General features: G+C 38.0%; 1 protein-coding gene and 1 long non-coding RNA gene across 4 annotated transcripts in view; both read right to left on the reverse strand.

Annotated features, from left to right (window-relative positions):
* The window catches only part of LOC107764580 (putative L-gulonolactone oxidase 6), a 6783-nt gene extending 293 nt beyond the window's left edge, over positions 1-6490 (reverse strand). Inside the window, exons 1-5 of the mRNA XM_016583175.2 lie at positions 6083-6490; positions 5645-5977; positions 3808-4063; positions 2920-3021; positions 1-521 (exon numbers count right to left, since the gene is read on the reverse strand). The exon at positions 1-521 is cut by the window's left edge and continues 293 nt beyond it. Coding sequence (XP_016438661.1) covers positions 1-521; positions 2920-3021; positions 3808-4063; positions 5645-5977; positions 6083-6442 — 1572 coding nt within the window. The 5' untranslated portion in view covers positions 6443-6490. The remainder of the gene's footprint in view (positions 522-2919; positions 3022-3807; positions 4064-5644; positions 5978-6082) is intronic.
* Positions 6491-16176: 9686 nt separating this feature from the next.
* Positions 16177-40051, reverse strand: LOC107759391 (uncharacterized). Of its 3 annotated transcripts, none has more exons than XR_012707785.1 (3): positions 39357-39957; positions 37738-39150; positions 16177-16585 (listed from the first exon to the last, which is right to left on the reverse strand). It is a non-coding gene; the product is annotated as an uncharacterized LOC107759391 (long non-coding RNA). The 3 variants fall into 3 exon arrangements; XR_001642186.2 differs by lacking the exon at positions 16177-16585 and having other exon boundaries at positions 36930-38290; positions 39087-39150; positions 39357-39587; XR_001642185.2 differs by lacking the exon at positions 16177-16585 and having other exon boundaries at positions 36930-39150; positions 39357-40051.
* Positions 40052-72089: the final 32038 nt, after the last annotated feature.

A 72089-nucleotide genomic window follows, 5' to 3' on the forward strand; every position in this document is an offset into this window, starting at 1 on the left:
CCCTAAAGGATCATAATTTTCTTTCACCTTTAAAAACTTATCGGCATCCTTATACTTTTTAATCACATCAATGAAAGCCACATTACGATTCTTCCCCCAGTGAGGCTCTCCTCCATATTTGAACATTGCCATTTGCTCTATTTCTTCAAGAATATCTTCATATAACCTAGGAGTCAATGGATTTTTGCTTCTATAATATGTAATATCAAAATCCACTGCATCTTCTTGATGTCCCAAGTAAGCATTTGAAACCGTGACATACCTCATTAGGATTCCACTATATAGGTCTAAACCACATAATGCCTTGGGCTGTAAAACCACAAGTTTTTGCACATCTTGTATAAAGTTTTTTACTTTGGACAAGCCAATACTGAATGTTGTTTGGTGAAAAAATAGACCCTTTATTCTCGGATCCCAAGGGCATACTAAATCGTCAAGAATTCCATCATTGATTAGGCAACTGCCAGATGCTTGTAGACGATTTTGTGGTCCGATCAAAGGATAGCCCGTGAAAAAAATACCTGGTAAATGTGAGTATATATAAGAATAACATTAGTTTTCAATCTAAAAATTTTCTTCACAAGCTAGACAATAAGTAAGTGGTCAGGTACATTTGGTACGACAAAAATTATTTCAAAAAAATATTTTTCATGAGAAAGTCACTTTTTATGTTTGGTTGACAGAATATGTGTTCAACTAATTTTTTTTATATCAAATGGTGAAAAGTGACTTCTCAATTATGATCGGGACGTCAATTTCCTTACAGCTATATATTACTTGCTTCAACTAGCACTTAAGACATTGTTATTAATATCTAGCATAGTTAAGAAAAGAAAACTCACTCCTATATATATATATATATATATATATATATATATATTTTCTAGGCAATCAGTGACGGACCCATAATTTTATATAAGCAGATTCAGTTAGAGTTCGTTGCATCCGATAATAGAAGCACTACCAGACTTAACAAATATAGTTCACCGTTTGCTCTTTGTATTGCATCATAACAAAACTTCCAAAAAAATGTTTTGCTCGCTGCTCCTTTTTTTCTTATTTGAGGTCTCCTTTTAAAACATATGAAGATAAATTTTAACAACTTTTTATCTACTTTCTTAGATTTAATAATTTATTAAATTTAATAAATTTTTAATAATTTTAATTAACAAACATCAATTTAAAATACCAAAAATACTAAATTCTATTATTTTTCTAATTTTACAAATACAAAATTATTTATTTTTACGAGCTAATTATTGCCGACAATAACAATTAGAAGAGAACTATAAATTAAACCGGATTAATAACTTCTTTAATATAAGAATTTTGGAAATATGAAAATATGCTAAATTTAAACAAATAAATAAAAAATTTAGTGATTTGTAAACCACGAGAAGATTTCAAATAAATAAGTGTGAATTTGAGATAGAAGAATACTATAATAGAAAGAAAAAAAATTATAACATTTATTTAAATATATATATATATATATATATATATATATATATATATATATATATATATATATATATATATATATATATATATATAAATGGTATAATTATAAAATAGTATAATTTTTTTACAAAGCGGGTTCACCTGAACCCGCTTGAACCAATGTGGGTCCGCCCTTATCGGCAACCAAACATCAAAAAATATTTTCTATAAAAATGATTCTTATGGAAAATGACTTTCATCATATCAAACACACTTTCAGTCTTCCTCCACGATACAATATTTTCGATTTGAAGTTAAATTGAAAGAGAGTAATAATCTGTAAATCGGCAACTGTTTGGGTTTCTATGTGCAAAGATTTTTTTTTTTTTGGAACCTGAGAAAAACCCGTAGTCGCTACAGTCTCTACCCTTCGGGTGAGTATTTTGTGCGCACTGAATAAATTCCCCACTGTGTAATAGCCTGCAAACCACACAGGAAACGTAAACCGCACTAGGGAAGCCCATGCGACAGGCTCAGACCAAGAGGGCATTGAGGGAGGATCGAACCCTCGTCGTCCGTGCGGATAACTCCCTCCAAACCCACTGTGCCGTCCCTTCGGGACATGTGTGCAAAGATGTTAAAACATAAAATCTGCAAACTTATTTTCTATTGGGGACATTTTGCTGTCGGATTAGCTGTACCAAGTACCAACAGGTGGATGCAGAGACTAGCTGTAATATTCCTTTTTAGTTTTGCAAATAAGAGAAGGATCCCAAGATTGTTCTTTATGAATAGAGTCCTTTTACTGATATATAATTTTCTTATGCGACAGCTATAACAAATTATAAGTCACTATTATACATGTTTTTCCCTTATATATAGTTTGTAGTAAATCTGAAAGTCTGGCTTTACTGTAGATTATATTATTGCTTTTGGTTTTATTTGGCCGATTGAAAATGCTGTGGGAAAATACAGCAACTCTTTATCCTGAAATTTAACACATTATAATCTCTCAACAATAATTCTCTTAATCACGTAAAATATATGCTTAACCAAGCTGAAATAGTTCGGCTATGTGAAGAGGAGGAGCACATATGCCCCAGTGAAAAGGTGAGAGGCTGAGAAAGAACTGTGGAGAGGTGATTAGACGTGGAGAGGTGATTACTTAGACGGGACATTACACATCTTCTCTTTACTGTTTTTGCTGGCTATACTTTTTTTTTCTTTTCTTCAGTATTTTCATCACATATTTTTTTACTTTTGTATTTTTCAAACCCGATTAAAATATTCTTTTCTAAGCCAAGAGTTTATTGGAAATTAAACAGCGTCTCTACCTTACATAAGGTAAGAATAAAGTCTGCGTATTGCTCTTTCCAGACCCCACGTATGAAATCACGCTAGGTATTTTCTTAGTGTTGTTGTTAAGTACAATATATGCAAATGTTCTGAACATTCTAATGGAGATTTAGAGATACTCACCATCGTTTGTGTACCCATACTTTGCTGTGTCCAATAACGACTTGGTGAGTTTTCCACTTATGCATTTTCCATCAGAATCACGTAGAGCTTCTTGAGTCTCCTCTATTTAAAAGATTTAAGAGGATAAATGTTAAAACAACATAACGAAAAAACATATATATAAATATTTATTAATATTAATCTCCCTTGTACATTATTTTTCATTAATTAGAATGTGTGATTTTAGTAAGAGGCGGAGCCCGTAGGTTAGCTAGTAACTATAGTTTAAACTCTTTACTCCCTCCTTTTATCTTTACTTGTCCACTACATGCGCGAAGCTATACAGTATGATAAGGGTAGTCAATTGACCACCCTTCGTCGGAAAATTACACTGCATATATATGTAAATTATTAGGTTTTAGAGATATATAACGTATATTTAACACCTTTTTGTCAAGATTTTTTTTACTTCTTTCAAGTTTGAACACCCTAGAAAAAATCCTGACTTCGCCACAAGTCCACTATATACTAATAAAAGATATCCGCTTTTATTTGTCCAGTTTGAAATTTCAAAAGATCATTTATTATTATTTATCTATTTTACCCTTATCATTTTCCATCATTTTGGATTTATAATTGTCAGAGTTAGTTTTTCAATAGTTATAATAATTAGGGGTGACACAGTAAATTTATCATTTTGTTAATTGATTTTTAAGGCATGTGCTTAGTCAAACATGGACAAAAAAAAAATAAACGGAGAACTATACTAATTCATAGAACAGTTATTAACACATGATGTCACTATCCAGAAATTTAGAATCCATAAAAACCAAATCTTGGCTCCGTCTATATCCCTAATAACATAAATAAGAAGAATTCCAATAATATTGTGAAGTTTAAACCAATTACCTGAGGTTCTCATAGATGAAAGAATAAGTGGAGAAGTGGGTCGAAATCCAAGATAGTCATTGAGAGCATTGCCAGAGGTGTTTAAGGGAACTCGATTATCAATCCTGTAAAGCACTTTTTTTTGGCTTGGGAACCAAGAGAAATCTGCAAATTCATTTTTTCTTCCAAAGGTGATGACTTCATCTCCCAAATTTGAATCATTCTTTTCTACAAATGTGATATTACGTTTGAACATTGGTTGTAACTTGAAAGTAACCTACATATATAAAACAGAAGCTTGTTTAGTAACGTATGCAGGATTTTTAGTAAGCGGTACTATAAATATTTTGAAAAAAAAAATAAATGAATAAATCACTATAGTAACAAACGGTATCATTTTGTTATATTTATACCTAATATTTTTATTTTGTATATATATATAATAAAATTTTTGACAAAGCAGTAGTATGATGTCCGCTTGCCATAAGGTGTATCTGCACCTGAGCTTGTTAACGTCAAAAAAAGGTAGAAGGGTCCATAGTTCCCTCATACTCCTTTCTGTTTTTGGATTTGAAAAATTAACTCATATTTTTATATTTTACCCCGTATATCTTATTTTTAATACAAATAACCAAACGGCTGATAAAAATAATCTTTGTATCACAATCCCTATATTAATAATTCATATGCTAATAATCTTTGTATTACAATCTCTACCTAACTTGTTTCTAAACGAAACGACCCCTAACAAATCTATTAGTTGGTGTGCAATGAGTTGTTAAGGTTTGCACGTCCATTATATTTAATGTTATAAATAGTGGTCAACTGATTGTAAATTTCCAACTAATTATTGAAGCTAACATATGAATTAAATTATTTCAATATTTTAATATTAAAATTTAGATATTTAAAATAAAAACTATAAAAAAAGTATTATAATTTACAATTGCTTTATTAGTGTGGTGAAAAAAATACATATTAAGATGAAGTACTCAAAATTTACATAATTTAACTCTCCAAAAACAAAAATTAATATTATAACTAAATGAGAACGGTGGGAGTAACAAAACTAATTTTCTAAAACCGTGTGAAGAAGGGTGCAGACATGTAATATAATATATGTTCAAAAACCGTGTTAAGAAAGGTGGAGACATATATTATAGATATATAATATGTACATACATCAACATGAAGGGATGTAAGTACCAAAGTCAATAAGAAAGGATATTAAAGTTCTTAGTAAATGTTATACTTATCCTTAATTATGTAACAACAAAGAGAGGAAATTAAGCTACTCTTCATGTCATTTGATACTGCATGGGGTTTTATATAGGTAATATTATACTTCAAGGGGGTAACAACAACATCGTATTAAACTTGTAACATGGATAATTTAGGGTTTTCAAGTATTAACTCTTAACTAAAACATTTTAAGGAACAAGACAACAAGTTAAAATTCACTAGTTAGTAACAAAAGTTCGATGAGAAGTCGTAAATTTTGAGAACAATTCAACCTATCCCTTTTTCACGTATGCTCTATCACAAATGATACAGAAATGAACTCAAATTAGTTCCACTTCCTAGCGACAAATATAAATTAAAGGGAGTTTTGGCGTAACTGGTAAAGTTGTTGTCATGCGATCAGGAGGTTACAGGTTCGGCTATGGAAACAACCTCTTGCAAAATGCAGGTTAAGACTACAATAGATTCTTGTGGTCCGGCCTTTCTCCGAACCCCGCGCATAGCAGAAGCGGCAACTATATTTTACTATGAGATTTTACGTGACTCCTGATAATTTCAGAACATGTTGCATATTACAGATAATTAAGAAGGAAAGTAAGGTGATTTATATATATACCTGTGAGATGACACCAAGAACTCCAAGTGACAATTTAGCTGCATAGAACTCAGGATTAGCAGTATCAAGGGTCCGAACTTTCGCATAGCCTTCTTCTTCTGTAGCTGGTGTGACGATCCGAACCTCAACTACATAGTTATTCACTGCACTTCCCAGACCCCAAAGAGAGCTGCCATGTGCACCAGTACCTAGCAGACCACCAACACTCATTCCCCACCAATAAGGCGAATGAGGCAGCGCCATGTCAACTTGCGCTGCCTCATCGATCAAATCCCTTAGTATTAGTCCACTATCCACCCTCATCTTCATGTTTTGTCGATCCATCATTTGTACCTGTTGAGACATAATATAATTAAAATAATTTAAAAGATGTAATTTCTATTAGTTTAAACTTTTACATGTGATGATCACACAATAGAGTACGACAGTATATAGTACCTTATTAAGGAGTTTTGTACTGATAATGAGACCATCATCATCACCCGGACAAACCAACTTAGGAATACTCTGAGAGTAGCGAGTCGCTACTCTCATTTTCCTTTTCTCCTTAGTTGCTTTTCCTACTGCAGAAATGAGTTCTTCTTCTGTGGTAGGATAAGCGACTTCAGCTGCACGGCAAATGCTCCGATCCGGAAATGAGCCATAGATATTTGTGATGGTGCAGTTGGAATTTTTGGTTATACACTTGATAGGATCTTGAGGAAGGGAACCTTCAACTAAAAAAATCATGATCAAGAAAATGCAGTATGATGTCAAAATTTGGCGTATAACGCCGTTTTGAAAGCGTATGTTTTTCATGATTAATTGGTAATTTTCGTTCTTGTTCCTTTTTTTCTAAGGGAGCCAATTCCAATATATAGACAACTAGACAAGTAGTACTATTAAAGAGGATAATAGACTGGGTTTCATATATTTGACCAGTGGATGCATGTTGTGGTGGATATGTGTCACATGGGTTTCTTAAAATATATGAATGTTGACTTTCAATGATAAAGGACAGAAAATTATTTCAGGGATTGTTATTAAAGTTCATATAAATATTATCCCATGTGTTCATAGTTTGTATAAATATTATTCCATTTGTTCATTTTCTGTAGGATGAGGTTGGACTATTAGACAGTTTAATTCGCAAGAAACAAAGCTTTTTGCCTGTACCAAATTAAAATATACCCACTTGAGATTCTAAATATACCATGATATTTTTGTACTATAAAACTACCTTGTGGGTAGTTTCATGTGTGGTACCTAAATTAATACTATGTTGAACAACAGGGGCGGCCTAAGAGTAAGGCAAGATGATCATATATATATAATAAAAATAAAACAAATACATGATTTGAATCAAAGTTACTAGATTCAACCGAACCCGTAACAGGCATTGTGGCTCCGCCTCTGAGGGTAAGGCAAATGATGCCATTCCCTTAGGTCCCCAAAATATTAAGGACCACAATTTTAAGTATTATGTGTCACGTATATTTTATATAATTGTTATTAATAAAATATTTTAGAAGTTGTAATTAAAGTTATACAGTTGGGTGATAAATAACGATAATTTTTTTCTCATTTAATTAAATGATGAACGCTATCAAATATATTTTTTCCCTCTATGTACACATGTTTTTTTTATATTTCTAATGATTTCACTTTCTACTTTTAATGCAATTCTCTGAGTTGGCTATTTCTTTTCACCATAGTTTATTGATATCGTTTATTGATCCATACATTAGAAAATAATTATTTTGTGTTCATCTTTTTAAGAGAAATCCCCACATATAATGGGGCACAAGGTTCGAAAGAAAGATTATCATCGTGCCCCCTTTACCTTCTTCCACTTAATTAATGTTATACTTTCATTTGCAATAGAGTTCTAACTATGATGTGCACATAATTCAAACATCACGCGTTTTACAATTACCACTAGGCCAATGTCTTAGGAGTTTGCTTTGTATTTCATTATTATATAGATTTTACAAAAAAAAAAAAATAAGAGCCTTTTAATATACAAAATTCATTGAGTCACCCCGTTGAACAGAAGCTAAGTATCGAGACTAAATCTTGTTATTATAATATACATACTCTGTACTTAGGTGTAATCAGGGGCGGATGCACCTTTGTGCAAGCAGTGTCATCCGACACCGCTTCGTCAAAAAATTTGATTAAATATATATATTTTATTATATTTATAATATTATAAATAGACTATAAAAACGAAATTGTTATGAAACAAAGACTATAAAGTAAAGACAAGTATAGAGAGAAACTAATATATTATTCGAATTCAAACTGATGTACATAATGAACTGAAATCTCTTCTATTTATAGAAGAAAGGAAGTTGCTCTGTAAGCTGCTACTACAAGCTGTTGTGTAAGCTGCTACTACAAGCTGCAGTGTAAGCTACTATAAAAGCTGCTGTGTAAGCTGCTACTACAAGCTGCTGTGTAAGCTGCTACAAGCTGCTGTGTAAGCTGTTGCTGTACCAGATATGGATAATCTTCTACTGAGAGCAATATTTATCCATAACGGAGTACTGAATGGATAAGCTTATTATATCCGGTATGGATAATCTTCTACCGGGGTAATGTTTATCCATAATCGGGTACTGAAAAGATAAGCTCATTATACCCGGTATGGATAATCTTCTACCGGGGGTAATGTTTATCCATAACTGGGTACTGAAGTGATAAGCTTCTTCAGGAAGCTTATTTCCAATATAGTACTAAATAGATAAACATATTTACGGTGGAGTCCCATATGGATAAGCTTCTTCAGGAAGCTTATTTACAACGGAGTACTAAATGAACATCCATAATATAATATATTTATAACACTCCTCCTTGAATGTTCATTAAAAAGATAATGTGCCTCATCAAAACCTTACTAGGAAAAACCACGTGGGAAAAAATCCTAGTGAAGGAAAAAGAGTACACATATTTAGTAATACGCATTGCTGGTTGCCTCATTAAAAACCTTATAAGGAAAACCCTGTGGGAAAAACCTTAGTAAGGGAAAAAGAGTACAACGCGCATTTTACTCCCCCTGAAGAAAACCTTATTTCAAATATTTGAATCTCCGCATTCCAATCTTGTACACCATATTCTCAAAAATTGATGTTGGTAAAGACAATCTGCTAGATTGTCACTTGAACTAATTTGATGCACATCAATGTCACAATTTTCCTGAAGATCATGTATGTAGAATAATTCTGGTGAAATGTTCTTCGTTCTATCTCCTTTTATAAATCCTCCCTTTAATAGTGCTATGCATGCAACATTGTCTCCGTATAATATTGTGGGTCTTTTATCACATTCCAGCCCACATGTTTCTCGAATGAATCACTGATCTCAATCATATGCACTCCCTGCTTGCCGGTTTGAAATTGAGCTTTACGGGTATCGGAAAAATAACCTGCATCTGCATTATCAATACGATATACACCACTTTTGTTAGAATTAGCAAGATAAATAAGTGCACCATCTACACCGAGATAGAGTATTTCAGGACCAATTAGCTCCTCATCCTCTTCTAGAGGTTGGAACGGATCGTTATTCACTTCAAGTGATTGAATATTCATTGGTGTACTTAATGAGTACACTTTGTCCATGTAAAAGTAATTTTAAGACCCTTTCTGTATAGGCAGATTGATGGATAAAGATCTCATCTGCTAAATATTCAATTTGCAGACCAAGACAAAGTTTTGTCTTTCCAAGATTACATGGACAAATAACATAATTTATGTAACTTTCTTTCAGCAAATATTTACTGAGGCGATTATACCACGCACACATAGATTGCTTTAAACCGTACAAAGATCTTTATAATTTGATCAAGTACATTTCTCAAGACTTTGAATTATATGCTTCAGGCATTTTCAATCCTTCAAGGATCTTTATATAGATTTAGCCAAATAAGTCATATAGGTCAAGACTTGTATCTAAATGGTATGACATCTTCAAGTGTCTGGACTGCTAGTCCGATCCTCACAATCTTTTACAATATTGTGCACTATATTGTATTAAATATATCGTCGACAATCATTTTGTGTCAGTTCCGAAGCGACATAACTTGTGGAGATCTCATCACTTTCTTTATTTTCAGGTACCTGAACTTTTTCGGGAGTTTCATGAAATGTTATGTCGTGGGCTCTTCTAGAGCTTATTTCCTCCTCATTTTGATCATTAGCTCCTACTATTTTTCAAGGATTGTTATCTTTGGAACCGATTGGTCTACCACGCTTCATGCGTACAGTAAACTCTATCCTTCAGGGACTTTAATTTTAATAGGAGCATTTGCAACTGAAATATGATATTTAATTTTGGATCAGCAAATGCTTCTGGCATTCGACTTGAATTATCTTCTAAGTGAGGATCATGATAATTCGATTCATATAGCATATTTTTCAACTGTTTATTCCATCCCCCAAATGTTAGAAAAACTAACATATATCTCCAATCATCTTTGGGAAACATATCTTTGTGTATTATGGTAGAGAAATTAATCATATACCACACAACAAAAGATAGTAAAAATATTTGGTTTCTGATCCTAAACCAATTGTGAAGGGAGAACTTATCAAATATTGTTGATCTGATGCATACAAGTGCTGCTATATGCAATTTAGAAAATCTTAGACCAACACATGAAGCTTTGTTCTCATAAGTAATGGTTTAGACATTAATAGGAGGTATTCAATGCTAACCAGCTTGGATATAAACCAGCATTATCAAGATGAACTGTCTTGATTTCATAATCTGAAAATTATGCCTTAATCGAGAAAAGCAATTCCAAATGTCTAACTGCAGGTTGACAATAATTACACATGTAACCATCTCATATATGCACCTATAAGTGGTTCACATGATAGGTGAACGGGCCCATATTCACCTTTTATATATTTCAGAATCAGGGGTCTTAGTCCCAACTTTAGCTGGTATAATCAATTCATTATGAGAACAAACAACACATGAGAATTCCTGAAGAATCTTCTAGTTCTTTAGTATATGCTTATCTGAATTCTCAAATAGCTCATTTAAAAATGGCAAATGAAAACTTCAAGTTTATCATGTCATGTGCTATCTCTTAGTAAACTTCTGGTTTACTATGGCATAAACTTTTGCTTTAGTAAACTTCTGGTTTACTGTGATACATGATATAGTACAAATTAAAGAATAAGGCAGGTAACTTCTCACATACATATTATTTTACCCTCTATGATTGTGGAAACATGAAGATTATCAATCTTCCAATCATTTGTAGTCTCAATATGATAGCCATTTGTATTAGTAAACTTCAGGTTTACTACAACATATGTTTTGACCATAATCATATAATATGAATGACATATTTGCATATAAGCTCTTCGAGAGCCTTCATTTATTATCCACAATCTAATATTTATCTGGCACTACTTGTGTCATGTATTCTTTAGGCAAACATTTAGCTCTTCAGGAGTTATTGATACATTTTGTACTATCAAATATTGCTCAGACACTGCTGGTGTCATGAGAGAAAATCACAATCAAATAAACAATGTAAAACAATTGTTTAAGCACACGAAAACTCTTCTTCATAATATTTTTCCACTTCAGGAGGCAATTTCAACTGTGTTACTTCTTCAGGAGCAAATTTAAAATACGAAATATTGAGTATATATTCTCTCAATTATATTAACTCTTCTGGAGGTGAATTGTAATGTATTCACATCAAGAGCGCGTTCATATTTACCCGACTTATTAGTATTGTCACATTCACTTCAGGGAATGGATTAATATTATCAAAAGTTCTCATCCTTCAGGAAATCGAACATAATTATCTGAATGCGCATTAATCACATCAAATTGTGATGCCTCAACCTCTTTTAAAATATTTACTACTTCAGGAGCAAATCGAGGCGTGCATTTAATATAGAGAATATTTATGTAGCTTATCTTCAATTGTAACTATAGAAAGCCTAAATTATCACTTCTGGTGATCATAGACATATACCACTTCTGGTGGTTAACAAAATATAATTACAATGAGATATATGAAATATAACTACTTCTGGTGGTTGTATATTTCTTGCAAACTCTGCTAGAGTTTAAGTTGATCTAATAATATTATCCATATTCTTTAAAATGACATAAATAAGATATATTATAGTAAACATCATTATCAAATCATAATTTTTCTTTATGTACAACAATTACATAACCATACTATCTATTACAAATAACAAAAATTAAAATATTTACATTTCTACAGATTCACCACCGATTACATGACTTGTTTCTCCTTCTGGGAGTGCAAAGTAATCAGCTACATCCAAATGCATGAAGTCTAAATTATCTTCAGAAATAAAATTTGCTTCAGCATTTTTCTCTGTCTTCTTCAGGGAGGCTTGATAAAGCTCAACAGGTGCTTTGGCGTACGACAAGTACGTGACCAGTGCCCTTTTCCTCCACATCTATAGCATGCATTTTTTACATTTGGCGCTTGCACCGCTTCATGCTTTTGTTCCTTCCTTTTCCACTGCTGGTGGTGAGAAGGCTTCTTTGGTGCATTATTATTACCATGATTGGGGTTTCTTCCCCGACCACGGTCATGACCACGACTGGGGCCACGACCTCTTCCACGTTTAGCTTGGTGGAAGTTCGTCTCATTCACTTCAGGGAATGGACAAGAACCAATAGGTCGGCTTTCATGATTTTTCATTAATAGCCCATTATGTTGCTCTGTTATAAGAAGATGTGAGATAAGTTCAGAATACTTTTTAAATCCCATCTCTCGATATTGCTGCTGCAGGAGCATATTCGAGGCATGAAAAGTGGTGAAAGTTTTCTCCAACATACCATGATCAGCAATATTATCACCACATAACTTCAATTGGGAAATAATTCTGAACATAGCAGAATTATACTCACTGATAGATTTAAAATCTTGTAGCCTTAGATGAGTCCAATCATAACGTGCCTGTGGAAGAACGACCATCTTCAGGTGGTCATATCTATCTTTCAAATTATTCCACAGTATGACTGGATCTTTAACAGTAAGATATTCCATTTTCAGGCCCTCATCAAGGTGATGGCGTAGGAATATCATTGCTTTGGCACGGTCTTGGTTTGATGCCTGATTTTTGTCTTTGATGGTGTCTGCCAGACCCATCGCATCAAGATGAATTTCAGCATCAAACACCCAAGACATGTAGCTTTTGCCCGATATATCCAGGGCTACAAATTCAAGTTTAGAAAGATTTGACATTATTTAGGAAAAGAAAGTTCTTACCTCAGATACTTTCAAAATATTTGCTTGAGATGGTAGAGCTTCGTGCTGATAACGTGTTATGAAACAAAGACTATAAAGTAAAGACAAGTATAGAGAGAAACTAATATATTACTCGAATTCAAATTGATGTACATAATGAACTGAAATCTCTTCTATTTATAGAAGAAAGGAAGCTGCTCTGTAAGCTGCTACTACAAGCTGTTGTGTAAGCTGCTACTACAAGCTGCAGTGTAAGCTACTATAAGCTGTTGTGTAAGCTGCTACTACAAGCTGTTGTGTAAGCTGCTACAAGCTGCTGTGTAAGCTGCTGCTGTACCAGATATGGATAATCTTCTACTGAGAGCAATATTTATCCATAACGGAGTACTGAATGGATAAGCTTATTATATCCGGTATGGATAATCTTCTACCGGGGGTAATGTTTATCCATAACCGGGTACTGAAAAGATAAGCTTATTATACCCGGTATGGATAAACTTCTACTGGGGGTAATGTTTATCCATAACTGGGTACCGAAGTGATAAGCTTCTTCAGGAAGCTTATTTCCAATATAGTACTAAATAGATAAACATATTTACGGTGGAGTCCCATATGGATAAGCTTCTTCAGGAAGCTTATTTACAACGGAGTACTAAATGAACATCCATAATATAATATATTTATAACAGAACAGTATTGTTCTTCAATTTAGAAGCTTAAAATTCTTATTTGCTGGTAAAAACTGGAAATTAATAATTGATTATTGTTAAAATTATTTGAATGTTGACAATTCATACTTAAACTTTTAGTTCAAACACTAATTTAGTGAATTAACCGTACATGTTTTGCTACTTCTTTTTCTTGAAGATAACATCTATTAAGATTATTTTAAGTTCCTTAAAATATATTTAAATATGAGTGATTGTGTCATGCTTTATATAAAAAAAATATTGTACCATTTGACGCTTTATGAATACATTTCAAAAAGTAAAAAACTCGTTGAGGGAAAGTTATAATATTGTAGTTATATTGTGTTTTATTTATATAATTTGAATCTTTTTTTTATAGAGCATGACTGTTATATTTGTTTATCTATTCAGAAAGATAAGTTCTTTTCAAAAAGATAAGTTCCCTTTATTAACCGTACATGTTTTGCTACTTCTTTTTCTTGAAGATAACATCTATTAAGATTATTTTAAGTTTAATGACGTTTTTTAAAATGATAAGTTCCCTTTATTAACCGTACATGTTTTGCTACTTCTTTTTCTTGAAGATAACATCTATTAAGATTATTTTAAGTTCCTTAAAATATATTTAAATATGAGTGATTGTGTCATGCTTTATATAAAAAAAATATTGTACCATTTGACGCTTTATGAATACATTTCAAAAAGTAAAAAACTCGTTGAGGGAAAGTTATAATATTGTAGTTATATTGTGTTTTATTTATATAATTTGAATCTTTTTTTTATAGAGCATGACTGTTATATTTGTTTATCTATTCAGTTTTTAAAATTATCGACATCGCTTACGAAAAATTTTGCGTATGCCTGTGGATGTATTACATCGTACGAGTCCCATAAAGGGTCATTTTCCGACCGGTAAACTACTAATTTTTAAAAACCTAAATTATTCAAATACCCATTTTAAAAGCCAACTATTTATTTTACCCATTTGAGCAAGAGAACATTGACATAATAAATAAAGAATTCTATAAAGAAAATGAGATAGTAACGCCGTGCCTAACATTAGTTGTTTTGCTATAATATAAGCTCATCTTTGTTGAAATTATCCAAATTAAAGCGTGCAAGCTAAATTATCCATATTGAATACTTAGAGTCTCCTTTCACCTTCACGCAACACCATTAATTAAATTTCTTCAACGGAAAATTCTTGGGCAGGGTAAAAAGTCGTACTCTATGGAATTGGTCAAATTACAACAATGCATTTTAATGACATTACATTTAGCTCATGTGGAGGTGACATGTTTAGATTTATAGCTGTAGTGGTGACAAAATGGTTAAAAGAAACAGTTATTCATCCATATTATCCACAAAAAAATAGATTAGATAATGCACTTTTTAAAAACGGGTCAAATATGGATAAAAATTATATTATCCACTTAGAAAATGAATCACCAATGAGTTTAATTTTTATATTTGTAAAGCCTCAAATTGGGGTTCCTCAACTTTGGGAGACGGAGAATTCTTCTAAAAGTGATCATATTCAAGAAGCCATGGATAATATGGATCATCCGTCGGTTAACCCATTTTTTATCCATATTAAACATGATTCGGGTCGGATAATTTATCCGTTTTTTTATTATTCATTTTCGATCCGCCTATATCAAATCTGACATGACCCGCTCATTTGTCACCCCTAACTGCTTGGCTGCTGGCTAGTTTGGCTAATATTGTCCCTCTATACTAGTTATTGCTATTTTGATAACTTTGCTGCTTTGCTTATGCAAGGTCATTTATCGTCAAAATAGCACGGTATAGCCAATTTTCGGACTGGTTATTCGAAAATAGTCACCGTTTACGAACTCAATGAAAAATAGCCACTATTTTGCTGCAACAGAGACCGGTCCCGCATAATATACGGGAGTTCGGTGCATCTGTATACGAACTCCAACATATTATGCTGGACCGGTATACTTTGCTGACTCCTATATAATATACGGGAGACTGGAGCACCGGTGCTCCAAACTCCAGTATATTATACTGGACATTTATACTTGCTGAAACTCCAGTATATTATGCTGGAGTTCAAGCATACTTATGCTGGAACTCCAGTATAATATACGGACGTATTTTCCGGGTTTTGAACAGTGTTTTCGCTCAGATTTATCTTTACATAAAAGTGGCTAAATTTCGATTACTTTTGAAACTGGACTTTTTTTGAATGACTAGTTGTAAATCTGGCTATTTTTAAATTTCTCCCTCATTTATCTGTAGTGTCAACTTAGAGAGTTTGTATCCTATAAAGCCCAAAGTTCATACTTGATAGTACTAGTATGGATCAGTTATCTCCTATAGCAAAGATTGATACCTTATTTATTTTAAATGCTAGATGAGTAGAATAGACCACGGGCCCAACATTATTGATTTGAAGCAAATCTTAAGCTACTAATACCTTGATTTAATAGTATTTCTACTTATGACATCTTTTATTTATTTATACAACTATGTGAGCTTTCTTAATCATGCTAGAAACTATCTTTAAGCTTTTGGTTCCTTGTTTGATCATGAATGACTAATTTGACACGATAGATTACATGCTCAAACCGTAATCATACTATGACTATCATTCTCCAATGATGCTTTAGAATTCATTTGGAATCCAACTGCGGAAGTAACCAACAGACAACAAAACAAGTGAATCCTTATTTAATTATCAAGTGACACAATCAAAAGAGTTGGTGCATCACATATCAAATAGTACCTAACAATATTGACTTTCCTTGCTATTCTTTTCCTCAAATCTTAGGAGCTTGACCTTTCACGCTGCTTGGCTATGTCAAACTTAGTTTCGAATACATGAATGCAAGTCCGGAAACAATCAGCCTTTTGAGCCTCTTTGAGGAAAGCTGGTCAATGATATTGATTCGATAGATCGTAAGCTTTTAAGATATCATCTGAATGTGCTCGTGGATCCACCTCAATACCACTTCCAAGCTGGCATTGATGTATTCCTTATTTCTACAGATGTATGTGGGCTAATTGTTAACCAAAAAGAAAAATTTAATTTAATAAACAAGTAGAGCATAAACCTTTGTATCTAATATGGATTGGGATATCGAAGGTACATTCTTTTAGAAGTATATATCTTATTCTTATGACATAAAACTGGCACAGAATACATATATAACACTCCATCGAAGAACTACATACGTACATTAGTATATATAGGGAGGAAAAAAGGGGAGGAAGGAAGAAACATAAGTTGTATTATACCTTCATATGTAGCAAGTGAACATAAAAAAAAAAAGAAAAAAAAAGAAGATAAGATGGTACACTAATCCAAAAACAACAGAAAATATAAGCTCTGAATATACGAAAAGATAATGATAAATCTAAAAGTACAAGGAGGAAGAAAGAAAGGCAACTTGAACACATTAAAAATATTATAGATGCTATACGTGTCAAGGAAATAAGTAAATATTGGTGTGAGCACGTGATTTTTGCCCTATAAGAACTACTCCCAAAAATTCAAAATAAAATGGTTTTGGTGTTGTTTGTGATTTATTTGTATTTTGTCTGTGCATGTTTATTTCTACTTTAATTAAGAAAAATACAAAAATATGTGTTGCATGTGCATTTAGGATTTAATTTTACACTTTAGGAATTAATTAAACAATCAAGTTTGTTTTACAAAATGGAAAAGATATATGTACTTTGTATTTTTGCATTTAATGTCCGAATTGTGTGATTTTATCTTTATTTGATGTTTAATTTCGAGTGATAGCTATTATTAAGAGTTAATGTTTTAGTTAATTGTCAATTTTATAATTTAATTAGGAATTTTGGTTTTTAGGAATTAAAAAGATAATAGAAGAAAAAAGAAGAAAACAAGAGAAGAAAATCGGACTGGGCCAATTTTAAAAGAAAGTTCAGGCCCAGTCCAAATACCCTTTTACCTGGTCCAATTCAACCAGTCTTGGAGACGGGTGGAACGACGCCGTTCGGGCATGAAGAATCTGGGTCGTTGATACGACTTGATCCAACGGTCCAGATCACCCCATCCTTTCCCCCATAACCCGGTCCATTTCAGCCCGGGTTGACCCAGTCTCGAGGCATGACCAAACATCACCGTTTCCTTTAAGTGAATTGATCCAGGCCGTTGATCGTGCTTGATCCAACGGCCAGGATTAAACCACCCCCTCCGTATATAAGTCCAACCTCTCACCTCGCACCCCCCCCTAAGACATACCTCTGTTCATCATCTCTTTCAGAGACAAACCAAACGACCCTCGAAACCCTAGCCGCCCTGAAACCCTTTCACCTGAAAGCCGGCGGCAACAACGCCGATGACCATGAAACTAACACCCCTAGAGCACCTAACCACCCTCTCCACGAATCTCTTACCCGTTTTGCTCGAATCAGCCTGTAGCTTCTCGAATCTTCAATCGAAGATTCGAGCAAAACTTGAAACTACCCCAACCAGCCCCAAACTCACACCACGGCACCCCCTGACCACCCTCGTTACGGATCTGTTGACCGCTTGCCTCGAATCAACCTCCAGCTTCTCGAATCTTCAATCGAAGATTCGAGCAAAACCTAAACCTACCCCAACCGGCCCAAAACTCATACCAGACATCTCCCTGACCTCCCTCGTCACCAAACCACCGCTGGTTTGGTTCGAATCAGACCAGAACCGCTCGAACCCCAAATCGAACCCCCAAGAACCCTAGAAAACCAAAGGTTGAGGTTTGTCCGAAGAAAAAGGAATTTGGGTGTCCAATGGACCTTAGTCGAAGTGTTCTCAGTTGAGAACATTCGATTAAGGTCCATTTGACCTCAAAAAAGGTCTGAGTCAGAGTCCAAGTCAGGATCGTCTAGTGTCCGAGTTCTTGAGGTATTTTTCCTGTCTTGTTGGTTCCATTTTGTATGTGTTTATATCTATTTATTTCTTTAGTTTAGTTTTATTGACTTTTCATTTCTTTTGACGATTGATTCTGTCCTTCTTCAATGACCCTTTATTTGGTCGAACTTTTTCTGTTCATGGTCAATGAATGTGATAAAACCATATAATCGATTTGAATGAGTGTCATCGATTAGTTAAGTTTTATTATGAATCCCTGTTTCTATCAATACGATTCGAATCACCTGTGTGCCTGTTCGATTCTTATTTGCTATTGATTGTATGTGTTGTAATTCGTGTAGTCGATTGAATAAGTGTCGTCGGTTAGTTTTACATGCTTCAATTCTGATTAAATAACCTGATAATAATGTGATTCGTACTGCTTCAATTCTGATTGAATCATTGTTTGAATTTGATTGTGAATTGGTTATAGCTGTAGTACTTTAGTGATCAGCTAAAAATCAGTTATTAGGTTTGTAACTTAGAAAACAGATCGATGAAGCTTAGGGCATGTCAGTAATACACAGGGGTTAAGGGGGTATTTTGGGGTTTTTTAAAAGGCTTGAAATGTTTAGTGTTAGTGGTCTGACCGTAAGGGTACTTAATTGACCATTAAACTAATACTTTGTCTAGTGGTAGTGGCTTAGGAAACATAATAGCATGGGGATTTAATTGAATATTATAAGCTGCCCATGCCTTTGGACACAAGACACTGGATAATGGGCTGTAAGAGAATATCATGGGCAAAAGATGGTGGTGATATTAGTTTAAGTGTTTCAAGAGGGCTGTAGAGGGGGTCAGTTTTGGTGGTATAAATAAAAGCATTGAGGACAGATTAAGAGGATCTTTTTCGACAGAGGGAGGGGGCTGGTTTTTTTAGAGCAGAAAATCAGTTCTTTTTGAAGCTTTTGAGTCTGGTCTGGGATTTCTTTTGAGGGTCAGTGTTACAAAAAATAGAGAGAGTTCTTGGGAGTTTCACTAGTCCTTAAGAAATCAATTGATTGCTATCTACTGGAATCAGTAGTTTTTCTCTACTTAGTTTTCCAGTAGACTTTTGGTTTCAGTCGAGACCTTCTCGGATCAGTTTGAGTTTTTTGTTGCTGTAGTATGTTTCTAGGGTCAATTTGAAGGTCATTTGGGTTTATTCGAATCGATTTTGGGTTAATCTATTCATCTTGTTGGTTCAAAACATTTCTGAACTCTTCCTGGATTGAAAAATATATTTATGGGCTGAGCTGGTTCTGTTTGTGGCTGTTTGGAACTTCAAATTGTTGTTGTGAATTGTTGTTGTATTGTTGCTCGCATTACTGATGCTGCTGATCTTTCTTCTACTTTATCTCTGTTCCAATTCCATGTACACTTCCTTGATTTGCTTCCATGTAACTCCAAGTTGAAGTTGAAATGAAAATTGCTATCAGATCTCCGCACTTTGGATGTTGTCTGATATAGTTTAAGTGGTTTAAATTATCACTTGTTGCTAGTTGATTAAGATGGTATTGATTTGAGTAATAGACTGAGTTGTAATAATGTGGAATGTTAAGTGGGATTTCCTTAGGCTAATCTGAATTATATGTTGCAACTAACTGTCAGTCAACTTAAGGATCTCGAGTTTGCTAATTGGTTAGATCGATGAGTGTGAAATGAAATTGGATGTGGCTAATTTAGTTTGTATGTTTAGTATAGAGTTCTCGAACATGTAGTAATGTGAGCTGAAATTATCCTTCAGTTTGGCTAGTTTAATTTTGTGCCTGATAATTTGATTATTAACATCAGAAGGCAGTTGAAATAGGAAATTACTTCGAGTTCTTGAATTCTCATGTGTACTGAGAGTAAACTAGCATGAAACCCTAAATCGTTTGAACATTGATTTAACATCCTCAATATATGCTTTCTTTCACCTTAATAGTATCCAATAGCTCATTAAAAGATAAGTAGAAATAATTTGAGCTTTAAGCTGAAATCAGAAAGGTTAGTTATTTCATCAATCAATAGGTGAATCACGTTTTCCTTTGTTGTAAATGGTGAAATACGAATAACTTGAAGCTGTCCATGAATACTTGAAAGTCATTTTTGAATGGGCGATCAAGGCTTAACATCCTATCTCGAATGGGCTGGACTCCGATGCATTTCAGGCGGCTCAAGTTTGGTTTTAATTAAACACCCGTGTAAACCTGGGCTCAAGCCTAAGGCTGGCTTGCTCTCGTGTGTGCCTGGATTTTGGTCCATTTAAACGGGTTGTGCTTTAGGCCCAAGCTGGCTGAAGTAGCGTGAACCCATTGACCTCAAATATAGTCGTTATTAATTAGGATTTCTTTCCCTTATTTTTAGAGACAAGAATAATTAGAAAAATCATAGTCGCTTAGGGATCAGCCTTTAAATAAAAATGATGAGACGGGTCTCGCCGAGTAAAAATGCAAGTTGCGGGGCCCTCAATGAATGGTTAAAATAAAACATTTAGAATTCGGGACGGGCTATTTAGCGAATTTCACGTCCTTCCCCAAAATAACAACGCGTTAGTCTCTTTAGGCGCGTATTTTAATAACATTACCTCCCTAAACTCGGGTGCACATTTATGTGACCCAAATCCAAATCTCAACGAAAGTCGAAACGTGTCGCTAATCACGGGTACATTGATTGTGACGTGATTCGAGATGCATTACCACGACGTTGCAAATTCCTTAAAAAATAATGAATGAGACGAGCCTCGACAAACCAAAAAATACAAGCTGCGGGGCCCTCCATACGTGTTGGTAAAATTACTTAGACCTCGGGATGAGCCATTTAGCAAAATTTCACGGCCTTATCCAAAATAATTATACGCTAGTCGCTTTAGGTGCGCCTTTAATAATTTACTTTCATAAACTCGGGTGCACATTTATGTGACCCAGATCCAAATCTCAACGAAGTCGAAATGTGTCGATAACCACGGGTACATTGATGTGACGTGGTTCGAGATACGTTTTCACCACGTTGCAATTCTTTGTTAAAATAATAATGATAATAATAAAAGCAGTTAATAGTTAAAATCTGAACATAGGTTCATAATTGTATAAAATCAGATAATTAAGCCGAATATGACAGTTGAGTGACCGTGCTAGAACCACGGAACTCGGGAATGCCTAACACCTTCTCCCGGGTTAACAGAATTCCTTACTCGGATTTCTGGTTCGCGGACTGTAATACAGAGTCAATCTTTTCCTTGATTCGGGATTCAACCGGTGACTTGGGACACCATAAATCTCCTAAATGGCGACTCTGAATTAAATAATAAATCCCGTTTCGATTGTCCTTTAATTGGAAAAACTCCCTTCTGCGCCCCTGCGGGCGCGGGTAAAAAAGGAGGTGTGACAGCTCTAGCGACTCTGCTGGGGAGAATAAACCCAGAATCCCTGGTTCAGGGTTCAGAATTCGATCTTAGATAAATTGTTATATTTGGCTTTGTTTATTATCTGATTTTTACATGTTTTGGGCCTAATGTGCTAAATGCTGCTTTTACTGCTTTGATATTATCTGAACTGTATATAAACTATGCCGAAACCCTTCTCTTCTTACCTCATGGGATGTGCTTGCTAGTTGAGACTCCCTATTCTGTTAGTGTCATACCTTGAAATAAGAAAGAGGCCGGACAAGTTACAAAGCCGGACGATCTCGCGAGTCCCCGGTACGTAGCCCCCTCCTCGACTCGAGTTGTCCGCTCGGGTACACAGTCTAGAACAAATACCCAGGTTACGAACCTAGAATAACTCAGCTTCATGCCGGATCCCTAGTAGGAACGTTTGTTTGCATCATGTGCATTTAACTTTGGAGGCTCACCACAGGGGTTGGGTCTGTCTAGGACAAGTGTACCAAAGCGACAAAAGACCATCCTGATGCTTCCAACTTGCTACCTGTGCATTTGTTGTTTCGGACTTGCATGTTGACCGGCTCTTGAATACTTTGAGGAAAGAGAGATAGAGGTAGCTAATCGCCTGTTTTGAAAAAAAATCATCAATGTCCAAATAGCGTCGAAACTTTGTCGAATTTTTGAGAAAATGAAAAAAAGAAAAGAAAGGGGTTTTGTTTATGAGAAATGGTTTTATTTGCCATTGAAAAGAGTCTTGTTTTCAAAGAAGTTTGTTTTATCTACCTGAGCTACGCCGGTTTGATTCTCACAGGGTGCGAGATACGTAGGCAACCCTCATCGGGTCCAACCTCCCATTTACAAAAAAATGTCAAAAAACAATTTCGTCATAAATAAGTCGGGTGACGCCGTTTTGTCAAAATAGCCGAATGTTCCCAAAAGGGACGCCGGAAGGCTGACTTTGCCTAAACGACCACTTTTAGTCATTTTTGGATTTTTGACCGGTTGACTCACCCAACTTTAAAATCTTCATTCCCGAAGTGCTGAAAAGCCGTGTGCGGAGCCGGATCTTCCTTTTAATCTGTGAAAAATTAAAAAAATAGTCAATTTGTTGAGTTAAATAAATTTCATTTCTTAATCACCTTAATAAATGTGCAGGATGAGCACGATGCAAAATGAACCGTTTCCAATAATGACTAAAATCCCTTTCAAGTTGCGTCTATGGTGGGATGATTTAGGTGGTGAAGGGCCACCTTCTTTGCTTCAATAATGATTTATGTCCACCAGATCATGGAAGATTTGAAAGATCTGCAAAGGGGCCTTGCACCAAAACCCGCGGCGAGGCCGAACGACGCCCTGCGGGCGCCAAAATTCAAAACTCGAAAACATTCATAGTTTGAGTCTGTATTTTCCTTGTCTTCAGAGTCTGTTGTCCGTCGGAGTTTGTATTTCCCTTTTTGGCATAAAGTCTGTAGTCTGTATCAAGTCTGTCAATTTCCTTTCTAAAATGTTTTGCCTTGTAATAAAACGTTTTGCTAGTAAAATCCAAAAATGGTGTCTTTATTTTACGCACTTGTGGCAGAACTACGCCCGGTCTGATTCATGCGGGGACATGATACGTAGGCAATCCACATAAGATCCGACCACCACTAAAAAGAAAAAGAGAAAAGAGGCAAAGTGAATAAAAGAACAAGAAAGAAAATAAAAAGAGAGATAGAGAAAGTTTCGGACGAGGCACAAACAAAGTAAGCCGGAATGACGCATGCGGTCGAAGCAAAGACATGTTAGAAATGGTTAAACTGCCTAGGAACATTGCATCCCCCAACGTGAAATTGCAATATGTGTTAAACTCTAACGCTAACTAGTTTGTTGATTTCCAGAGATTTCGAACCAGTTAGTTTGTTAGAACGTTCTGGCAGATTATCATTACAAAACAAGATCCAAAGGCCCACACTAAAAAGCATCCCACTTCCCAAAATAGCAGCTGCAACTGTCATGGTAGCCTCGGAGATGTTGAAGAACGGGCTTGGTGTCAGGCAAAGGTTTAGGAGCTGATCTCCAAGGTATTGTTCATCCGGTTTCTTTGCCCAAAAATCTGGATACTTTTGGGTTGGGGTTCAAGCCTACAATGGCGGATGTGAGGCGGGCCCGCAAGTTGAGGAAAAGAGTCTGGGTCCTTCCCAAGCCAATCCCGCGCCTATCTATATCATTTGTCAGAGCAGGTATCAGAAAGTTGTCGGTCCCAAAAGTTATCGGACCATTGATTAGGCCAGATGGAGATTTGAATGAGGGCTTTGAAAGGTTGTTCGCCGACGTCAACGTGATAGGAGCTGGAAAAGGTTCCAGTAGGGCAGATATACAGTTTGTAGGGCCTAGGGCCAATATCAACAATTGGATGGCTACTCCCCTTCCTACACGAAGGGAGTCTTGGTAGTGGGCTCTGATTTTTCTTTCTTGTCTTTTTTGGATTATTCCAGGGTTGTAATCCAGTTTTGTTTTGTATTCGGCAAAGTGTGAAACTCTGTTATCCCGTATTTTAATAAAGTGAAAGCTTTTTCTTCTTATTTTGTTTTAACTTTGTTTTCTTCTTTTCTCTTTCTGAACAATTCTCTTTATATTGTTTCTCATGACATGGCATGCACAACGGATCTTCAACCCAGTCTAAAAAATCAATCTGATTCCGAACTAATTGTACAAGAGGTCGATTATGATGGTGAATCGGAATACGATGAGGATGAAGCCTTCGAAGAGATAAACAGAGAGTTAAGCCAGTTTGAAGAGAAATCCAAGCCCAACTTAAATGACACAGAAGCCATCAATTTAGGGGATGCAGATGATATCAGGGAAACTAAAATAAGCATCCACATTGCACCGGAAATCAGGGAAGAACTAATCAAAGCACTTATTGAGTTCAAAGACGTTTTTGCATGGTCGTATGATGACATGCCGGGGTTAAGCACAGATTTAGTGGTTCACAAATTGCCCATTAACCCGGCATGCCTTCCCGTCAAGCAGAAATTGAGGAAGTTCAAAATAGACATGAGTGTGAAGATTAAAGAGGAAGTAACCAAGCAGCTGCAAGCAAAGGTTATTCGGGTCACTCGATATCCTGATTGGTTGGCTAATGTGGTGTCAGTGCCGAAGAAAGATGGGAAGATCAGGGTGTGTGTCGATTACCGCAATCTGAACAGGGCAAGCCCAAAGGATAACTTTCCATTACCCAACATCCATATCTTGATCGATAACTGTGCCGGACGTGAGATTGGGTCTTTTGTAGATTGCTATGCTGGGTATCATCAGATTCTGATGGATGAAGAAGATGCGAAAAAGACGGCATTCATTACGCCGTGGGGGACTTATTGCTACCGGGTAATGCCTTTTGGCTTGAAGAATGTTGGGGCAACGTACATGAGAGCAATGACTACTGTATTTCATGACATGATACACAAAGAGATTGAGGTATACGTGGACGATGTGATCATAAAATCCAAGCATCAGGAATACCACGTAGCAGACCTAAGGAAGTTTTTCCAAAGACTTCGAAGGTACGATATTAAGCTCAACCCGACCAAATGTGCATTTGGTGTTCCATCTGGAAAGCTGTTGGGATTCATCGTCAGTCGGCTAGGCATTGAGTTGGACCCGTCAAAGATCAAATCCATCCAAGATTTGCCACCGCCGAAGAACAAGACAGAAGTAATGAGTCTGTTGGGAAGGTTGAACTATATCAGCAGGTTTATTGCTCAACTCACAGCAACTTGTGAACCCATTTTTCGGCTACCAAAGAAAGATGCTGCGGTAGAATGGACGGCAGAATGTCAGGAAGCATTTGACCAAATCAAAGGATATTTATCAAATTCACCTGTGTTGGTTCCACCTGAGCCGGGAAGACCATTAATTCTTTATCTAACGGTCCTGGAGAATTCGTTTGGTTGCGTACTGGGGCAACACGACATTACAGGAAGGAAGGAGCAAGCCATCTATTATCTCAGCAAGAAGTTTACAGGCTATGAGGTTAAGTACACTCAACTCGAGAAGACATGTTGCGCCCTAACTTGGGTGGCCCAGAAATTGAAGCATTATCTGTCATCATATACTACTTATCTTATTTCACGCTTGGATCCACTGAAGTATATTTTTCATAAGCCTATGCCCACAGGGAGATTGGCGAAATGGCAGATATTACTCACAGAATTCGACATCGTCTATGTGACGAGGACGGCCATGAAGGCCCAAGCATTGGCTGATCACTTGGCCGAGAATCCTGTTGATGAAGAATACGAGCCCTTGAGGACGTATTTTTCGGATGAAGAAATGATGCATGTAGATGAGTTGGAATTATCTGAGGAACCAGGTTGGAAGCTCTTCTTTAATGGAGCCGCAAATGCGAAAGGAGTTGGAGTAGGAGCGGTACTTATTTCTAAAATAGGACATCATTATCCTGTTACGGCACAACTACGTTTCTATTGTACCTATAACATGGCTGAATATGAGGCATGCATTTTGGGCTTACAGTTAGCTGCAGACATGGATGCCCAGGACGTCTTGGTCTTGGGAGACTCGGACCTCCTGGTGCATTAGATTCAGGGTGAATGGGAAACAAGGGATTTAAAACTCATACCATATCGACAATGCTTGCTTGATTTGAGTAAACGATTTCGATCAGTGGAGTTCAGACACATCCCAAGAGTTCATAATGAGGTTGCCGATACTTTGGCCACTTTAGCATCGATGTTGCACCACCCAGACAAAATTCATGTTGACCCATTGCATATCCAGGTTCGTGATCAGCATGCTTATTGCAACATGATAGAGGAAGAAATGGATGGCGAGCCGTGGTTTTATGATGTCAAGGAATACCTCAGGATGGGGATATACCCGGAGCATGCCACCGGAGATCAAAAGAGAGCCATTCGGCGATTGGCAAATGGATTTTTCCTCAGTGGAGGAGTGTTATACAAAAGAACACCAGATTTGGGATTGTTGAGATGTATAGATGCTGGTCAAGCCACGACAGTGATGATAGAGGTACATGCGGGAGTTTGTGGGCCACATATGAGCGGATATGTATTGGCGAAGAAGATTCTTCGAGTAGGGTATTATTGGCTCACTATGGAGCGTGATTGTATCAATTTCGTGCAAAAATGCCATCAGTGTCAGATACACGGAGATTTGATTCATTCTCCGCCAACAGAATTGCATACCATGTCAGCACCATGGCCATTTGTTGCATGGGGCATGGATGTCATTGGACCGATTGAGCCGACAGCTTCTAACGGTCATAGGTTCATTCTGGTCACCATCGATTATTTCACCAAGTAGGTTGAGGCTAAAACTTTCAAGTCGGTAACCTAGAAGGCGGTGGTAGATTTCGTTCATTCCCATATCATCTGTAGATTTGGGATCCCAAAAGTGATCATCACGGACAATGGTGTTAATCTTAACAGCGGTTTGATGAAAGAAGTGTGTCAACAGTTCAAGATTACACACCGTAATTCCACACCATATCATCCCAAGGCGAATGGAGCGGTCGAGGCGGCCAACAAGAACATAAAGAAGATATTGAGGAAGATGATAGAAGGATCTAGACAATGGCATGAGAAATTACCATTTGCATTGTTGGGTTATCACACTGCTGTTCGTACTTCAGTAGGTGCAACTCCTTATTTGTTGGTATACGGAACTGAAGCAGTGATACCGGCAGAAGTTGAAATTCCATCCCTTCGGATTGTCGCTGAGGCTGAGATTGATGATGACGAGTGGGTCAAAGCCTATTTGGAGCAGTTGAACCTGATCGATGAAAAGAGATTGGCAGCTGTGTGTCATGGCCAGTTATATCAAAAGAGAATGGCAAGAGCATACAACAAAAAGGTGCGTCCCCGAAAGTTTGAAGTGGGCCAACAAGTGCTGAAACGCATCCTCCCACATCAGGCCGAAGCAAAAGACAAGTTCGCCCCGAATTGGCAAGGGCCGTTCATTGTAACCAGAGTGTTGTCCCATGGCGCTTTATGTTTAACAAATATCGAAGGGAAATGCGTCGACATGGCTAACAATTCTGACGCAGTTAAGAGATATTATGTATGATTTCTTTTGATTGTAATTATTGTTTGTTTGTACTGGGCATTTATCGGAGAATGAAATGACGGAGGCAATTCTTTCTTCTATCCAAACACTTTAACTTTTGCTTCCCCTTTTGAGCCTTATTTATTCTTTCATACCCCTCTTTTGGAATCAGTAATGAAAATAAAAGAAAAAGAGAAGAGAAAAATAATGATAATAAAGACAAAAGAAAAGTCACAAGAAAAACAAAGAAATTGGGAACTAGATTTGACATGATTCCTCAAAGAAGGATACGTAGGTGCCTCACGGCTCGGTCATAGTGTAACAAAAGAACAAAAAAAATCCCCAAGCAAGAAAAACTGGGGCTGAAGTTGTGTTTATAATTTTGGGAAAGAAAGTTGATTCCAAGAGGTGTAATGTTTTACCCATCAAAATTATTTTGAACCTTTTACCCTTTTTCTTTTAGCCATACACAAAAACCCATATTGATGTCCAAAAAAGACCTCCCGATCAGTATCCGAGAAGTGCCAAGTCATGCAAACAAAAGTCGGGAATAACACTCTGATCCCCAGCGGAGAAGAGGATCATAAGCTGGAAATGAATTGGTAGCCGAAAGAATCCCCAACAGAGAGAGTCATGTCGGTAACACTCCGATCCCCAGCTAGAAAAAATAACATAAAATGAGAGAGTCTTATCGGTGAAAACCTCCACAGGAACCATAAGGCGACGTAAGTTGAGAGAAATAAAACGAGAGAGTCTTATCGGTGAAAACCTTCACAGGCACCATAAGGCGACGGGAGTTGAGATAAATGAGAGAGTCTTAGCAGTGAAAACCCCTCGAAGGGCACTATGAGGCGACAAGACAAGATTGGCGGAAAGGATCCGCATTTGGCAAAGAGTTGAGTGCCTGTTTATCTCCAGCAAGATGAGGCCGTCCGAAAGATTGATTGATACAAATAGACTGGGTTGATTAATCCGGAACGCACAACATGGTCGTTGGGATCGGTTATATCATTCAGATAAGTTGTTTTCTTTCTTTTTCCCCAGCATTTGTTCAGAAAGATTTCTTCTTTTTCTATCTTTTGAAATCATCACTTTTTTCATTTCTTGGTCTAAAGACTTTATTCCCCCAGCAATTTGTTTTTGAAAAGGATTTTCAAAGCTTATTACCAGTTGCCAAGATGGTACAAAAACACAATGTGGATAGGACGGGCCAAGGATAAGGCGACAAAGCGAAAAGAAGTTTTTCGCAAGACCAAATGATGAATGGGTCTAGATTCCAAGAGGACCGAATTTCCAAGGGAAGTTGGATAAAAACAGAAAAACAACAGTTGAAAAGTTATGGATCAAATTCCAAGAGGATCCCCAGCAGATTTGCGAGATGCAGGAACAACTCCGACAGATTATCGACCAAGTTCCGCGATGGTCGGACAACACAGAGCGGGGAGGGAAGAGAAAAGAAAAACCATCCCCAATAGGAATATCATCCCCAGCAAATAATATCATCCCCGGCAAGTTTTGTAATAAAACGCAAAGCAAGGAAAGGAAAAAGGGAAACACCATCCCCAGCAGGAGTGGCACGACCACTCACCACGTTTTAAACTAACAAATTTTTCTTTGATTTGAAGTAGGGAAAGGAAATTGACAGCGGGAAGACATGGCCACAAAGAAGATTATCAAACTGGGGCAGAAAATTTTCTCTCATTGCGAAAATTTTCTTGAAATCAGATACCCACTTGGGGAAGATGGAAGATAACACAAGTTTTGAAGGAGGTGGAATCCCCAGCAGTTTACGGGAGAAGGCAATACAAGTTTTAAAGAAAGCAATCTTGGAAGAAGCAAGATAACCCGAGTTTTAAGGGTAGTGGTCTTTGAATCAGTGTCATCCCCACCATTGTTAAAAGGAGGGAAGTAACTAGTCTTAAAGAAGGAAGATAATTCCCCAGCAATGTTATCCCCGACAGGTTTCAGAGAAGTGAAAACACCATTTTGAGGGAAGTAGTTCCAGTGGAAAGAAAGCGCCAGCTTTAAAGAAGTAGTCTTTGAAGAAGGAAAATAACATATTTTTGAATAAAACACCGGTGTTATCCCCAGCAGTTTTCAGAGGAATGAAACACCAGTTTTTAAGGAAGTAGTTCTGAAAGAAGATAATTTCAAGTTAGAAGGAAAATGGTTCGGGAGGCAGGAAGGAACAACAGCAATAAAACGCATTTTTAAGAAGTGGTAGAGTCAGGAGCCCGCCTGAAGAACGGAGGTGTTATATTTTTAAGAAGTTGTTGAAATCAGGAGTCCGCCTGAAAAATAGAGGTATTATATTTTTAAGAAGTTGTTGAAGTCAGGAGCCCGCCTGTTAGAACAGAGGTTGTTATATTTTAGGTTGAAGAAGTCAGGAGCCCGCTTGTAGAATGGAGGTTGTTAAATTTTAAGTTGATGAAGTTAGGAACCCGCCTGTAGAACGGAGGTTGCTATATTTCAAGTTGAAGGAGTCAGGAGCCCGCCTGTAGAACGGAGGTTGCTATGTTTCAAGTTGAAGGAGTCAGGAGCCCGCCTGTAGAATGGAGGTTGTTAAATTTTAAGTTGATGAAGTCAGGAACCCGCCTGTAGAACGGAGGTTGCTATATTTCAAGTTGAAGGAGTCAGGAGCCCGCCTGTAGAACGGAGGTTGCTATGTTTCAAGTTGAAGGAGTCAGGAGCCCGCCTTGTAGAACAGAGGTTGTTATGTTTTAAATTGAAGAGGTCAGGAGCCCGCCTGTAGAACGGAGGTTGGTATGTTTTAAGTTGAAGAAATCAGGAGCCCGCCTGAAAAATAAAGGTATTATATTTTTAAGAAGTTGTTGAAGTCAGGAGCCCGCCTGTAGAATGGAGGTTGTTAAATTTTAAGTTGAAGTGAGGAACCCGCCTGGAGAATGGAGATGCTATGTTTTAAAGTCAAGTTGTAGTAAGGAGCCCGCCTGGAGAACGGAGGTGTTACATTTTATGTCATAAATTGAAGTCAGGGGCCCGCCTGAAAAATGGAGGTCTTATGTCTTTATGAAATTGTTGAAATCAGGAGCCCGCCTGGAAAATAGAGGAGTTATGTTTTTAAGAAGCTGTTGAAGTCAGGAGCCTGTCTGAAAAATAGAGGTACTATATTTTTAAGAAGCTGTTGAAGTCGGGAGACCGCCTGTAAAACGGAGGTGTTATATTGTTAAGTTGTTGTTGAAGTCAGGAGCCCGCCTGGAGAATGGAGGTATTATATCTTTTAGTTGCAGTCAAAGTCAGGAACTCGCCTGGAGAATGGAGATGTTATCTTTTAAGTCGTAATTGAAGTCAGGAGCCCGCCTGGAAAATGGAGGTTGTTATCTTTTTAAGAAGCTGTTGGAGTCAGGAGCACGCCTGGAGAATGGAGGCTGTATTATCTTTAAATTGTTTATTGAAGTCAGGAGCCCGCCTGGAGAATGGAGGTGTTATATTTTTAAGTTGTGTTGGAAGTCAGGAGCCCGCCTGTAGAACAAAGTTTGTTATATTTAAAGTTGATGAAGTCAGGAGCCCGCCTGTAGAACAGAGGAATAAATTTCAAGATTGAGGTCAGGAGCCCGCCTGTAGAACGGAGGTTATTTTAAGTCAAAGAAGTCAGGAGCTCGCCTGTAGAACGGGGGTTGTTATATCTTTAAGTCATTGTTGAAGTCAGGTGCCCGCCTGGAGAATGGAGGTGTTTATTTTAAAGTTGCGGTTGAAGTCAGGAGCCCGCCTGGAGAATAGAGGCTGATTTATTCGCAAAGTCGCTATTGGAGTCAGGAGCCCGCCTGTAGAACAAAAGAATACACGGTCGGTTTGAAGTCAGAAGCCCGCCTGCAGAACAGAGGAATACATTTCAAGATCAAGCCAGAAGTCAGTAATGCGGAGGGTTACAACAAAAATACCCCCAGCATGAATCCCATTTCAGAAATCAGAAAGAAGACTACAAGAGAAAGTTGGAAGATAGATAAGATGTTGTAATCCCTAGTTTAGTCTAGCTTCTTGTTTTTCTTTTAGCACGGTGTAATAGGGAGATCGAAAAGCAGTAGCAATAGCATGCAGCAGCAGTAACATCAAAAAGGTAGTCTCATGGTAGTCCCAGCTACCAAAACTTCCCGAACTACATTAACCTGATTCCCTTTAGCCAGGGATATGTAGGAAACCTTTGAAGCAAAGGTCCGGTTAAATCTTTTCAAAAATGCTTCACACGGAGTATTCCAACGGGCAAAAATCGCTCGTATCCACTCACTTTATCTTTGCACGAAAACTCTTTGTGTTTTCGGACAAAGAGGGGCAGATGTGAGCACGTGATTTTTGCCCTACAAGAACTACTCCCAAAAATTCAAAATAAAATAGTTTTGGTGTTGTTTGTGATTTATTTGTATTTTGTCTGTGCATGTTTATTTCTACTTTAATTAAGAAAAATACAAAAATATGTGTTGCATGTGCATTTAGGATTTAATTTTACACTTTAGGAATTAATTAAACAATCAAGTTTGTTTTACAAAATGGAAAAGATATATGTACTTTGCATTTTTGCATTTAATGTCCGAATTGTGTGATTTTATCTTTATTTGATGTTTAATTTCGTGTGATAGCTATTATTAAGAGTTAATGTTTTAGTTAATTGTCAATTTTATAATTTAATTAGGAATTTTGGTTTTTAGGAATTAAAAAGAAAATAGAAGAAAAAAGAAGAAAACAAAGAGAAGAAAATCGGACTGGGCCAATTTTAAAAGAAAGTTCAGGCCCAGTCCAAATACCCTTTTACCCGGTCCAATTCAACCAGTCTTGGAGATGGGTGGAACGACGCCGTTCGGGCATGAAGAATCTGGGCCGTTGATACGACTTGATCCAACGGTCCAGATCACCCCATCCTTACCCACTCCTTGGCCCGACCCGTTACCCGGTTCAAATCGACCCCTACTTAAACCAAACGACGCCGTATGGGTTAATCTCCTTGATCCTGGCCGTTGATCGTGCTTGATCCAACGGCCCGGATTAAACCACCCCCTCCGTATATAAGTCCAACCTCTCACCTCACACCCCCCTAAGCCATATCCCTTGTTCATCGTCTCTCTCAGAGACAACCCCCCCAAACTCTAGCCGCCCTGAAACACCTTCGCCTGAAAGCCGGTGGCAACAACGCCGATGACCATGAAACTAACACCCCTAGAGCACCTAACCACCTTCTCCACGAATCCCTTACCCGTTTTGCTCGAATCGGCCTGTAGCTTCTCGAATCTTCAATCGAAGATTCGAGCAAAACTTGAAACTACCCCAACCAGCCCCAAACTCACCCCACGACACCCCCTGACCACCCTCGTTACGGAACCGTTGACCGTTTGCCTCGAATCAACCTCCAGCTTCTCGAATCTTCAATCGAAGATTCGAGCAAAACCTAAACCTACCCCAACCGGCCCCAAACTCATACTAGACATCTCCCTAACCTCCCTCGTCACCAAACCACCGTTGGTTTGGTTCGAATCACACCAGAACCGCTCGAACCCCAAATCGAACCCCCAAGAACCCTAGAAAACCAAAGGTTGAGGTTTGTCCGAAGAAAAAGGAATTTGGGTGTCCAATGGACCTTAGTCGAAGTGTTCTCAGTTGAGAACATTCGATTAAGGTCCATTTGACCTCAAAAAAGGTCTGAGTCAGAGTCCAAGTCAGGATCGTCTAGTGTCCGAGTTCTTGAGGTATTTTTCCTGTCTTGTTGGTTCCATTTTGTATGTGTTTATATCTATTTATTTGTTTTGTTTAGTTTTATTGACTTTTCATTTCTTTTGATGATTGATTTTGTCCTTCTTCAATGACCCTTTATTTGGTCGAACTTTTTCTGTTCATGGTCAATGAATGTGATAAAACCATATAATCGATTTGAATGAGTGTCATCGATTAGTTAAGTTTTATTATGAATCCATGTTTCTATCAATACGATTCGAATCACCTGTGTGCCTGTTCGATTCTTATTTGCTATTGATTGTATGTGTTGTAATTCGTGTAGTCGATTGAATAAGTGTCGTCGGTTAGTTTTACATGCTTCAATTCTGATTAAATAACCTGATAATAATGTGATTCGTACTGCTTCAATTTTGATTGAATCATTGTTTGAATTTGATTGTGAATTGGTTATAGCTGTAGTACTTTAGTGATCAGCTAAAAATCAGTTATTAGGTTTGTAACTTAGAAAACAGATCGATGAAGCTTAGGGCATGTCAGTAATACACAGGGGTTAAGGGGTTATTTTGGGGTTTTTTAAAAGGCTTGAAATGTTTAGTGTTAGTGGTCTGACCGTAAGGGTACTTAATTGACCATTAAACTAATACTTTGTCTAGTGGTAGTGGCTTAGGAAACATAATAGCATTGGTAATTAATTGAATATTATAAGCTGCCCATGCCTTTGGACGCAAGACACTGGATAATGGGCTGTAAGAGAATATCATGGGCAAAAGATGGTGGTGGTATTAGTTTAAGTGTTTCAAGAGGGCTGTGGAGGGGGTCAGTTTTGGTGGTATAAATAAAAGCATGGAGGACAGATTAAGAGGATCTTTTTCGACAGAGGGAGGGGGGCTGGTTTTTTTAGAGCAGAAAATCAGTTCTTTTTGAAGCTTTTGAGTCTGGTCTGGGCTTTCTTTTGAGGGCCAGTGTTACAAAAAATAGAGAGAGTTCTTGGGAGTTTCACTAGTCCTTAAGAAATCAATTGATTGCTAGCTACTGGAATCAGTAGTTGTTCTCTACTTAGTTTTCCAGTAGACTTTTGGTTTCAGTCGAAACCTTCTCGGATCAGTTTGAGTGTTCTGTTACTGTGGTATGTTTCTAGGGTCAATTTGAAGGTCATTTGGGTTTATTCGAATCGGTTTTGGGTTAATCTATTCATTTTGTTGGTTCAAAACACTTCTGAACTCTTCCTGGATTGAAAAATATGTTTCTGGGCTGAGCTGGTTCTGTTTGTGGCTGTTTGGAATTTCAAATTGCTATTGTGAATTGATGTTGTATTGCTGCTCGCATTACTGCTGCTACTGATCTTTCTTCTACTTTATCTCTGTTTCAATTCCAGGTACACTTCCTTGATTTGCTTCCATGTAACTCCAAGTTGAAGATGAAATGAAAATTGCTATCATATCTCCGCACTTTGGATGTTGTCTGATATAGTTTAAGTGGTTTAAATTATCACTTGTTGCTAGTTGATTAAGATGGTATTGATTTGAGTAATAGACTGAGTTGTAATAATGTGGAATGTTAAGTGGGATTTCCTTAGGCTAATCTGAATTATATGTTGCAACTAACTGTCAGTCAGCTTAAGGATCTCGAGTTTGTTAATTGGTTAGATCGATGAGTGTGAAATAAAATTGGTTGTGGCTAATTTAGTTTGTATGTTTAGTATAGAGTTCTCGAACATGTAGTAATGTGAGCTGAAATTATCCTTCAGTTTGGCTAGTTTAATTTTGTGCCTGATAATTTGATTATTAAAATCAGAAGGCAGTTGAAATAGGAAATCACTTCGAGTTCTTGAATTCTCATGTGTACTGACAGTAAACTAGCATGAAACCCTGAATCGTTTGAACATTGATTTAACATCCTCAATATATGCTTTCTTTCACCTTAATAGTATCCAATAGCTCATCAAAAGATAAGTAGAAATAATCTGAGCTTTAAGCTGAAATCAGAAAGGTTAGTTATTTCATCAATCAATAGGTGAATCGCGTTTTCCTTTGTTGTAAATGGTGAAATACGAATAACTTGAAGTTGTCCATGAATACTTGAAAGTCATTTTTGAATGAGCGATCAAGGCTTAACAGCCTATCTCGAATAGGCTGGACTCCGATGCATTTCAGGAGGCCCAAGTTTGGTTTTAATTAAACACCCATGTAAACCTGGGCTCAAGCTTAAGACTGGCTTGCTCTCGTGTGTGCCTGGATTTTGGTCCATTTAAATGGGCTGTGCTTCAGGCCCAAGCTGGCTGAAGTAGCGTGAACCCATTGACCTCAAATATAGTCGTTATTAATTAGGATTTCTTTCCCTTATTTTTAGAGACAAGAATAATTAGAAAAATCATAGTCGCTTAGGGATCAGCCTTTAAATAAAAATGATGAGACGGGTCTCGCCGAGTAAAAAATGCAAGTTGCGGGGCCCTCAATGAATGGGTAAAATAAAACATTTAGAATTCGGGACGGGCTATTTAGCGAATTTCACGGCCTTCCCCAAAATAACAACGCGTTAGTCTCTTTAGCGCGTATTTTAATAACATTACCTCCCTAAACTCGGGTGCACATTTATGTGACCCAAATCCAAATCTCAACGAAAGTCAAAACGTGTCGCTAATCACGGGTACATTGATTGTGACGTGATTCGAGATGCATTACCACGACGTTGCAAATTCCTTAAAAAATAATGAATGAGACGAGCCTCAACAAACCAAAAAATACAAGCTGCGGGGCCCTCCATAAGTATTGGTAAAATTACTTAGACCTCGGGATGGGCCATTTAGCAAAATTTCACGGCCTTATCCAAAATAATGATATGCTAGTCGCTTTAGGTGCGCCTTTAATAATTTACTTTCTTAAACTCGGGTGCACATTTATGTGACCCAGATCCAAATCTCAACGGAGTCGAAATGTGTCGATAACCACGGGTACATTGATGTGATGTGGTTCGAGATACGTTTTCACCACGTTGCAATTCTCTGTTAAAATAATAATGATAATAATAAAAGCGGTTAATAGTTAAAATCTGAACATATGTTCATAATTGTATAAAATCAGATAATTAAGCCGAATATGACAGTTGAGCGACCGTGCTAGAACCCGGAACTCGGGAATGCCTAACACCTTCTCCCGGGTTAATAGAATTCCTTACTCGGATTTCTGGTTCGCGGACTGTAATACAGAGTCAATCTTTTCCTCGATTCGGGATTCAACCGGTGACTTGGGACACCATAAATCTCCTAAGTGGCGACTCTGAATTAAATAATAAATCTCATTTCGATTGTCCTTTAATTGGAAAAACTCCCTTCTACGCCCCTACGGGCGTGGGTGAAAAAGGAGGTGTGACAGTTGGTAATAGCAAAGTATGTCTATAAGACTACAATTTACAACTTCAAAAGGTTCTAGAAGATGATAACTTGAGAACTAAGGAGATCTATCAAACAAGAAAAGTTGTACTTATAACCTAAGACAGAAAAGATTTCTCAGGGTGATAAACTTCAATAATCAAGATATCAAGAGAGAAGTGGTACTTATAACGTGAGCTAGAGAAGCACTTTACTCACAGAAGTGATCCCACTAAGTTGAAGTTACAGCAGTACACATGCTAATTATTATCTACTTTCAATAATTTCAAATGGAGAAGAAAGAAGTTTACAGATATATTACTAAACTCAATCACTGTAATGGGAAGCAGATATCTTTAGCCACGTTGACAACCAATCAAGCATATTATGTAACTCCTGAAAATATTTTAATAGTTGAAATAATAAAATAGAGAAAGTAAAAGTGAAAAAGCTTCCGTTTCGGATCATGGGATAAACTTCAAACCTCATACAAGAGGAGGTCTGGAAGAAGAATCAAAAGAGAAACAATGAAAAACAAAGAATTTGGTGAAGGGAGATCATGACTCTAAGAGCATAGATGTGGAATCAATGTGCAAAGTAGTTGGCAATGCAAACAAAAATCTAAAAGAGGTTTATACATCAAATTTAGATTAGCAATTATTAAATTTCGCATGTTTGCAACTTAAAAAATGTAATACTTCAAAGGGGTTATACCTCAAAATTAGTACAGAATCGACCTTTAACTGATTAATGATGACAAATAAATAAGAAAATAAAAACCATATAAATCCTTCAAAAGAATAACAATTAAAGTGGTATACCTCAATATCTCATTCAGCAGTTCGAAAGCTCAAGAGTGTTCCATCTTGCATGATGTATTTTTAATTAGTACACATATTCAGCAAGCAGTAGCACACAATCCCAAATTGTAAATACAGAACTGTGTTTGAAATCTGATTAGAGATAAGGAAATGCAAATCCTAAAGAAGGATATGAAGGAACAGGAAAGGTTAGCAAGAAAGGTCTAATACTAATAGTAGATGATTGCTGATAGAACTCATTAGTAATGGTAGACAATTAACAAAGTAATCGTGAAAGAAAGCTAGTTAGAGGACTGAGCTATAGAGAATTCTAGATGGAGGAATGTGAAGGACAAGTGTGTTATTAGAGAAATAAAAAAATTAATTTAAAATCAGTTGAAATTACAGAATTGCATACCAAAGTTGCTAATCAGTAATCAAGTGTTTTTAAAGTAATGGATAATAAAATAGATGAAACTCACAAGTTATAAATAAAACTCCTCCCAGGCAAAGGAATTCTCGAGATATCTCTCTCCCTTAACATTAAACTTTAGAATTCGAGACTTCTTTAGATCTGAATAAAACAACAGCAGGAGAAAAATGCATCACTTTTTTCAACAACAGACTTAAAAATTATGGATACACCATGGTTAATACACATATATTATCGAAGATTATAATCATTCAGTGTGTGCAACCAAGCATAAGTCATTCGCGACTTCATTCGTTTATTCGATGTTATGCTCTGAATGTCAAACCAGAAACAAAAATTCCTTTTCTCTCTCATCTGGATATGAAGTTCGAATTTGACAACATCCAGTACTATAGAAAAGAAACTCCTTGATTCTACTATATGTAGTCAAATACAGCTAAGCTAAAGACAACAGTAAAATTATATACAGTCAAACATAGCAACCAATGTGCACGCGGACAACTAAGAGCAGAAGCTAGATAAACATTTTATTTTTAAAGAACTGAATCTTCCCACCACCAAAGCTGCCAGAATACTCTTCTTTTACGTAAATCAATCCACATAAACTTTCATAATTTAAAATAAAAAAGAAATTTTCACTCTTCAAGAACTAAATTTCCTCAATTTCGGAATTGCCGAAACAATTTTGTTTAACATAAGTGAAGCCATATAGAATTAAAAGAGCAATTGCTCATTAAAAAATATTTAAAAAGATAATAAACACAAATGGAGAATTTTTGAGAACAAATCTTATCCAACACTTTGAGCTGTCACAAAAAAAAATTGTTCCATATAAATGACCAATCTAAATAGTTGTTACGAATAACCACTAAAAATAAAAAAAAATTATAACCGGAACAATGAAATAAACAAAGAGGAAAAAAAATGACAAACTTACACGCTACATCGGCGAAGCTAACCGAGAGAAGGGCACAAATCTGTTTTCTTTTTGAAGAATAAATCTGCAATAATAAAAGAAAAGATTGGAGTTATGCGAGGACGACAATTGAAAAACTTTCACATCAGCCGTGAAATTGGAAAGAGAATTAAACAAATTAATAATGACATCAACAATAATTTTCAGTCGGGAAATTCAAAAGTCTGAAGAGAACTGAAAGAAATTAGGGGAAAATAAAGAAATTGGGGAAAAATTGAGAATAAAGCTGACCTGAAATATGAAGAGAACTCGCAAAAAGTACTTCAGAGTTCAGAGTAATCGAAAGAGTGGCTATGTTTTTCCATCCTTGGAACAAAAGAGACAAAAAGATGATTCTTCTAGAATTATATTTGAGAGAAGCCACGTGAGTGAGCATGGAGATAATCAGTATAAGAAAGCATTTTTATGAACAAGCAAAATGTCAATTTTTCCCTCGGTCGGCCATACTATCGTTTTCTATACAGGTGAAAAATATCTTTTTAAAAAATTATATTCCATAGCTATTTTTTGATTTTTTATAACTAAATATTTATTTATGGTCACCTCCTATCATTAAGCCATAAAATAAGCTTTCTATTATTTTTTATATCCCCTCAAATTTTTCATATCCCCTCAAATTTCTCAATAATAGGTAGCCTCCACGGACCACAGAGAGTAATAATCAGCCATAAAATTTCTCAATTGGCAGATTTTTCGATTTCCTCCATTTTTGAATTAGAGGAAAGATGAAGGAGATGAATAGCAAGAACGAAACCAAGTGTTGAAACTCCATCTCTGTACAAGAAAGAAAGGTAATTCGATGCTTTCGAAACCAAGGGTCGACACATACTTCCGAAAGCCAATAATTGTAAGGATTAGTTACTGGATATTGATTCTGTTTCAACGAGACGATATTAGGGTTGTTCTTGAACAAAGACGACGGAGTTGGGGACGGAGCAACTTGAATTTTTTGTTAATATTTTTCAATGTATTTCAATGTATCTCGCTGTATTTCCATGTATTTCACTGTATTCATTGTCAATATTTTTATTGTATTTCAATGTATCTCGCTGTTTTCTATATATTTCATTGTATTCATTATCTTTTTTTCATTGTATTTCAATATATCCCGTTGTATTATATGTATTTTATTGTATTCACTGTCTCGCTATATTCCATGAATGCATTCATATATTTTTTTTAATTAATATAATTTATGTATTCATATGTATTATATAATTTCTCTGAAGATTGCTATGTTTTGGGGGTGTTTTTCGGTTGAGAATCTTTTTTATAACGGGAAATACAAAATTTGTGTGATATAATTGAGTTTGTTGAGTTATATTAGGAGTCTATTATGTTAATTGATTCTCTTTTCGTTTAAAAACAGTGTAATCCCCTATTTCACGCCGTGAATACAGTCGAATACAATAATCTGTCCAGTTGTAATCTCATGTTTCACGCCATGAATACAGTCGAATACACTCGAATATAATAATCTGTCCAGCTGTAATCCCATGTTTCACGCCATGAATACAGTCGAATACACTCGAATACAACTGATTAGTTGGACTTCCCTGATTCACGCCTATTTTTGCTACTGTATTTAATACATTTTATAACAACAAAAAACATATTTACAATCCGTAATACAACAAATGGTATCTATAGATAGCTAATTACAACTAAAAGATATTGATTTATGAAAATTTCTCTATTTTTAGTTCTTATGAGTCCTATTTATTTTTTATTATTATTTTTTTTTTTTTTTGTAGGATGCAAGGAACTATTAGTTCTAGATCCTGAAAGAGAGCTTACAGATGTAGTTCATTGTTTCATCAGTTGTGTAATTAGTTTCTTTTGCCGGCCCCAATGAAATCCACACAGATTTTCTCTCTTGTACAGATCCCCACAAGGTCTTCCCTTTGTTAATAATAATAATAATAATAATAATAATAATAATAATAAACTATGATCTAATATATTGTATATTATTTTAATAAATCTAAGTTGTTATTTTATTATTTAATGTAGTGTGCATAAACATATACAAAATCAAAGGATACACATCATATAGTAATCAAATTAATTCTTTGTTCCTTATTTATTCTTTATTAAATTAGCAAGTACTTAGTACTATATGTTTACTAATCTGACTTTTTATTAACTTGTCAATTGACTTAATATTTTGATACTACTTATCTTTTAATATAACATAGATATATATTTTCTTACTATGAAAATATTTTTATTTTTTTTAAACTTATAGTATATTGTTCAAAATTCTTCAATGGTCTAAATTAACAATAACTTTTTTGAGTGTTATTTATTTATCTTTTATTTTTTAATTAATTCAAAATATAAATATCATAAAATTATCTTTATCCTTCTATTTTCATACATTCTTTTTTATTGCAATATTTAATTAGCTTTCTCATTTGTAGTTTACTAAAAATCTAAATAATGTAATATCTAATTGTGAGAACGTAATTTTTGCTTTGCGAAAACATTCCTACAAAATTCACAAAAATAAACTTTTTCTTGTTATTTTGCTTTTTTATAGGATTTTTAAGATTTTTTTTTTAATTGTTTGCATTTAGCTGCATTTTCATGCATATTTAATATTTAAAGTTATAGAAAACCATAAAAATTATCACATTTTAATTTCATGCCATCTTAGGATTAATTTTTATTTTAGGAATTAATTACTTTTTAATTGGTAGAATTAATACATAAAAAATCAAACAAATGTTTTTAAATTACATGAACTTGTTAGTATATAAATAGAATTAATTTTTTCTAATTAGAATTAAGTTGGGGTTTAATTAGGATTTTTTTAAATTAATTAACTTTGAAGAATTTTAAAATCAAAAGGAAAGAAAAACAAACAAAGGGAAAAAGTGCTTTTGGGAAGAAGCAGAAGCAGTTTTAGAGAAGCAGAAAAAAGTAGTTTCTTTCCAAAAGTAGAAGCAGAAGCAGTTTTGGCTTTTCTTCTTACCTAAAATACCCTTAACAAAATATAGTATATACCAAAATAACCCTTAAACCTAATACTTAGGATATTAATTTATAAATATTTCTTCTTATTATAGGAAACTTTCTAATATATAGTGACTTTATGGTGAATGTTTTTATATTTGTTGAAGTAATTTTAATATATTTAACTTATATTAAAAGAATTAAGTACTTTTTAATTTTATTTTCATATTTTACTTAAATAAAATGGATTATTTTTTTAATTATTGCATGTAATAACAAAATTTTGATATTATTTATTTACTTATAATATTAATTATTAAGTAAATCTATTCATGTCTTTATTCGTAATTTGACACTTAAAAACACTTTCTAAAAAGCTTGGCCAAACACAAATTATTTCTCAAAAGTGCTTTTCAGAGTGATTAGCCAAACACAAACTGATTCTCTCCAAAAGTACTTTTTTCAAAAGCACTTCTCAAAATAAGCTGATTTCTCCAGCTTGGCCAAATAGGCTATTAGGCTTTTTGGGCTTGGGGGTTTGAACCTCCACTGTTGTAACTTTCTCCTGATGGACCTGTTCCATCTCCTCAACTTCCACAACTTCTATGGACTCTGTAACCTTCCCTTTTCCTTTATCCATCCTTTTCTTCTTACTCTCAGCCAGAGCCTTTTGTAGATCACTCTCACTCCGTTTCACCCTGCTTTTTGTGGCTCTTCCCTTTGGCAAGGAAGTTTCAGTAGTTGTTGGGATGAAGCTTTTCTTTTCTTGGAGGGTCTAGGAGCACTGGGGGTTTTTGGTGTGGGAGTTCTTCTTTTCTTTGGATCATAACTTGCCCCAACCTTTTTCAACAGGTTTGCTAGGGTCTCTTCAGTTGATGAACCAGGTTCATCTACTTGTGCACTTAGATTAACTAATCCTTCAGCAGCTTCACCAGAACCACTTCCCCCTTACTTCTTGCCACTCTCTTCAACATTTTCTTGTTCAACCCCACAAATAGCAGGTACAGATAAATCAGTAGTGGGTGAATGATCAACCACTCTTTTCCCTTTTCTCCTCTCGACACCACATTCACCCTCTTTCTTTTTTCTTTTTCAGATTTCTTTTTACCTCCACTCCCATCTTACCTTAGGTAATTCCACATCTCTGATAGGCCCAACCAAAACAAAACTATTTTCTAAATTCTCAGTCAAAGAAGAACCTACCTTAGAAGAGGATTCTTGAGCCTTCTCCGAGTCAGAAGACCCAGGTCATTCCCCCTCACTAGCAGATCTGTATAACTCAGAATCAGAGTTAGAGTCAGAGTTTTGGACCTGGCTTGCCTTTAATTTCTCATTCAATTTCTTTGAAAACCCCCCCAGAAGCTACTGTTTTTCGAGCAAGCGTTTTTACCCTTCTCAGCCTGGGTTTGGGAGACGTGCTAGGTGGAGGAGGGGTAGATGAATTAGAGGGAGTGGGTGGTGGAGGAATCCAGGTTTGTCTTGTGGGTTTGTCATTATCGTTGATTTCTTGAGAGAATTGGGGAATTGGAACTTTGGAGAAGAAAGAAATTGAAAGTGAAGAGGGGTTTTTGACGATTTAGAATTATGAAGATGGCAGGAGGTAATGATAGTATTTAGAGAGAAATACACATTTAATGTACAAAGATAGCTTTAACAGTGGTCAATTAGAGGTCTAATCAACCTGAAATTTCACGTTTGAATGAGCGGTTAAGCTTCCCTAGATTTTAGGCAAATTTTGTGGTTTAGAGTTCTAATGCTAACGGAACTGGTTCAAAAACAAACTGATAGAATTTTCTAAGGAGGTGAACAATTGTAGGACTTCTGCTCATGATTTAAATATTTATATTTCTAATTGTGCAGAGTATAGAAAACATACCTTAGCATTCAGATGAACCCATACTGATGAATCAGGTTCTTCATTTAGAATTCTCTTGACCATGCCTCAATTTACCATAATAGAGAAAATTTTGTAAGAGATCAGTGAGTCATATTAACACATGTCACAGGAGTATACTAATTATAGTATGAAGCTGAGTAAAAATTAATCTAGATATATACATAAGTTCAGATTTCCTAGCCAAAATGAAATTTTTTTTCTTTTTTTTTTCATTTTTTCCATTGTGCATTCTGAGCTGGTCCTATTAGGTGATCTTAATCATCCCTAATTCCAACATGTTCCTCTCAAAGTTTTCTTTACTCAGTGCTTTAGTAAAGATGTCAGTAATTTGTTTATCAATAGCACAGAATTCTATGGTGATCAATCCAATCTCATAGTTATCTCTCAAGAAGTGGTGTCTAATATCTATGTGCATAGTCCTCTTATGATGAACATGGTTCTTTGTCATACTTATAGAACTAGGGTTATCACAGAAGATAGGAATGCAACCAACTTCAATGCCAAATTCTATCAGCTGCTGTTTGATCCGCAGCAATTGAGCACAACAAGAGGTAGCAACAACATATTCAGCCTCAACAGTGGATAAGACCACTGAATTCTCCTTTTTAGTGGCCCATGATACAAGACATGAACCAAGAAAATAAGTCATACCTGAGGTGCTCTTTCTACCCACGAGGAAACCTGCATAGTTAGCATCAATATACCCTACTAGATTGAAATTACTACCTTTAGGGTACCAAAGATACAGATCTGTAATGCCTTTCAAATATCTCAGTATCTTCTTGACAGTAGTCAAGTGAGATTCCTTTGGATTAGCCTGAAAATGAGCACAAAGTCCTATACTGAAATCTATGTCAGGTCTGTTGGCAGTAATACAAAAGTGAACCAATCATACCCCTATACAACTTCTGATCAATAGATGAACAAGGTTCATCTATGTCTAATTTAGTGGCAGTTGCAATGGGGGTGTCTATTTCCTTTGGTTCATCCATTTTAAACTTTTTGATCAACTCTTTTGCATATTTCTGCTAATGGATCATGGTTCTATTTTGGTTTTGCTTGATCTGTAAGCCTAAGAAAAAGTTAAGCTCACACATCATACTCATTTCAAACTCACTCCCCATTAATTTGGTAAAATTCTTACTTAGTTTGTTAGGTATTGCCCCAAAAATTATGTCATCAACATATATTTGTACCACAAGAAGATCCTTACCTTTTTTCCTCAAGAATAGAGTACTGTCAATTTTTCCTCTTTTGTAGCCAAGTTCAAGTAGGAATTTGGACAATCATTCATACCATACTCTAGGAGCCTGCTTGGGTCCATAGAGAGCCTTGTCTAATTTATACATATGTTCAGGACATTCCTTGCTCTCAAACCCTGGAAGTTGTTTAACAAACACTTATTCTTTTAGGTAGCCATTCAGGAAGGCACTTTTGATATCCATCTGATGAAAAGTGAATTCCATTTGTGCTGCAAAGGCTATGAGGAGACTTATTGCCTCCAGTCTTGCAACTGGAGCAAAGGTTTCATCATAATCTATACCCTCCTCTTGACTATAACCTTGGACCACCAGTCTTGCCTTGTTTCTTGTAACTGTTCCATCTTCATCAAGCTTATTTCTGAAGACCCATTTTGTGATAATTATTGATCTGTCCTTGGGTCTTGGAACTAGATGCCAAACTTGACTTCTCTCGAACTGATTGAGTTCATCTTGCATTGCATTTACCCAATCTGCATCCTGCAAAGCCTCAACAATATTTTTAGGTTCAATAAGAGATATGAAAGCATCAAAAGCACACAGATTCTTTAATTGTGATCTAGTTTTAACTCCAGAGGTTGGATCGGTAATTATGTTCTCAATGGGATGATAACTTTGATACTTGTGAGGTTTCACAACCAACTAATTTCTGCTTGATGTTTCTTCCATGTTTTGTTGCTGAGGAATAGGGTCATGAATAGGTTCCTTTATGGGATTGATTTCAGTTCCTCTTTGTTTTGTTCCCCCTGTCATGTTGCCCTGGATGGAAGAACCTGTTCCATCACCTAATCCTTCTTTTGGTGCAACTTTAGCTTGAGTTGAAACTTCACTCAAATCTTTTACCAGCCCAACAGCTTCATCTTCATGTTCCTATCTCTCAGAAAGAATGTTAGTTTCATTAAAAACTACATGTACACTTTCTTCTACACACAAAGTTCTTTTATTGAACACTTTACAAGCTTTGCTATGTGAAGAATATCCCCCATCACTTCTAGGATCAAACTTACCTAGGGAGTCCTTTCCATTATTGTGCACAAAGCAGTTGCATCCAAATGCCCTAAGATGGGATATATTTAGTTTTCTCCCTTTAAGTAAATAATAGGGAGTCTTCTCTACAAGAGGTCTAGTCATGCATCTATTAATGATGTAACATGCAGTATTTACAGCTTTTGCCCAGAAGCTATGGGGCAGTTTACTAGAAAGAAGCATAGTCCTAGCCATATCTTCAAGAGTCCTATTTTTTCTTTCAACTACTCCATTTTGTTGAGGAGTCCTAGGGGCAGAAAAATTATGATCTATACCATGCTCATCATAAAATTCAGCAAACTTAGCATTTTCAAATTCAGTTCCATGATCAGACCTGATTGATGCAAGTTGATTACCTAGTTGTTTTTGAGTTTTTCTAAAAAAGGTAGTAAACATGTCAAATGCTTCATCCTTAGATGTTAAGAACAGTACCCAGGTAAACCTAGAGTAATCATCAACAAGTACCATCACATATTTCTTACCACCTCTGCTCAAAGTTCTCATTGGACCACAGAGATCCATATGAACCAGTTCCATCATCCTGGTTGTGCTTACCATTTTCTTGCTTTTAAAGGATGATCTTACCTGCTTCCCCTTTGCACATGACTCACAAACTTTGTCTTCCTTGAATTTTTGTTAGGTAACCTTATCACCAGGTCCTTGGAGACTAATTTGTTGAGTTGATTCAGACTTGCATGACCAAGTCTTTTGTGCCATATGAGGGGATCATTGTCCAACACACTCAAGCAAGTGAGTTCATTTTCTGAAAGAGTGGACAAATCTACAATGTAAATATTTTTAACTTTTTTTCCCTGCAAAACAATCTTGTCAGTGGTAAGATTAATCACAAAACATTTGGTAGAGGTAAATGCTACAAGGTTACCTCTGTCACACAGTTGTGATACACTGATTAGGCTATATTTCAAGCCATCTATCAAGTAGACATTTTCAATGGAATGTGATTCTATCTTACCTACCTTTCCAACCCCAATAATCTCACCTTTATTCCCATTTCCAAAGGAGACATTACCTCTTTTTAAGTCCTCGCATGAAAGGAACTGGTTCTTGCTTCCAGTCATATGTTTTGAGCAACTACTATCTATGTACAATATTTGGCTGCTTCCCTTCACTTGGACCTGCAAAAGAAATCAGGGGTTAGTCTTAGGAACCCAAACTAGTTTGGGTCCCTTTCTATAGGCAAATGGGTAAATTAAATTCCTTTTGGCCCACCCAGACAGCCTATTTTTCTCTTGAACAAAGGTTTTGTTCTTTTGACTGGCTTTTTCTTTTGCATTACATTCATTTTTGTAATGACCAGTCTTGCCACAGTGTATGCAGATTTTGTTTTCAGGAAGAGTGAGGTACTTGATTTTGGTGTCCCACTTAGGTGCTTGGGCCGCATAGCCAAATCCTCTCTTGTTGCTACTGTGATGTTCTTGTAGTCAGGATAGTGCATCAGAAGCCTTATTCTATTTGTAAGTTCTATCTAGTTCATGCTTTACCTTCCCTAGGTTTTCTTTTAAGACTCTTATCTGCTCATCTTTCTTATACAACCCATCCTTCATTTTTCCTAGGTTTTCTTCTAAGGTGAGATGTGTGTGATCAGCTTTCTTCTTACCTGTTCCTAATTTCAATTTTAAATTTTCAGACCTAAGTACTAGGACACTGGTGTCGAGTTCAAGAACCTGGTTCTTCAACTCAACATTTTTACTATCACTCTCATTAGCCTTAGATTCTAGATTTTTGCACTTGGCTTTTAAGATCACACACTCCCTAGACAGTTGTTCCTTCTCATTGTTAATTGTCTCAGACTCATCGATGAAGTCTAGCAATAGTTCAGATAATCTTTTTTTTAGACAGAAATTTAATCTTGTCTTTGAGATGAATCACACTTACCTCTTGTTCATCATTTGATTCTCTAATAGCCATAAGTGCTTGTTCATCTCCAGCTTTATCTTTTGAATCCTCATCTGATGTTTCTCCCTTAGCAGAAACCATAGCCTTTGTTGATCCTTTGTTCCTTTTTGGTTGAACATGTTCTTTCTTTCTGCTCCTTCGTTCAACCCTTTCTTTATTCCATTCAATTTTTCACTGAGGACAGTTTTTGATCATGTGATCAGTCTTGCCACATTTGTAGCAACCCTCGTTGGTATGTTTCTCAGGAGCCCTTGGTTTGTGGAAGGTTGTACCTCTTGAAGAACCATTTCCTCTCATTAGGTACTTTTTGAAATCCCTTGTAATCATGGCTATTTCATCATCCTCCAGATCTGCACCTTCAGCTATTCTGAGAGCCAGACTCTTTTCCTTCTTGGGTGCATCCATTTTCATGGTTTGCCTTCTCAGTTCATAGGCAGTGAGATTTCCAATCAGTTTATCAAACTTGAGAGTACCAATGTTCTTTGATTCCTGAATAGCACTGATTTTGCTTTCCCAAGTCACTGGTAAGACCCTTGTCATGATTTTCTCAACCTTATCTTCTTCAAGGTTAATTCTCCCAAGAGATTTAAGTTCATTTGTTAGTGTTCTGAACCTTGTGTACATCTCCTGGATAGTTTTTCCTTCCTTCACAGTGAAATTCTCATATTGAGAATATAGCAGTGTTCCTCTTGATCTCTTCACTTGAGGAGTTCACTCATGAGCCACTTGTAAAGTGTCCTATATCTCCTTAACAATGGTACAACTTTGAATCCTGCTGTACTCGTCTGGACCCAATTCACATACAAGCCATTTCTTGGCCTTGCCATTCTTTTCCCATTTCTTCAAATCTTCAGCAGTGCAGTCAGCTCTTGTCTTTGGCACGTCCACTCCTTCAACATTCTTCTTTGTAATCGCCAGGAGACAATTAGTGACTATGTCCTAGAGTTCATAGTCTTTTCCTATGATGTGATCTCTCATCCTGTTCTTCCACCAAGAATAGTACTGACCATTAAAGAGTGGAGTCCTAGCAGTGGATTGCCCTTCCCAGTTTCCAGGTGGTGCATTCATCTTGATCTTTTCCTAAGGTGTTAGCCTCTTCAAGGATAACCCGCTCTGATACCAATTGATATTTTAAACGTCAATACCACACAAGAGGGGGGTGATTTATGTGGTACCCAATTTTCGCTTAACTGAACTATATAAGGACTTGGTTCTTTTATGTGTTCCAACTACTACTATTTACGGAATAATAAGTAAAGAAAATAAAGAATACAGAGATTTTTACATGGAAAACACATGGCTTAAAAGGTGAAAAAACCACGACATACTACTTAGTAGAATTTTCCCAAACTTTCACTAAAATCACTGAGCCAAAAACTGCATTTATAAAAACTCTTTTGTAAACTTAAGGATTAACTTTAATCCCATTGTGGCACACAACCTCAACTGTTGCGACAACTTCAAGTTAATTCTAACTTGAATACTCTAGGTACCTAATACAATTGCTTCTATGAAAGCTGAATGGTACAATGTAAAATCACCTACTACAATTGAAATAGAATAAAAGATAGACACTTGGAACTGGTTCTTCTATCTGGTTCAAGTAGCTTTAGGATTGCACGCTTGAATCACACATAAATTACTTGCAAAATCACCTTGCTCTTTTGCTCTCAATTTAAGTTTAACTTTTGCTTATATGCATTACCTGTAAAAGAGAACAACACTAATATTTAATGGGTTAGTAATTAGAGATTGACTGGGATTCAAATGCTACTCTTCTATCGTAGAAGAGTTCAAGATGATCTCAAACTCTAATACTATCTTCTTCCTAAACTGTGTTCTCTTCATGTAAGGAGTCTTTCTCTCCTTATCTAATATGCAACCTTTTCGATCAGATTAGGAGATATTACTTCTGATAAGTTAGATTTATCTCCTTCACGTGTATCTCACGTGTTTGAGTTGATCTTGACTGTGCTTCACAAGATGGACCTGGTCCATGTCTGAGTTCTTTTGTCAGTCTTCAGAACTTCACCTGTTCTTGGGCCAATAGAGCGCGTCCGAATTTTAATTTTAAGGTCCGTAGTAGAAGTAGGCTTGAAATGCCGAAGTTGGAATTTTGGAAAGTTTGATCAGGAGTGGACATTTTGATATCGGGGTCGAATTGGATTTCCAGAAGTGGGAGTAGGTTTGTGGTGTCATTTATGACTTGTGTGCAAAATTTGAGGTCAATCGGACATGATTTGATAGGTTTTGACGTTGTTTGTAGAAGTTGTAAATTTAAACTCTATTAGGCTTGAATCCGTGTGTAATTCATATTTTGATGTTGTTTGAGGTGATTTTAGGTTTCGACCGAGTTCATATGGTGTTTTAAGACTTGGTGGTATCTTTGGTTGAGGTTCAAGGGGCCTCGGGTGAGTTTCGAGCGAGTCCGAGAATTTCAGCACTCTGATGTTATTTTAGAACGTTGGAAGTGCGGACCACACAACTTCATATGCTGAGGCACATTTTTGAGTGTTGTTGCAGATGAAAAAGTGCTGCAACAGGCGAAAATATGTGTACCATAAAGGAATAGTGCGTACTGCAAAATTTTGTTTGCGGCCGCATTTTAGGGTGTTCTACAGGTTCACTGGTCCGATTTCGGAAGCTTATATCATTTTATCTACAAAGAATTTGGTGATAATTCAAAATCAAATGTTGTATCCCTTCATGTCTAGTTTCCATAAAGGTAAGGAAATAGTCATTTGGACATATGTACAGAAAGTTATGGCCATTTTACTGAAGCCTGGTATTGGAGAAGGTGTGAAGTGCGGCCGCACAATTTTCGTGCGACCACACTTGGAAATGTGTAGACCGCACATTGGGAGGTCGGAGGGTATACTATATAACCAAGGCTTAGGGTATTATTTCATCTTTGGACCTAGAGAGCTCAGTTTGTGACGATATTTCGTGGGGTTTTCAAGAAATTCATCGAGGCAAGTGATTCTAACTCGGATTTGGTTAATATACATGAATATATCATTGTTTTCATCATCCAATTAGTATTTGAGATGGAAATTTGGGAAAATTGTAGAAATTTCATAAAATAAATTTTTGGGATTTGAATGTCGATTCGAAGTCAGATTTGAGTGAAACTAGTATGGTTGGACTCGTAATTGAATGTGTTGTTGAATTTGGTGACTTTTGTCGGATTTTGAGACGTGTGCCCGTGGCCCGAGTTTGCGCCGATTTTGAATTTTTGGCTATAATTTAGTACTTTGCTTGTGGAATTGATCCCTTTAGCCTATATTAATTGTATTGTACTGCTTGTGGCTAAATTCGGGACGGTCGGAGACCGACTCGCGAGGCAGGGGCATAACAGTTCTAAATCTAGTCCTGAGGGTATGAAACCCCCGAGTTGTGCTATGTGATTACTTTGGAGGTGGCGCACATTCTAAGTGATGGGCGTGTGTGCGTGCACCATAGGGATTGTGACTTGGTCCGTCTCGTGGACTCGTAAATTGGAATAATTTATTATTAGCAATATGTTTCTCTCAGTGTTATAGAAATTGGATTGAATTTCATGTTAGAAATCATGTTTAGGCTGTATGATGTCACTGTTGGGACCCGCAGAGGTCGTGTACTTGTTGAAATAGTTGTTATTTGTTGTCTTGCACTCAGTCATAGCTTTACTTGTTTGTTATATCTTCATATCTCCTTATTACTTGTTGATACACGATATTATCTATATTTGGGATGATTTACATGATTTTCTGAGAGCCCGAGAGACTGGAGGGGTTAGTGACTGAGATAGGGCCTGAGTGCCAAGCTGTGGGTTGTACGTATATGGATCGGGTTACACACCTGTAATGACCCGGCCGATTGTTTTATGAGTTACCGCTTTGTTTCCCCTATTTCTGCTTCTTATTGTCTTGTTCAGCTGTATTATGTGTTATCGGGTTGGTTGGTTCTGGTTCAGAGAGTTTTCGGTAAGGTTTGACGCACTTAGTCTCTTTTGAGTAAGCTTAAGTTGAAAAAGTCAACTGAATGTTGACCTATGTGAAAAAGGGCTCGGATGTGAATTTTGATGGTTCGGATAGCTTCGGGAGGTGATTTGGGACTTAGGACCGTGATCAGAATGTGTTTTGGTGGTCCAGAGTAGATTTAGGCTTGAATTGACGAAATTGGAATTTTGGCGTTTTCTGGTTGATAGGTGAGATTTTGATATAGGGGGTCAGAATGGAATTTCGGAAGTTAGAGTAGGTTCGTTGTGTCATTTGTGATGTGTGTGAAAAATTTAAGTCATTCGGACAAGGTTTGATAGACTTTTTAATCGAAAGCGGAATTTGGAATTTTTTGGAATTCTTAGGCTTGAATCTGATATGATTTTGGTGTTTTGATGTTGTTTTGAGCGTTCCAAAGGTTGGAACAAGTTTGAATGAGGTTATGAGATATGTTGTCATGTTTAGTTGAGGTCCCGAGGGCCTCGGGTGAGCTTCGGGTGGTTGAATGGATCAGTTCATGTTGGAGGAAATTGCTGAAAAACGGTTGTTGGTGTTGCAGGTTTTTGACCTTCGCGAAAAGTAAGCAAATGGGATTCTGGAGGATTTGTTCTTCGCGTTCGCGAGCTAGTAGTCACGTTCGTGATGAGTTGGGAAGCTAAGCCTTCGCGTTCGCGTACAGGGAGTCGCGATTTGCGATGAAGGAAAAAGTGGTCAACATAGTTTTTGCTTCGCGAACGTGAGGCGTTGACCGCGTTCACGAAGAAGGATCGTGAATAGCTGGGTAGAATGTTTTAAAAGGCCATATCCGCGATTTTCGGTTTAAGATTTACCATTGTTGAGTGATTTTAGAGCTTTTTGAAGAGGATTGAAGAGGGAATCAAGGGGAAACACTAGAGGTAAGACTTTTTGACTTAATACTCGATCCTAATGTGATTTCTACCTAATTTAACATGGAATTTGTGAAATCTAAAGCCAAAAATTGGAAGTTAGGGCTTGGAAATTAGAAACCTAAATCTAGGGATTTGAGGGGTCATTTGTGGTCGGATTTTGATGTGTTTAATATGTATGAACTCATGATAGAGTAAGGATTCTAGTTTTGTGATTTTTGTCGGCATTCGAGACGTGAGCCTGGGGGTCGGATTTGGCCAATTTCGGGATTTTTGATGTAAATTGGTTATTTTTGAGTGAGGTTTGTTCCCTTAGCATATTTTTATGGTATAAATCTATTTTTGGATAGATTTGGAGCATTCGAAGACCGATTCGAGAGGCAAAGGCATCGTGGGCTAGAGTTTGGACCGGATAGAGGTAAATAATGATTGTAAATAGAGGTGTACATGAACCGGGTTAGTTCGATTTTTATCAAAACCAAACCAAACCAATTATATTGGTTTGGATTGGTTTGGTTTTGTTGGATTTTTCGGGTTTTCGCGGTTTTTTATTACATGAATATTATTTCAATCTTACTTTATTAAAATTATAGATAAGGCTTTGATAAGTGAATATATGTTTAGTAAATATGGAAAAAATTGACAAACTTATGATCTATTAAAATATTCTAATGGGAGATTTTTTTAGCAAAACATGATAGTTATTTTCTTAGTCGTCTAACAATAATTTTTCGTTAATTAACGCTTTCAAGGTTAATACATGAGAGGATCCCAAATATTTCTACATTTTCTAAAGAAAAATCACTATAAAGTCTTAAAAATATAAATAAAATTAATACATTTATATGTCGGTTTTGTTCGGGTTTTTTTACTCAATACCAAACCAAACCTAGTCGGGTTTTTAATCGGTTTAGTTTGATTTTTTGGTTTGGTGCGGTTTTCCGGTTCGATTTGAACACCCCTAATTGTAAATGCTGTCCTGAGGGTATGAAACCCCGGATTTCACTTCGTTGTTCTACTTTGAGGTGACGCACATGCTAGATGATGAGCGTGAGGTCGATGCACTATTTGGGATTTTGACTTAGTCCGTCCCGTATGACTGTTTAACTGCGTATTTGATTGAAAATTGTTTGCTATCATCATGTTTGGGCTGAATGCCATATTTGGGCCTCGTGCCAACTGTTTTGGACCCTTAGGGGATTTTTACTAATATTCCTCACTGTTTTGACTTCGTATTTGTACTCAGTCATGCTATATTCTACTATTTTCACAACTCAGCCATGTTTACTCGTTTTTTATATTTTAAATGATATTTTGGGCTGAGCATCATGTTTTACTGTTGCCCGAGTAGCTCGTGAGATTCTGACTGAGTAAGGCCGAGGGCCTGTGTTGTGATGATACAATGAGATCGGGCTGCGCGCCACAGCAGTATTATACTGATTTATGATTATGAGGCCGAGGTCCTAATTTGTTATGCCACGAGGTGGCTTATATGAGGCCGAGAGCCTATTTGTTTATGCCACGAGATGGCTTGTTATTGTGTTTGGGCTGTATGGAGCCCCTCCTAGAGTTTGTACACCCCTGGTAAGCGCGAGTACCTAGTGTGGGTTGTGATATTGCCCGAGGGGCTATTGTTGTTTCATGTTATTGCCCGAGGGTTGATACGAGTGGTTGTGAGATAGCCCGAGGGGCTGGTTCTGTTGGTATTTATTCATGTTTTTATCCTTTCTCTCCATGTTTTCATCACTCGTTTGAACTATTAAAGGATGTTTTAAAGAGGTTTCACCGAACTAAGGTGTTTTTACGAGCTTTTACTGTTTTATTGCATTGTACTAGTTTTATACTGTTTTGTTGTAGCATTTTGTTTTGTTTATGTGTTTTCTTATGGCTCAGCTGCCTTTACTTTTATTACTTACTGAGTTGGCGTACTCACATTACTCCCTGCATCCTCTATGCAGATTCAGGAGTCTCGGGTCATGTTAGCGATGGCTGATTTGCTTCCACCGCAGGCTTGTTCGGAGTTGAATAGGTAGTTGTTTGACGTTCGTAGCCCAGTGCTTCTCCTTCCTATTCTTATTTCCTTTGCAATAGCTTTGTATTAGACTATGTAGTCTCTTCATACTCTTTGATGGGTGTTTAGATTCTCATGACCGGTGACACTCCGATGTCGAGCTGTGTTGTTTCCGCATTGTTTTATTCTACTCTTTATTTTGGGATTTATAGTTTATTTATGAGTTAAAATGAATTATTATAACTGTTTAATTGATTTGGAGATTTGTGTCGACTGGCCCTGTTTCACGATAGGCGCCTATAATGACCCATCCAATTGTTTCATTAGTTACCATTCTATTTTCCCCATTTCTGCTTCTTATTGTCTTGTTCAACTGTATTATGTGCTATCAGGTTGGTTGACTCGGGTTCAGAAAGGTTTTGGTAAGGTTTGAGACACTTAGTCTCTCTTGAGTAAGCTTAAGTTAGAGAAGTCAACCGGATGTTGACTTATGTGAAAAAGGGCTCGAATGTGAATTTCGATGGTTCGGATAGCTTCGGGAGGTGATTTGGGAGTTAGGAGCATGATCGGAAGGCGTTTTAGAGGTCAAGAGTAGATTTAGGCTTGAATTGGCGAAAATGAAATTTTGGCGTTTTCCGATTGATAGGCAAGATTTTGATATAGGGGTCAGAATGGAATTCTGGAAGTTGGAGTAGGTCCGTTGTGTCATTTTTGACGTCTGTGCAAAGTTTCAGGTCATTCGGACGAGGTTTGATAGACTTTTTGATCGAAAGGGAAATTTGGAAGCTTTTGGAATTATTAGGCTTGAATCCGATGTTAATTTGGTGTTTTGATGTTGTTTGGAGCGTTCCGAGGGCTGGAACAAGTTTGAATAGTGTTATGAGACTTGCTGGCGTGTTTGGTATAGGTCCCGAGGGACTCGGGATGGTTTCAGATGGTTGACGGAAGAGTTGGAGCTTGAATAACGCTGCAATTTTTTTTGCTCCTGTTGTTTCCGCACCTGCGGATTGGGGACCACAAGTGCGGCACCGCAGATGCATTGTAAGGGCCACAGAAGCGACTGAGAGTGTGGAGTGCAGGAGCCACAGAAACATGGAGTTGAGCGCACCTGCGATGGTGCAGGTGCGGTTATTTACCTCAGGTACGGTTTTGGGCGGATAAGTGAATTTCGCAGGTGCTACCCATGGACCGTAGGTGCGGCCACGCAGGTACGTGTTTGGGGCCGCAGGTGCGGTATTCCTGGGCCAGAAAGTATATAAACCCTCGTTCACAATTTTCAACCTTTCTTCACCATTTTAAATCGATTTTGGAGTTTTTGGGGGGATTTTGAAGAGGGAATCCAAGGGAACTTCATTAAGGTAAGATTTTTGAACATAAAACTCGTTCCTATGGTGCTATTTCACTGATTAGGCTTGAAATTTATGGAAAATTTGTGGGTAATTAGTATTGAAGAAACTATGGCTTGAGATTGGAGACCTTTGATTAAGGATTTGAGGGGTCATTTGTTGTCAGATTTTGGTATTCTTGGTATGTATGGACTCGTGGGAGGATGAGGAGTTTATTGATGCAATTTTTATCGAATTTCGAGACGTGGGCCCGGGGAGTCGGGTTTGGTTAATTTCGGGATTTGAGTTGTAATTTGATTATTTTCGCATGGGCTTCGTTCGCTTAGCACATTTTGACATCGTGAATCTATTTTTGGGTAGATTTGGAGCATCCAGAGGCCGATTCGAGAGGCAAAGGCATCGCAGGCTAGAGTTTGGACCGGATAGAGGTAAGTAATGATTGTAAATGCTGTCTTGAGTGTATGAAACCCCGGATTTCACATCGTTGTGCTACTTTGAGGTGACTCACATGCTAGATGACGAGCGTGGGGTCATGCACCGTTGGGGATTGTGACTTAATCCGTCCCTTATAATTGTTTAACTGCGTATTTGATTGAAAACTGTTTGCTATTATCATGTTTTGGGCTAAATGCCATATTTGGGCCTCGTGCCAACTATTTTGGATTCATAGGGGATTTTTACTACTATTCCTTACTATTTTGACTTTTCATATGTACTCAGTCATGTTATATTCTACTATTTTCACAACTCAGCCATATTTACTCTTTTTTGATAATTTAAATAATATTTTTGGGCTGAGCATCATGAATTACTATTGTCCGAGTGGCTTGTGAGATTCTGACTGAGTAAAGCTGATGGCCTGTATTGTGAGGATATTATGGGATTGGGCTGCACGCCGCAATAGTATTGTACTGATTTATGATTATGAGGCTGAGGGCCTGAGTTGTTACGCCACGAGGTGGATTGATATGAGGCTGAGAGCATGTTTGATTATGCCACGAGATGACTTGTTATTGTGCTTGGGCCATAAGGGGCCCCTCCTGAAGTCTGTACACCCCCAGTGAGCACGGGTACCCAGTGTGAGATGTGATATAGCCCGAGGGGCTGATGTTGCTCCATGTTATTGCCCGAGGGGCTGATACGCGTGATTGTGAGATAGCCCGAGGGGTTGATTCTGTTGGTATTTTTCCCGAGGGGTTGATTTATTTATCTATCTTTTCTCCCTATTTTCATTCACTCGTTTAAACTGCTAAAATATGTTTTAAAGAGATTTTCACTGAACTAAGGAGTTTTTACGAGCTTTTACTATTTTATTGCATTGTTCTGGTTTTATATTGCCTCGTTGTTGCATTTTGTTGTGGTTTATGTCTTTTCTTATCGCCTAGCTGCCTTTACTTTTATTACTTACTAAGTTAGCATACTCACATGACTCCCTGCACCCTGTGTGCAGATTCAGGAGTCTCGGGCCCCACTAACGAGGGCTGATTTGCTTCCACCGCAGACTTGTTTGGAGTTGACTAGGTAGCTGCTCGGTGTTCGCAGCCCAGTGCTTCTCCTTCCTATCCTTATTTTTCCATTGTACTAGATTTGTATTAAACTATGTAATCTCTTCAGACTCTTAGATGGATGTTTAGATGCTCATGACTGGTGACACCCCAATGTCAGGCCGTGTTATTTCCGCATTATTCTATTCTACTCTTTATTTTGGTATTTATCATTTATTTATGACTTAAAATGAATTATTATAATTATTTAATTGGTTTTGGAGTTTATGTCGGCTGGCCTTATTTCACGATAGACGCCATCACGACCGGGTCCAGTTTAGGGTCATGACAAGTTGGTATTAGAGCCTAGGTTACATAGGTCTCACGAGTCATGAGCAGGTTTAGTAGAGTCTCATGGATCGGTACAGAGACATCTGTATTTATCTTCGGGAGGCTGCAGAACCTTTAGGAAAACTTCATATTCTTGAAATTCTTTTCGTGCGAATCTGTTGATCCGAGTACTAAACTTCTATTATTCTATTCTCTCACAGATATTGAGGACACGTGCTACCAGTCAGGATGGATGACCACCAATACCACCAGATGGGGCCACTAGAGGCCGAGGATGCGGTCGAGGCTATGGTAAGGGCAGGGGGTAGTCCGCATAACAGCTAGGGTAGCACCTTCAGATCCACCAGCCGCCCCAATTTGTGATTAGGTCCTAGTTGTGGACACTCCAACAACACCAGCTCAGGCACCAGTTGTGCCCATTGTGATTCTGGGTCTTCAGGAGGCCCTGGTTCAGATTCTATCAGTATGCATTGGCCTAGCTCAGGCGGTCTCAGTCACTACAGTCGCAGCCACTCAGGCAGGGGGAGGCACTCAAACTCCCGCCGCTCGCACACCTTAGCAGGTGGTGCAGGGACTTCAAACACCAGGAGCACCTCCATTCCAGTCGGTTACAACTGTTTAGGACTATGTAGTTCTTGCTATGCCAGAGGACGAGCAATGCAGGTTGGAGAGGTTTGGTACTTCAGCCTCCGACTTTCAGTAGTATAGAGGGCGAGGATGCCCAGGGTTTCTTGGACAAGTGTTAGAGGATTCTTTGCACAGCGGGTATTCTGGAGACCAACAGGGTCGCTTTCATTATTTTTCAGTTTTCTGGAAATGCCTTCACTTGGTGGGAGGCTTATGAGAGGCGTAGGCCTGTTGGTGCAGCATCCCTTACCTGGCAGTAGTTCTCCGTTCTCTTTTTGGAGAAGTACGTTCCACAGTCTCGCAAAGAGGAGCTGTGTAGACAGTTTGAGCAGTTGCGTTAGGGAGATATGATTGTGACGCAGTATGAGATGAGGTTCTCGGAGTTAGGTTGTCATGCTGTTTGTTTGGTTCCTACGAAGAGGGATATGATTAGGAGGTTCGTCTGGTGCTACTTTTGAGGAGGTTGTTGACATTGCTTGTGAAATTGAGTTAGTACGTCGCCAAGAGCGAGATGAGAGGGAGGCCAAGAGGCCTCGGGATGGTAGTTATGGTGGTGCTCCTTCGAGAGGTCAGTTTCAGCATGGCAGAGGCTGTCTATTCAGACATGCTCAGTCAGCTCGCCTAAGTTATCGTGGGGCGTCATTAGGTCATGGCTCTCACAGTTCTGATTAGGGCCATTCATCACTCAGTGCCCTTCCAGCCCAGAGTTCATCTCGTGCTTCATCAGTTCAGGGCTCTTCTATGCCAGGTGCATCTGCTAGTCATTCCGGTGCTATGGGTTCCCTTCGTCCCCGTCTCCAGCACCAGGGAGTTGTTATGAGTGTGGAGAGTTGGGTCACATGTGGAAGAAGTGTCCTCGTCGTCTTGGGGGTTCGTCTCAGCAAAGGAGTCAGCCATCGGCTTCAGCGTCAATTACTTTACCACCCACCCAACCAGCTAGGGGTGGAGGACAGTCAGCTAGGGGTCGCCCTAGAGGGGAGGTTGATCAGGTGTTGGTCAGGCCCATTTCTATGCACTCCCAACTAGACCCAATGCTATTGCTTCAGATGCTGTGATTACATATATTGTCTCAGTTTGCCATAGAGATGCCTCTGTGTTATTTGATCCCGGTTCCACTTTTTTTATATGTGTCATCATATTTTGCTTGTTATTTGGATACGCCCCGTGAGTCTCTTGTTTCATTTATTTGTGTATCTACTCTGGTGGGCAATGCTATTGTTGTGGACCGTGTGTACTAGTCGTGTGTGGTGACTATTGGGGGTCTGGAGACCCGAGTGTACCTGTTATTACTTTGTATGGTGGACTTTTATGTAATATTGGGCATGGTTTAGCTATCTCCGTATAGTGCTATTTTGGACTGTCATGGTAAGAAAGTGACATTGGCTATGCCGGCTATACCATGGATTGAGTGGCGAGGTTCGACTGATTTTGTTCCTAGTAAGGTGATTTCATTCTTGAAGGCCCATCGGATGATTGGGAAATGTTGTCTTTCATACGTAGCCTTTGTGAGGGATGTCGGTGTAGAGACTCTCAGTATTGATTCTATTCCTGTTGTGAGGGATTTTCCCGATGCGTTTCCTGCAGACCTACCGGGCATGCCACCGAACAAGGATATTGATTTTGGTATTGATATGGTGCCGGGCACTCAGCCCATTTCTATTCCACCGTATCATATGGCACCAGCAAAGTTGAAGGAGCTAAAGGAGCAGCTTCAAGAACTCCTTGATAAGGGGTTTATTCAGCCTAGTGTGTCGCCTTGGGGTGCGCCTATTCTATTTGTGAACAAAACGGATGGCACGATGAGGATGTGCATTGATTACAGGCAGTTGAACAAAGTAACAATCAAGAACAAGTATCCTTTGCCTCGTATCGATGATTTGTTTGAGCAGCTTCAGGGAGCGAGAGTGTTCTCCAAGAGTGATCTCTGTTTAGGTTATCACCAGTTGAAGATCAGAGAACCGGATATTCTTAAGACAACTTTTATGACCGGATATGGTCATTATGAGTTCTTGGTGATGTCTTTTGGGCTGACCAATGCCCCAGTAGCGTTCATGTATTTGATGAATAGCGTGTTTTGGCCTTATCTCGACTCGTTTGTCATAGTTTACATTGATGATATTTTGGTATACTCGCGTAATCAGGAGGAGCACACGAAGCATTTGAGAGTTGTGTTGCAGAGATTGAGGGAGGAGAAACTTTATGCAAAGTTCTTCAAGTGTGAGTTTCGGCTCAGTTCAGTGGCTTTCTTGGGGCACGTGGTGTCCAGCGAGGATATTCATGTTGATCCGAAGAAGATAGAGGCGGTTCAGAATTTGCCCAGACCGTCCTCAACCATAGAATTCACAGCTTTCTTGGGTTGGCGGGTTATTACTATTGATTTGTTCAGGGATTTTCATCTATCATATCACCCTTGACCAAGTTGACTCAAAAGGGTGCTCCATCCAGGTGGTCGGATGAATGTGAGGAGAGCTTCCAGAAGCTCAAGATTGCCTTGACCACAGCTCTAGTGTTAGTTTTGCCATCAGCTTCAGGTTCATATAACCGTATATTGTGATGCTTCGAGAGTTGGTATTAGGTGTGTGTTGATGCAGGAGGGTAGAGTTATTGCTTATGCTTCTCGTCAGTTGAAGCCCTATGAGAAGAAGTACCTTGTTTATGATTTAGAGTTGGCCACCATTATTCACGCATTGAAGATTTGGAGGCACTATTTGTATGGTGTGTCTTGTGAGGTGTTTACTGATCATCGTAGCCTCCAGCACATGTTCAAGCAGAAGGATCTCAATTTGAGGCAGCGAAGATGGTTGGAGCTGCTAAAGGACTATGATATCACTATTTTGTACCATCCAGGGAAGGCTAATATGGTGGCCGATGCTTTGAGTAGGAAGGCGGTGAGTATGGGGTGTTTGGTGTAAATTCCAATTGGGGAAAGACCTCTTGCAGTTGATGTTCAGGCCTTGTCCAATCGGTTCGAGAGGTTAGATATTACAGAGCCCGATCGGGTATTGGCTTGTGTGATTTCTCGGTCTTCCTTATTTGATTGCATCAGAGAGTGCTAATATGATGATCCTTATTTGCTTTTCCTTAAGGACAGACTTCAGCACGACGATGCCAGAGATGTGACTATTGGTGATGATGGGGTGTTAAGGATGCAAGGCCGGATATGTGTGCCCAATGTAGATGGACTTTGGGAGTTGATTCTGGAGGAGGCCCATAGCTCGGGGTATTCCAATTCATCTGGGTGCCACGAAGATGTATTAGGATCTGAGACACTATTATTGGTGGAGGAGAATGAAGAAGGACAATGCGGGATTTGTAGCTTGGTGACTCAATTGTCAGCAGGTGAAATATAAGCATCAGAAACCGGGTGGCTTGCTTCAGTAGATGGATATTCCAGAGTGAAAGTGGGAACGGATCACCATGGATTTTGTAGTTGGACTTCCACGGACTTTGAAGAAGTTCGATGCTATTTGGGTGATTGTGGATCGGCTGACCAAGTCCGCGCACTTCATTCTTGTGTGTACTACCAATTCTTCAGAGCGGTTGGCAGAGATCTATATCCGGGAGATTGTTCATTTGTATGGTGTCCTAGTTTTCATCATTTCAGATAGGGGCACTTAGTTTACTTCACAGTTTTGGAGGTCTGTACAGCGAGAGTTGGGTGCTCAGGTTGAATTGAGCACAACTTTTCATCCTCAGACGAACGGGCAGTCCGAGCGCACTATTCAGATATTTGAGGACTTGTTACACGCTTGTGTCATTGATTTTGGAGGTCATGGGATCAGTTTCTACCACTCGCAGAGTTTGCTTATAACAACAATTACCAGTCAAGTATTCAGATGGCTCCATATGAGGTTTTGTATAGGAGGCGGTGTAAATCTCTAGTTGGTTGGTTTGAGTCGGGTGAGGCTAGGCTATTGGGTACAGACTTGGTGCATGTTGCTTTAGATAAGGTGAAGGTGATTCAGGAGAGGCTTCGTACAGCACAGTCGAGACAAATGAATTATGCTAATAGGAAGGTTTGGGATGTGTCCTACCTGGTTGGTGAGAAGGTTCTATTGAAGGTTTCACCCATGTAGGGTATTATGAGATTTGGGAAGAAAGGTAAATTGAGTCCTCGGTTCATTGGGCCTTTTGAGGTGCTCCGAAGGATTGGGGAGATGGCTTATGAGCTTGCTTTGCCACCCAACTTATCGAGTGTGCATCCAATATTTCATGTTTCTATGCTTAGAAAGTATATTGGCGATCCGTCTCATGTTTTGGATTTCAGCACGGTTCAGTTGGATGATGATTTGACCTTTGATGTTGAGTCAGTGGCTATTTTGGAGCGTCAGGTTCGAAAGTTGAGGTCAAAGGATATAGCTTCAGTGAATGTGCAGTGGAGAGGTCGGCCCGTGGAGGAGGCTACCAAGGAGACCGAGTGGGGATATGGGGAGCAGATATCCTCACCTATTTGAGGCTTCAGGTATGTTTCTTGACTCGTTCGAGGACGAACGTCTGTTTAAAAGGTGGAGGATGTAACGACCCGGCCAGTCGTTTCATGAGTTACCGCTTTGTTTTCTCTATTTCTGCTTCTTATTATCTTGTTCAGCTGTATTATGTGCTATCGGGTTGGTTGGCTCGGGTTCGGAGAGGTTTTGGTAAGGTTTGAGACACATAGTCTCTTTTGAGTAAGCTTAAGTTGGAGAAGTCATCCGGATGTTGACTTATATAAAAAGAGGCTCGAATGTGAGTTCTGATGGTTCGAATAGCTTCGGGAGGTGATTTGGAACTTAGGAGCGCGATCGGAATGTGTTTTGGAGGTCCGAAGTAGATTTAGGCTTGAATTGGCGAAAATGGAATTGTGGCATTTTCTAGTTGATAGGTGAGATTTTGATATAGGGGTTGGAATGGAATTCCAGAAGTTGGAGTAGATCCGTTGACCTATTTGTGACGTGTGTGCAAAGTTTCAGGTCAATCGGACGAGGTTTGATAGACTTTTTGATCGAAAGCGCAATTTGGAAGTTTTTGGAATTCTTAGGCTTGAATCCGATGTTAATTTGGTGTTTTGATGTTGTTTAGAGCATTTCGAGGGTTGGAACAAGTTTGAATAGTGTTATGAGACTTGTTGGCATTTTTGGTTGAGTTCCCGAGGGCTTCAGGATAATTTCGGATGGTTGACGGAAGAGTTGGAGCTTGAATGATGCTGCAGAATTTTCTGCTCCTGTTGTTTCCGCACTTGCGGATTGGGGACCGCAGGTGTGACGCCGCAGATGCGTTGTAAGGGACGTAGAAGAGACCGAGAGTGTGGAGTGCAAGAGCCACAGAAGCGTGGAGTTGAGCGCAACTGCGATGGCGCATGTGCGGTTATTTGACCGCAGGTGCGGTTTTTGGGCGGATAAGTGGATTTCGCAGGTGTGACCCATGGACCGTAAATGCGGCCACGCAGGTGCGTGTTTGGTGCCGCAGGTGCGGTATTCCTGGGCCAGAAAGTATATAAACCATCCTTCGCCATTTTTCAGCCTTTCTTCACCATTTTAAATTGATTTTGGAGTTTTGGGGGAATTTTGAAGAGGGAATCCAAGGGAAATTCATTGAGGTAAGATTTTTGAACATAAAACTCGTTCCTATGGTGTTATTTCACTTATTAGGATTGAAATTTATGGAAAATTTGTGGGTAATTAGTATTGAAGAAACTAGGACTTGAGATCTTTGATTAAGGATTTGAGGGGCCATTTGTTGTCGGATTTTGGTAATCTTAGTATGTATGGACTCGTGGGAGGATGAGTAGTTTATTGAGGCAATTGTTATCGAATTTAGAGATGTGGGCACAAGGAGTCGGGTTTGGTTAATTTCAGGATTTGAGTTGTAATTTGATTATTTTTGCATGGGCTTCGTTCCCTTAGCACATTTTGACATTGTGAATCTGTTTTTGGGTAGATTTGGAGCATCCGGAGGCCGATTCGAGAGGCAAAGGCATCGCGGGCTAGAGTTTGGACCAGATATAGGTAAGTAATGATTATAAACGATGTCCTGAATGTATGAAACCCCGGATTTCACATCATTGTGCTACTTTGAGGTGACAAACATGCTAGATGATGAGCGTGGGGTTGTGCACCGTTGGGGATTGTGACTTAGTCCATCCCGTATGACTGTTTAATCGTGTATTTGATTGAAAATTATTTGCTATTATCATGTTTTGGCTGAATGCCATATTTGGGCCTCATGCCAACTGTTTTGGATTCTTAGGGGATTTTTACTCCTATTCCTCATTATTTTGACTTTGCATTTGTACTCAGTCATACTATATTCTACGGTTTTCACAACTGAGTCATATTTACTCGTTTTTGATAATTTAACTGATATTTTTGGGCCGAGCATCATGTATTATTGTTGCCCGAGTGGCTTGTGAGATTTTGACTAAGTAAGGACGAGGGCCTGTGTTGTGAGGATATTATGGGATCGGGCTGCACGCCGCAACAGTATTGTACTGATTCATGATTATGAGGCCAATGGCTTGAGTTGTTACGCCACGAGGTGGCTTGATATAAGGTCGAAAACGTGTTTGATTATGCCACGAGATGACTTGTTATTGTGCTTAGGCCATAAGGGGCCCCTCCTGAAGTCTGTACACCCCCAGTGAGTGCGGGTACCCAGTGTGAGATGTGATATAGCTCGAGAGACTGATGTTGTTCCATGTTATTGTCCGAAGAGCTGATACGTGTGATTGTGAGATAGCCTGAGGGGCTGATTTATGTATCTATCTTTTCTCCCTGTTTTCATTCACTCGTTTAAACTACTAAAAGATATTTTAAAGAGGTTTTCACTAAACTAAGGAGTTTCTACGAGCTTTTACTGTTTTATTGCATTGTTCTGGTTTTATACTGCCTTATTGTAGCATTTTGCTGTGGTTTACGTGTTTTCTTATCGCTCATCTGCCTTTACTTTTATTACTTATTAGAGTTGGTGTACTCACACTACTCCTTGCACCCTATGTGCAGATTCAGGAGTCTCGGGCCACACTAGTGAGGGATGATTTGCTTCCACTGCAGAATTGTTTGGAGTTGACTAGGTAGTTGCTCGACATTCGTAGCCCAGTGCTTCTCCTTCCTATCTTTGTTTTTCCTTTGTACTAGATTTGTATTAAACTATGTAATCTCTTCATACTCTTAGATGGATGTTTATATGCTCATGACTGGTGACACCCCGATGTCGGGCTGTGTTGTTTCCGCATTGTTCTATTCTACTCTTTATTTTGGGATTTATGGTTTATTTATGACTTAAAATGAATTATTATAGCTATTTAATTGGTTTGGGAGTTTGTGTCGGTTGACCTTGTTTCACGATAGGCGCTATCATGACTGGGTCCAGTTTAAGGTAGTGACAGTGCCATCACGACCGGGTCTGATTTAGGGTCGTGACAATGCCGCAATGAGCGTAAGGGCTGTAGGTATATGGATCGGGCTACACACCGCAACGAGCCTTAAGGCTGTATATATATATATATATATATGGATCGGGTTGAACACCGCAATGAGCCTTATGGCTATTTATATATTATGGGTCGGGCTGCACGCCACAACGATATAGCGCTTGGGCTGAAGGAACCCCTTCGTAGTCTATACAACCCAGTGAGCGCAGATACCTATTGATTGTGAGTACTGAGGTTGAGAGCCGAGTGATTGAGCTGTTAGGATAGTTGAGTGACAGTAGCCCTGTGAGGCTAAACTTGCCTTCATTTGTTGTTGCACTTAGTTATTATCTAACAATGTTGTGAAATTCCTAAAAGACATTATATCCGGTTTGCTTGATCTTGAACTGTAATAAACTGATTTGACTTCAATTTTCGGATTGAAAGCATTATTCTTTACTGAAATTACTGAAATGAACTGTATTTGTAAAGCTCGTCACTGCTTCTCAGTTCCTTATTTATTTATGTTACATACTGAGTTGAAAGTACTCATGTTACTGCCTGCACCTTGTGTGTAGATCAAGGTGTGACCGGACACGGAGGTCATTGAGCTCATGCACAGTCAATTTCTGGAGATTTACGAGGTAGCTGCTGGCGTTCATAGACCTTATCCTCCTTCTTTATTATCTTTCTTTTCTGTGTTGATATTTAATCGCAGACTATTGTAAACACTGTCTTTTAGATTGAAAGTCTAGTTGCTCATGACTTAGTGACACCCTTATGGTTGGGGCTACTTTTCCGCATTGTATTTTGAGTCTAACTCCTATTTCTATAAAAACTCTATTATGAAAAAGCTTTTGATTTACCTTTTATAAGATATCGAAGTATCTTGAAAATGTCGGCTTGCCTAGTACCGCGATAAGCTCCATCACGACTTTGGGTCGTGATAAGTTGGTATTAGAGCCTAGGTTACATAGGTCTCATGAGTCATGAGTGGGTTTAGTAGAGTCTTGCGGATCGATACGAAAACATTTGTACTTATCTTCGAGAGGTTGCAGAACCCTTAGGAAACTTCACATTCTTGAATTCTTATCGTGCGAATCTGTTGATTCTAGTAACTAAACTTCTGTTATTCTATTCTCTCACAGATAGTGAGGACACGTGCTACTGGGCAAGACGGATAGCCACCAGTACCACTAGTCAGGGTCGCAAGAGTCCAAGGTCGCGATAGAGGCCGTGGTAGGGCAGGGGTGCAGCCCGCACAACAGCTAGGGCATCACCAACAAATCCACCTGTTGCCCCAATTCAGGATCAGGTCCTAGACATGGATGTGCCAGTGGAACCAGCTCAGGCACCAGCTGTGCCTATTATGATTCCAAGCCTTGAGGAGTCCTTAGCTAAGATTTTGACCACTTGCACCAGTCTTGCTCAGGCGATATCTGTTCCGGCCACAACAACCACTTCTTAATCTAGGGGAGGCACTTAGACTCCCACCGCCCGTACACCCGAGCAGGTGATACAGGGGCTTCAGACACCGAGGGCCCATGTGGTCCCAGCTATGAGTGATGATGAGAAGCAAAGATTGGAGAGGTTTGGTATACTTCAGTCTCCATCTTTCAGCGGGGAGAGTCAGAGGATGCCCAGGGCTTCTTAGACGATGTCAGAGGATTCTCTGTACAATGGGTATTTTGTAGACCAGTGGGGTCTCGTTCACTACTTTTCAGTTCACTAGAGCTACATCACCTAGTGAGAGGCTTATAAGAGGCGTAGGCTGGTTGGTGCAAGCCCACTTATATGGTAGGAGTTTTCTGTTCTCTTCTTAGAGAAGTATGTGCCGTAGTCCTGTAGAGAGGAGCTACACAGATAGTTCGAGCAGTTACATCAGAATGATATGACTATTACATAGTACGAGATGAGATTTTCTGAGTTAGGCCGTCATGGTGTTTGGTTGGTTACCACAGACAGGGATAGGATCAGGAGGTTCATTGATGGCCTCACATACCAGCTGTGAATACTTATGACTAGAGGGAGAGGATGTCTGGTGCTACTTTTCAGGAGGTGGTTGACATTGCTCGGGAGATAGAGTCTGTCCGCCGCCAGGAGCAAGTTGAGAGAGGCCAAGAGGCCTCGTGGATCCGGCAGTTTTGGTAGTGTTCCTTCTGGAGGTCAGTTCCACCACGGCAGGGGTCGTCCCTATAGGCAGGCTCAGACGGCTCGTCCAAATCACCGTGGTGCATCATCGGGTCATGGTTCTCACAATTCTCAGCAGGGTCACTCATCTCTTAGTGCTCTTCCAGCTCAGAGTTCGTCACGTGCTCCATCTATTTAGGGTTCATATATGCCATGTTTTTCTACCAGTTATCCCGGTTCTCGGGGCTCCCTTTAGTCCCCACCACTAGCACCGGGGAGTTGCTATAATAACACATAATTTCTTATGGATATACGCTAATATATGCTGCCGAAAAAATTTCGGATCCTAGTACCGGTACTGCCACTCTTAATGGATCTGGCAGGGTTCTATTTTTTTACAGCAACAGTTTGACCTTGCTTCTGGTACTATTTTATGCCCCTATAACAAAGATAGAGATCATGAGAACTTAGCAAAAATGGTGGTTGTCTGTGGCTTACCTTTTTCTTTTCCTTCTCACCCTGCTTTTGTGCATTATATACAAGAAACTTATAATCATGCTTTTCAAGGTTTTCCTAAGACCACGGTTAGAAATGATGTTTTTAAATTTCAACCGAATATCTTTAGTATATTCGCTGTGTATTTTTTCACTTAGATTGTAAAGTGTCTATCATATCTGATATAGGTCATAGTCCTAATGGTTGTGATTATTTAATTGTTGCATGTCATTGGGTAGATCATCACTGGAACATGCAAAAATATATTATTGGTTATAAATTTGTTGATTCAAAACACACTGGAGCATATATTGCAACTACTGTTCTACAAATACTTGATTTTTATAGACTTAGTAATAATGTTTTAACTATCACCTTAGATAATGCTTCTGCTAACACAACTGCAACAACTAGTTTAAAAACTAGACTATGTCCAATTAATCCAACAGTTTTTCATGTTAGATGTGCATGCCATATTTTTAACTTGGTTGTAAAAGATGGTATTAATTTATTTTCAGATGCTTGTAGTAAAATACAACATGCTTGCGGCTATATTTTTCGTGCTAATAAAGCGAGTAGACTTCGTGAATTTGCTCAACAATGTGTTAGTGCTAACCTTTCATTTAGAAAAGTTCCAAAGATGTTTTTACTAGGTGGAATTCTACTTACGAAATGCTTAAAGTTGCTTATGATTATCGGGTTCCTATATAAGAGGTATTTAATATGCATAATGGTATCCCTGCTAATCAAATTGTTGATTCTGATTGGGATGAGATCAAAGAGCTTACTAAATTCTTAGAAAAAATTTATTATGCTACAAAATAATTTTCTGGTATATATTATTCTACTGTTACACAAATATTATGGTATATTTATGAAACTTCTGTTGTATTTGGTAAGTATAAAACAAATTTAACTTATGCACCGGCCATTAGTGAAATAATTTCAAAATTTATAATGTATTTTTCCCTATTCCCCAAGTTTATTTAGTTTCTACTCTAAGCCAATTCCAGAAACAATGTCCGAGAGAAATTATAAATAAGTTACAAAGAAGCTATATAGGAGCTTACAAATATTAGTATGATAATTTATAATTGGCTACTAAGAGTCTTAGTTCAAACAGAACCCTTCCTAAAAGGTGGCTGCGTAGATTAGGTGCTCTTAGAAAGAATTATATTTGTATGTGAGATTTAAAAGTTCTATTAATAAAATAAAAGGCTCTAAGCGTTGAATTTTTTTTATTAATTGTCTTAGTTACTTAATAGTTTGAAATTATATTAAATAAATTATAACTCTGATAATTACTAGAATATTTCGTTACAAGTCTTTTGTTTTAATGTTTTATAATTCTTTACTTAGTTTTCTAATTTCCATTTTAACATTTAAGTTTATTAAATAAGTAAAAAAACTAGCCGCTACAAACTTTAAAAACTTAGTCATCGTAAAAAAACTAGACGTTGCCAAACTTAATGCTTAAATAATTTTTCTTTTAAAATGGCACTTAAGGCCCACGAATCCGTCCCGTCCCATCCTATTTGTTAGCGAGATGGGATAGGCCTACCGTTTCGTCCTGTTTGTCCCGTCCCATTTTGTCTTGTCCCGCCACTGTTCCGGCTAAATATCTTCCCGTCCTGTCCAGTTAATTTTGTCCCGTCCCGTCTCGTCCTGTTGGACAGCCATACCGCCCGCCCATCCAGGTCAGGGTGGAGCTCAGCCAGCTAGGGTCGCCCTAGAGGGGGAGGCCGATTAGGTGGCGGTTAAGCCCGTTTCTATGCACTCCCTACCAGACCAGATGCTATTGCTTTAGATGCAGTGATCATAGATATTGCCTTAGTTTGCCATAGGAATGTCTCTGTATTATTTGATCCTGGTTCCACTAATTCGTATGTGTCATAGTATTTTGCTCATTATTTGGATATGCCCCGTGAGTCTTTCGTTTTATCTGTTCATGTATCTATACCGGTGGGCGATACTATTATTATGGACCATGTATATCGATCGTGTAGGGTGATTGTTGGCGGATTGGATACTAGAGTTGATCTATTGTTGCTTAGTATGGTTGATTTCGATGTGATCTTAGGTATGGACTGGTTGTCTCCATGTCATGCTGTTCTAGATTGTCACGCTAAGACTGCGGCACTGACGATGCCCGGGTTGCCACAGATTGAGTGGCAAGGTTCATTAGACTATGTTCCCAGTAGAGTAATTTCATACTTGAAGGCCTAGTGGATGGTTGGGAAGGGTTGTTTATCTTATTTGGCATTTGTGATGGATGTTAGTGTTGATACCCATACTATTGATTATGTTTTAGTGGTGCGATAGTTTTTCGGATGTGTTTCCTGCAGACCCGTCGGTCATGCCGCCCGACAGAGATATTGACTTGGCACCGGGAACTCAGCCATTTCTATTCCTCCGTACTTTATGTCACCGACTGAGTTGAAGGAGTTGAAGGAGAAACTTCAGGAACTCCTTGAGAAGGGGTTTATTAGACCTAGTGTGTCACCTTGGGGTGCACCAGTTTTGTTTGTGAAGAAAAAGGATGGCTCTATGAGAATGTGCATTGATTATAGGCAATTGAACAAAGTCACAATCAAGAACAAGTATCATTTGCCGCGTATTGATGATCTATTTGACTAGCTTCAGGGAGCGAGGGTGTTCTCCAAGATTGATTTGAGGTTAGGGTATCACTAGTTGAAGATTCGGGACTCAGATATTCTTAAGACAATTTTCAGGACCCGTTATGGTCATTATGAGTTCTTTGTGATGTTCTTTGGGCTGACCAACGCCCCAACAATGTTTATGCATCTGATGAATAGTGTATTCCAGCCTTATCTCAACTCATTTTTGTTATTGATTTCCTTGATGACATCCTGGTGTACTCTCGTAGCCAGGAAGAGCACACCGAGCATTTGAGGATGGTATTGCAGCGGCTGAGGGAGGAGAAGCTTTATGACAAATTCTCCAAGTGTGAGTTTTGGCTCAGTTCAGTAGCATTCTTAGGGCACGTGGTGTCCAGTGAGGGTATTCAAGTAGATCCAAAAAAGATAGAGGCAGTTCAGAGTTGGCCCAGATCGTCCTCGACTACAGAGATTCAGAGCTTTCTTGGTTTGGCTGGTTATTACCATCGGTTTGTGTAGGGTTTCTTGTCTATTGCATCGCCCTTAACCAAATTTACCTAAAAGGGTGCCCCTTTCAGGTTGTCGGATAAG

Source organism: Nicotiana tabacum, chromosome 1, assembly GCF_000715075.1.
Source record: "Nicotiana tabacum cultivar K326 chromosome 1, ASM71507v2, whole genome shotgun sequence".
Taxonomy (NCBI): Eukaryota; Viridiplantae; Streptophyta; class Magnoliopsida; order Solanales; family Solanaceae; genus Nicotiana; species Nicotiana tabacum.